The sequence below is a fragment of the Rattus norvegicus genome, chromosome 19 (assembly GCF_036323735.1).
Source record: "Rattus norvegicus strain BN/NHsdMcwi chromosome 19, GRCr8, whole genome shotgun sequence".
Taxonomy (NCBI): Eukaryota; Metazoa; Chordata; class Mammalia; order Rodentia; family Muridae; genus Rattus; species Rattus norvegicus.
In genome coordinates, this window is record NC_086037.1 from 29,128,969 (window position 1) to 29,201,057 (window position 72,089).

The 72,089-nt window shown below is 43.7% G+C and overlaps 2 protein-coding genes and 1 long non-coding RNA gene across 4 annotated transcripts; 2 read left to right on the top strand and 1 right to left on the bottom strand.

Moving 5' to 3' along the window:
* The first annotated feature begins 12,039 nt into the window (after window positions 1-12,039).
* On the top strand, window positions 12,040-17,542 carry LOC134483563 (disks large homolog 5-like). The gene is made up of 5 exons (XM_063278802.1): window positions 12,040-13,047; window positions 14,082-14,241; window positions 15,422-16,366; window positions 17,088-17,193; window positions 17,311-17,542. Exons 1-3 carry the CDS (start codon window positions 12,921-12,923, stop codon window positions 15,567-15,569), a joined length of 435 nt encoding a protein of 144 aa, XP_063134872.1. The 5' UTR covers window positions 12,040-12,920; the 3' UTR covers window positions 15,570-16,366; window positions 17,088-17,193; window positions 17,311-17,542.
* A 4,075-nt stretch (window positions 17,543-21,617) lies between these two features.
* LOC134483601 (DNA-directed RNA polymerase II subunit GRINL1A-like) lies at window positions 21,618-22,985 on the bottom strand. Of its 2 annotated transcripts, XM_063278835.1 has the most exons (2): window positions 22,876-22,985; window positions 21,618-22,413 (listed from the first exon to the last, which is right to left on the bottom strand). In XM_063278835.1, the coding sequence occupies exons 1-2, from the start codon at window positions 22,983-22,985 to the stop codon at window positions 21,891-21,893; spliced, it is 633 nt and encodes a 210-aa protein (XP_063134905.1). In that variant the 3' UTR covers window positions 21,618-21,890. The 2 variants fall into 2 exon arrangements, with proteins under 2 accessions (XP_063134905.1, XP_063134904.1); XM_063278834.1 differs by having other exon boundaries at window positions 21,618-22,985.
* A 39,952-nt stretch (window positions 22,986-62,937) lies between these two features.
* On the top strand, window positions 62,938-64,555 carry LOC134483495 (uncharacterized). The gene is made up of 3 exons (XR_010060330.1): window positions 62,938-63,534; window positions 64,254-64,359; window positions 64,478-64,555. It is a non-coding gene; the product is annotated as an uncharacterized LOC134483495 (long non-coding RNA).
* Window positions 64,556-72,089: the final 7,534 nt, after the last annotated feature.

Here is a 72,089-nt window from a genome sequence, read left to right on the forward strand (position 1 = left end):
TAGATCAGCTGTGAAAACAGGCTTCTCCATGTCAGTGTGCTAGCTCCTCCTCCCAGCTCAGAGCTGCAACACCAGAGGATCCTCTGGCCCCAATGCTGTGTGAGTCCCATGGAGAAGTCAGAGCAAAGTGCCCCTTCTGAGAAGTGACTTAGAACAGAAGGTTCAGAAGTGACAGTCAACCCCCAAGTGCTTCTTCCAGGAGAAAGCAACCAGCTCTCCCTTTTAAACAGTGTAGGCTCCCACATGACCCAGGTCTGTGATTGGGGAAGATTTTCTGGAGCTTAATTGTCCAGAGTGGGGCTACATCCTTGATCCATGCTCATTTCCACAACAAAAAGTCCTCCTCCACAACCCAGGCCTTGAGTTGAACCCAGGTCTTTCCAGGACCAACAGACCTGAGAGAACAGAGGGCAGTCCAGGGGAGAGAAGAGACCAGAATGATTTTAAACTGGAGAAAACTCCCATACTAGCCATTTAACAACTTTTGTCCAGACCGGGGACTGCAGAATCTTAAGATAACACTTTTCTGATAACAGCTGATAAGTGAAGCTGAAGTCTAACCTGGGTGGGATCATCCCAGGCAGGGAGGGGATCTGACTCTGTAGGTCTGGTGAGCTTCTGTGTTCTCGTGAAAATAATTGTTGGTCAGATGTAAATCTGAAGTGAGAGTTGGTTTTTGTCAACTCAAACAGATGACATTTCAAGTCTCACACACTATGTGAGACACATATTTACACTCCAGGATTTGAACTTACTACTGTAGAAGTGGCTGTGCCAACAGAGGGAAAGCATTCTTGCCCTTAGCATTCTGTCTGTATCAGACACTACAGGGACTGGCTGCCTGGACCGACACATCCAAGGAGATAGACATTGTAATGGAGGAAAACTGAGGTAAGAAATATCCTGGGGAGAGTGATTTGTGGTGGTGCCTTTAGCCAGGAATATCTGTTGTCATTAAGGCAAGCAGCCTTGAGCCTGCTAAAACTTGTCACTACCACAGGGCATCTCTGCTCTTATAACTGATCCAGGTCCTTCTGAGACGAAGGCCTCTCTTAAAAAAGAAAAAGAAAAAGTTTATTGAGTAATGTTGCTCAACCTGTGTGTTGTGACCCCTTCTAGGAGAGTGTATGTCAGATACATTGCATATCAGATACTTAGCATGCTATGACATAAAAAAAGTGGCAATATTAGTTATGAAGTAGCAATGAAATAATTTTGCGATGTGGGTCACCACAGCATGAAGATCTGTATTAAAGGGTTACATCATTAGGAGGGATTTGAACCACTGCCATAGAAGCTGACAGATGGGAACAGACTCCTCAGATGAGTAGAGACCCATGCAAGTGATACTGTGTCCCACCCTAGAACCCAGAGATAGAATCTATCCCAGGAGTCTGTGGGTCACCTTGTCTTAAATTCTCCCAGGGTCAAGAATAGCATTGATCATCTCAGCAGAGTCAGCTTGCACAGCCACATCAGGCCCATGGCTTCCCTGTACAGAGAAGGATGTGGGTCTGAGTGACAGACAGTGAGACTGAGGGGACCCTGATAACCATTTGCTTTGAGCTGTGGTTTCTTCACCTGTAAAATGGGGGTGTTTCTGCTGAATTGGGTTGTTGTGGAGATTAGCAGAACATACAACCTGCTCAGTGTCTGCCTGGCATGGACCCTGCTGGTTAAATGGAAGCTGTCGATGGTGATGCATTTAAAAGTAGAATCTCTAGCCCGATAGTGTTAGATGTCAGGCGCCATACAGGTGTAAGCATTTTGTGATTCTAAGACAGCCTCACATTAAAACAGAAGACTCTTTTTTAATTTTTAAAAAAAGAATCCAGTATAAATTACCAATATGAAATGATCATAGTGAGAATTGAGCTAATTCCTGTGAAGTCATTTAGTTTTTCATTCTCGGCTTCTATTTTCAAGGCATCTAGAGTAGCTCAGTACGCGATCCTAAGGCCTTCTATTATGGTGCTGCCCATTCATTCCTCTCTCCGTGAGGACTTCTCAGGTGACTTAAGAAAACCTGATTTCCTTTCAGATTGTCCCCAGCTGCTGTGATCTCTCTGTCCATGGCCTTGCCAAAAGCTGCAGAGCCAATGTGTTGTTTTACAACACAAAATTCCAGACATTAATTTTTACCAATGAAGTTTCATGAGCCAGATACAGAAGTCAACTCCCAACTGTCCTTCCTAATTCACTGACCTCCCAGAAGAGCATTCTTCTTCCCTCTGCACACTTTCTAAAAATCCTTCAACTCAAAGACTTTCCATTGGTTTAGTCATCTTCATTTCCTTTCAAGTTGTGCCTTGATCTGCTCTGAACCTAAATGCAGTTTTATCTTTGCAATAAAGGTGTGTGGTAGGTTAGCCTTACCAAAGTAAAGTCCATGTTTACATCAAACAAACAACCCTTGTGTTAAATGTCTGTGCCATGGCGATGCTATACCACACAATAGTTTATCAGTAAATAATACATTCTTGGAGATCACAGTGTGATCAAATATTTTGTAACATAATTAGTAATTTTCGGTCTATTATATAAATTAAGTTCTTTGATGAGGATTCTGTTGATATTTGTCATATCTGAGTGCATCATCATAGGAAACCCAAGGAACATCAAACCTGGGCTTTTGAAACGGTTGCACATGGCCAACTGGGAACCAAAACCACCCAGGAGACTACTGATACTTAACACACATAAAATTTTAACCTACCTATTTTCATATAGTTTATGTCAATAAGTCACCATTCCTGACCATGTCTCATTATCCAATGTTCTACTAAATGGAAGAATTGGCATCAAGGAGGTCACCAACAAAGCACAAAACACCCATCTCAGATAAACATGTATGGTTTATTGAATCCAAAACATCCATGAATTTCAGGACACCATTAAAAGTCCAAATCTAAGGATAATAAATATAGAACTGAATTAAGATTTCCAGTTCATAGGTCCAGTAAACATCTTCAACAAATCATAGCAGAAAACTTCCATAAGGTAAGGAAGAAAATGCCATAACTGTACAAGAGGCCTACAGAAGGCTAAATGAATTGTACCAGAAAAAACTCTGCCATTCACATAATAATTAAAACACTAAATACGCAGATCAAAGAAAGAACTTTAAAAGGGGTAAGGTATAAATAAACAGTAATAAATAATTCAGACCTATCTGAATTACACCAGACTTCTCAACAGAGACTCCAAAAGCCAGAAAAATTTGGGCAGATGGAATGCAGACCCAGGCTCCTATACCCAGCATAATTCTCAATCACCATAAATGGAGAAACCAAGATATTTCACAACAAAACCAAATTTAAACAATATTTTTCTTTAAGAGAGCACAACAGAGGAAAATACGAGGAAAACCCCAAGAAAATGAGCTAAACTATACACAAGAAAAACCAAGAAATTAATCAACTCAATAATTTCAAAAAAGGGAAGCAAACAAACATGATTTCACCTATAACCAGAAAAAGAGGAGAAAGCAGAAACCATTTGTCTTTAATATCTAACCAGATCCTCTGTCACCAGTCCCGCAGCTCCTAGGGACCAAACTGCCAGCCAAAGTATATGCAAGGATGGCTCTATGGTTCTAGGTAACTGTGTAGAAGAGGACTGACTTAAGTGGCATCATGCGGTGGGAGGCCATTGACTACCCTGAGGCCTGTTGCCCACCGAAGGGAGGTCCTAGAGGTGTGAGGTGGGAATGGATATGTGTGGGTGGGGGAGCACTGTCACATAGGCAAAGCTGAGCAGAAATGGGATGTAAGATATGATGAGGGGAGTGTGGAAAGTGGGACAACGTTTGAAATATACATAAATAAAATAACAAATGATTAAAAAATAGCCGAAAATAAAATAAAGTAAAGGGTAAAAGAAAAATTAAAACAAAACAAAGCAAAAGAAATCGATGTGGTGGATTGGCCTAATTCTGCTTGTATTTTAATGCTAATTTGTAGAACTCAAGACCGGTTAACCCCAAAAAACTGACCCTGCTCCCAGTTAACTGTGATTATAAAGAAGCCAACAGCCAACAGCTGCACCCCAGAGAGATGGGGGAGGTGAGCTTTGAGGGCTTTGCTAGAGAGGATCATGAGGAAGGAAGAAGGAGGAAGAAGCTGCCAGAGAATAAAGGAAGAACATGTGTGATGGAGAGGAGAGAGGAAGAGGACAGCAGCCATGGTTAAGGGAGAGGAGAGCCTGGTCCTGAGGGCTGTACAAGTGGAACAAAGAGAAGCCAAGATGCTACACAGTCAGTAAGAGCAGCTCTCAGGCGAGCAGAGATCAGCAGAGACCCCAGCCCAACAAGCTACGCAAGCATAACTCCATCCAAACTCCCTCTCAATATCCCTTGTCCTCCATGGGTCTGGCCTCAGCCTGTGTCGTGCTTCAGCACATGTGTCTGTCTCAGCTGACATCACTCTGCCCATCAGCCCGAGGCCAAGGAAACAGCGAGAAACCACAGCAGCCCACCAGAAGGGTTTTTGCTGTGGTTCTATGAAGTCCCAACAAATGCAGCTCAACTACAGAATGCAAGGCAGACCAATGCATGTGTGTCCTTAGTGCAGAACCCTTCATCACGTGTCTTTTCACATGTGTGCTTTAGCAGAACATCCTTTTACCTGCGTCTGCCTCAGTGAAACATTCCTTCACACATCTGCCTTAGCCTATCACCTGTGTCCACTTCAGGGAACCACTCCTTAAGGTGCAAATTTCTCAAGATTAGCAAACGGCATACAGAACATTCAGAACAAAACAAGGTGTGTGGTCAGCATGTCCTTGAGCCATCTCCCTTCTCCTCCTCAGTGACGGCAGGCGTGTTACAGCAACAATATGAAATGGCTGGCAGACATGGAACAAAATGGCAAAGCTATTCTGGGGGATGTCAGACCGTACCAGCCAGCAGCTCAACTGAATTTTAAAGTTTTGATGTTACAAGTGAATATACTTGACCTTCAAACGCTGAGAGAGCCCATTATAATATGAACTATATAAACTAGGCCAAGACCGCCTCTAGGGCAAAGGCCCTCAGCCTGTGGGTCGTGACCCACACAGGGTCTCCTATCGGATAGTTTACACTACAATAAAGATTCATTACAGTAGCAAATTTACAGTTGTGAAGTAGCGACAAAATAATTTTGTAGTTGGGATCCGCACAGCATGAGGAACTGTTCTAAAGGGTTGAGGCCATAGGAAGGTTGAGAAACACTGCTCTAGGAAATTATGTTTTCTTTCTCTTTCATATTTTTCAGACAGAATCTCAAACTGTAGCTGAGATTGGCTTGGCTTGGAACACGTGTGTAGTTCATGCTGGCATCAGACTTATGGCAATTCTCCTGCTTCAGCCTCCTACTCAGGAGCCTACCAGGGTGAGATCACAACCACGGGTAATGTGATTGGTGTTCTTGGTTGTCAACTTGAGTGTACCTGGAATTAACTAATGCCAAATGGCTTGAAGCCCTGTGAGGGGGAGATCTCTCTCTCTCTCTCTCTCTCTCTCCCTCCCTCTCTCTCTCTCTCTCTCTCTCTCTCTCTCTCTCTCTCTCTCCTTCCTTCTTTCTGTTTTCCTCTCTTCAACCCCCTCCTCTTGGTCCTCCTCCTCTTCTTTGGTTTTTTTGAGACAGGGTTTCCCTGTGTAGCTCTGGCTGTCCTGAATTCATTTTGTAGACCAGGCTGGCCTTGAACTCAGAGATCCACCTGCCTCTACCTCCTGGATGCTGAGGCTAAAGGCATAAGCACCATTGGATTTTTTTTCTTCATTAAATTTTCTGAAGCAAGAAGACCTACTTGTAATCCAAATCTTGGAGATCAGAAGATAAATCTTTATTTTTTTTCTTTTTTAAAGCATTTTTATTGGATATTTTTTATTTACATTTCAAATGTTAACCCCTTTCCCAGTTTCCCATTCAAATACCCCTTATCCCATCCCCCTCCCACTTCTTGCACAAGGATGTTCCCCACACCAACTACACACTCCTTCCCACCTCCCCATCCTGACATTCCCCTACACTGGGGCGTTCAGCCTTGGCAGGACCAAGAGATTCTCTTCCCATTGGTGCCCAACAAGGCCATCTTCTGCTACATATGCAGCTGGAGTCTTGGGTCTATCCATATGTACTCTTTGGGTAGTGGTTTAGTCTACCGAAAGCTCTGGTTGGTTGGCATTGTTGTTCTTTTTTTTTTTTTTTTTTTATTAACTTGAGTATTTCTTATATACATTTCGAGTGTTATTCCCTTTCCAGGTTTCCGGGCAAACATCCCCCTCCCCCCTCCCCTTCCTTATGGGTGTTCCCCTCCCAACCCTCCCCCCATTGCCGCCCTCCCCCCCATAGACTAGTTCACTGGGGGTTCAGTCTAAGCAGGACCCAGGGCTTCCCCTTCCACTGGTGCTCTTACTAGGATATTCATTGCTACTTATGGGGTCAGAGTCCAGGGTCAGTCCATGTATAGTCTTTAGGTAGTGGCTTAGTCCCTGGAAGCTCTGGTTGCTTGGCATTGTTGTACTTTTGGGGTCTCGAGCCCCTTCAAGCTCTTCCAGTTCTTTCTCTGATTCCTTCAATAGGGGACCTATTCTCAGTTCAGTGGTTTGCTGCTGGCATTCGCCTCTGTATTTGCTGTATTCTGGCTGTGTCTCTCAGGAGCGATCTACATCCGGCTCCTGTCGGTCTGCACTTCTTTGCTTCATCCATCTTGTCTAATTGGGTGGCTGTATATGTATGGGCCACATGTGGGGCAGGCTCTGAATGGGTGTTCCTTAAGTCTCTGTTTTAATCTTTGCCTCTCCCTTCCCTGCCAAGGGTATTCTTTTTCCTCATTTAAAGAAGGAGTGAAGCATTCACATTTTGATCATCTGTCTTGAGTTTCATTTGTTCTAGGGATCTAGGGTAATTCAAGCATTTGGGCTAATAGCCACTTATCAATGAGTGCATACCATGTATGTCTTTCTGTGATTGGGTTAGCTCACTCAGGATGATATTTTCCAGTTCCAACCATTTGCCTACGAATTTCATAAACTCGTTGTTTTTGATAGCTGAGTAATATTCCATTGTGTAGATGTACCACATTTTCTGTATCCATTCCTCTGTTGAAGGGCATCTGGGTTCTTTCCAGCTTCTGGCTATTATAAATAAGGGTGCTATGAACATAGTGGAGCATGTGTCTTTGTTATATGTTGGGGCATCTTTTGGGTATATGCCCAAGAGAGGTATAGCTGGATCCTCAGGCAGTTCAATGTCCAATTTTCTGAGGAACCTCCAGACTGATTTCCAGAATGGTTGTACCAGTCTGCAATCCCACCAACAATGGAGGAGTGTTCCTCTTTCTCCACATCCTCGCCAGCATCTGCTGTCACCTGAGTTTTTGATCTTAGCCAATCGCACTGGTGTGAGGTGAAATCTCAGGGTTGTTTTGATTTGCATTTCCCTTATGACTAAAGATGTTGAACATTTCTTTAGGTGTTTCTCAGCCATTCGGCATTCCTCAGCTGTGAATTCTTTGTTTAGCTCTGAACCCCATTTTTTAATAGGGTTATTTGTTTCCCTGCGGTCTAACTTCTTGAGTTCTTTGTATATTTTGGATATAAGGCCTCTATCTGTTGTAGGATTGGTAAAGATCTTTTCCCAATCTGTTGGTTGCCGTTTTGTCCTAACCACAGTGTCCTTTGCCTTACAGAAGCTTTGCAGTTTTATGAGATCCCATTTGTCCATTCTTGATCTTAGAGCATAAGCCATTGGTGTTTTGTTCAGGAAATTTTTTCCAGTGCCCATGTGTTCCAGATGTTTCCCTAGTTTTTCTTCTATTAGTTTGAGTGTGTCTGGTTTGATGTGGAGGTCCTTGATCCACTTGGACTTAAGCTTTGTACAGGGTGATAAACATGGATCGATCTGCATTCTTCTACATGTTGCCCTCCAGTTGAACCAGCACCATTTGCTGAAAATGCTATCTTTTTTCCATTGGATGGTGTTGGCTCCTTTGTCAAAAATCAAGTGACCATAGGTGTGTGGGTTCATTCAGAAGATAAATCTTTAATTCAGATCTTTTGAGATGGAAAGGCCCATCTCTAATCTGGACCACACCTTCTTTTTTCTTTTTATTTTTTTCATCTTTATTAACTTGAGTATTTCTTATTTACATTTTGATTGTTATTCCCCTTCCCGATTTCCAGGCCAACATCCCTCAACCCTCTCCCTCCCCTTCAATTTGGGTGTTCCCCTCCCCATCCTTCCCCCATTAGCGCCCTCCCCCCAACAATCATGTTCACTGGGGGTCCAGTCTTGGCAGGACCAAGGGTTTCCCCTTCCACTGGTGCTCTTACTAGGCTATTCATTGCTACGTATGCAGTTGGAGTCCAGCGTCAGTCCATGTATTGTCTTTGGGTAGTGGCTTAGTCCCTGGAAGCTCTGGTTGGTTGGAATTGTTGTTCATATGCGGTCTTAACCCCCTTCAAGCTCTTCCAGTCCTTTCTCTGATTACTTCAACGGAGGCCCCGTTCTCAGTTCAGTGGTTTAATGATGGCATTCGGCTACGTATTTGCCGTATTCTGGCTGTGTCTCTCAGGAGAGATCTACATCCAGTTCCTGTCAGCTTGCACTTCTTTGCTTCATCCATCTTATCTAATATCTGTATAGGTGTGGGCCACATGTGGGGCAGGCTCTGAATCGGTGTTCCTTCTGCCTCTGTTCTAAACTTTGCCTCCCTATTCCCTGCCAAGGGTATTCTTGTTCCCCTTTTAAAGAAGGAGTGAAGCATCTGCATTTTGGTCATTCTTCTTGATTTTCAGGTGTTCTGTGCATCTAGGGCAATTCGTGCATTTGGGCTAATATCCACTTATCAATGAGTGCATACCATGTGTGTTTTTCTGTGATTGGGTTATCTCACTCAGGATGATATTTTCCAGTTCCATCCATTTGCCTATGAATTTCATAAAGTCATTGGTTTTGATAGCTGAGTAATATTCCATTGTGTAGATGTACCACATTTTCTGTATCCATTCCTCTGTGGAAGGGCATCTGGGTTCTTTCCAGCTTCTGGCTATTATAAATAAGGCTGCTATGAACATAGTGGAGCATGTGTCTTTGTTATATGTTGGGGCATCTTTTGGGTATATGCCCAAGAGAGGTATAGCTGGATCCTCAGGTAGTTCAATGTCCAATTTTCTGAGGAACCTCCAGACTGATTTCCAGAATGGTTGTACCAGTCTGCAATCCCACCAACAATGGAGGAGTGTTCCTCTTTCTCTACATCCTCGCCAGCATTTGCTGTCACCTGAGTTTTTGATCTTAGCCATTCTCACTGGTGTGAGGTGAAATCTCAGGGTTGTTTTGATTTGCATTTCTCTTATGACTAAAGATGTTGAGCATTTCTTTCGGTGTTTCTCAGCCATTCGGCATTCCTCAGCTGTGAATTCTTTGTTTAGCTCTGATCCCCATTTTATAAATAGTGTTATTTGTCTCCCTGAGGTCTAACTTCTTGATTTCTTTGTATATTTTGGATATAAGCCCTCTATCTGTTGTAGGATTGGCAAAGATCTTTACCCAATCTGTAGGTTGTTGTTTGGACCACACCTTCTGCCGGCTCATATCAAGGACATGGAAGAAGGAAGTTTGCTTTATTAATTCGCCTACTTCTTCAGGAGTACTGCATATACTGAAGACCAGCTGAAATATCCAGCCTTATGGACAAAACTGTTGGGGTCCAGATGTTTCCCCATAAACCACACAAACTCTGACCTCACTTAGACAGGGATGGTTTATTGAATGCCCACCCTAAGACTGATCATCAGAGACGTAGCTGAGAATTTGTCAGGCTAAGACTCTGGACATTTTTCTATGTCAGTTTATAAAGAGTAAAATGTGAGCTCATAGGCAGGTGCTGGAAGGGCTGTCTGGTTGTCAGCCCGGACTCAAGCCATTTTAGACAACAAAGGTTCATACTGACTTTTTATCTGTTTAAAATTTATTTATTTACATATAAGTACACTGTAGCTGTCTACAGACACACCAGAAGAGGGCATCAGGTCTCATTACAGATGGCTGTGAGCCACCACGTGGTTGCTGGGATTTGAACTCAGGACCTCTGGAAGAGCAGTCAGTGCTCTTAACCATGGATCCATCTCTGCAGCCCTCATATTGACCTTTAATTTTATTGGTCCTACATGAAGCTTATACTTATGAAATTTAAGATTAAGAAACCTCACAACATAAAGAACTTGCTCCCAGTGGTTCGGGAATGGGTGGGTGGGGGAGCACCCTCGAGGAGGCTGGGGAAGGGGGTGGAATGCAGGGTTATTGTAAGGGAAACTGGAAAGGGGTTAACATTTCAAATCCAAATAAACAAAATAACCAATTAAAAAAAACATACACAAGTTATGTGATCATTCCTGACCCTGCTCTGAGTTAAATTATTTTCAGACAACCATGACAGGCAGACATATTACAGCAAGAATATGAACTATCTGGCAGGCATGGAACAAAATGGCTACAGCTATGCTAGGGGGATTGGCTTCAACAGGGGCAACTACTGCATTTTGGACCTTCCATTCCTTGTTGAATTAGCTGTACCACAGCCTATACACCATTCTAATAAATTTTCTTTCTCTATATACAGTCATTGTAGGAGGGATGATTGGTTATGCATTGTTAAATGCAATGCTGATCACGAAACCCCATCACTTCCACAGCAATATGCAAGTGAAGTAAGTTACTGAACAATTGAACAGAAATTAAAATTTACTGCATTTATTGCGTGTGTCAGCAGGCATAGGGAACACCTGGCTGCTTACATCTCTTGGTCTCTATAGAGTAGTGGGAGAACTGAGACCCACTGAGGAGGTCTCTTAAGCGAAGACCAAACTCCTTGCAGTGACACTGGATTCCAGGCTTATTGTCCTGTTTAGGCCTCACTGTGGTCTATGTACACTCTATACATTCTCCCCATGCAGGTTCACATGGACTGAACTCAGAAAGCTGGGGTTGGCAGAAAGATGCATGGTTAAATAGCCCACCAGGTTCACATTGTATCAGCTTGATTTAATCTAAAGACAAAGAAGTGGAGTTTCTCTGATGGCTTTCTTCTAAACCCTTGAAAGGATCACTGGGGTGTGGCCTCAGTACTTCATACTTCTTGCTGTGTCAGCGAAACTCAAGGAAGCTTGAGATTGCCATAGGCACAGTATTATGCTAGATATACTGAGTAGATGATACTAAGATGTTCAGATGGTCATACCCATTTGCATGAGTTCTTAATGTGCACCTAAGGAAAGAGAGATCAAGGTCTTCAGAATAGGAAGATCATTTCCAGTTCTTTTCTACAATTCCAGTCTGAAAGACTGGTAGGGAGAGAATGGTAGATAATCAAGAATTCATAGATGATGCTTTGAAGGAAGTGTGGGTTGCTGTGCTGGTTTAGACAGGGTCTCAAGTATCCCATGTTGCCCTCTTCCTAGCTGGCCAGGTTCACTTTGAGCTCAGATAAACCTGCTTCTACTTTCCAGTAGACAGTCTTACAAGAGTGGCCTCCAGGGACTGTGAGGACAGCATTAACCTTTGACAGTTGAGGTGTGTAACCCACAACTATAGTTTTAGCCACTTTGTTCCATGTCTACCAGCTATTTCAGATTGTTGCTGTCTATGCCTGACAATCACGGACACAGAAAAATAACCAGATAGAGAGCAAGGACATGGTGATCACATCCTTTCCTGTTCTGTATGTTCTGGATGAGGCTTGTTAAAATTCCAATATTGCAGAAAGCTTTATATAGGACCCATCACCTTAAGCATCACTGTGCACTGTTCTATCTAAAATGGCCTAATCAGAACTGACCACCAGATCACACTTCCTTCAATCCTCATATGAGAAGCTTGAGCTTTTTGTTTTGACTTTTTTCTTTCTTTCTTATTTTTTGCTGTATAAGTTGAGAGGAAGATATTTGGGGCCATGGATCTGCCCCCAAAATCTGGGGTATGGATCTGATCAATCAGTGTTAGTGTGTGCACTCAATACAGTATCCATTTTTTACTGTGACAGATGCTTTTGTGTTTGTGGGGAAGCCCATGACCCAGAGCACAAGTGCTGGGTCCTTGCTCTATCCACGTAGTGATGTGTATAGCCTCGTCCTACACCTTTATCTGCACCCCCTATATCTCTTGACTATTTTATTTTTCTGATAGAAGCTCAGCTTCTGATAGAAGGCCTGTCAGCAGTGCTCCTTTGGCGACATTGGCGCAGAGATGAGAACCCCACAAGCAGCATGAGGTTCCCTTCATTGGTGGGTCCAATATTGCACTTTTGTCTGCCAACTGGTCTCCACACTGTTCCTAGCACCATAAAGACTTCAACTCTTTCAACTAAGGAATTTTCTGGCAATTGTCGATTGCTAAGCACATGACTTCATGAGTGTTCCCCTAACACACACCCATGTTGTAACCTACCATACAGACTATTTCTTGATGTGATATAAAGGACCTGTACAGAATGAGACAAGAGAACTTTTGACTACATATTCAATCTGGTGTGAAATCTCAGGAAGGTTTAATGGCTAACATTGGTGAATGAGGACAATTTGAGTTAGGATGAGACATTTTGGGGCAAGATATGGAAGGAAACATTCATTTAGATGCATAGGAATTACTAAGGTTTTTATAATCAAGCCTTGAAGAAAGTTTGGCTTTGGAAGCAGGAGATGCTCAGTGGCTCTGCCCCAGGAAAGTCTCCTGGAAAGGGCACCTCTGCTTATGCTCAGTACAGGGACATTATTAGCAGGGAGGCAAAGTCTGCTCCCCAGGACATCAGCTGTCCCTTCTTGGACATTCTATTGTCTCCTAGAGAGTTCTGGCATCCTCTGTGATGTCACCAGTGTTGTAGTGACAACCACTGCCCTAGTTTCTCTCAGTCTGAGTCTGGCGGTTACAAGCTAAGACATGTTTTCCCGTCTTCGCAAGCATTTTCGGAGGGGAAATGTCAATTCTGGAGAGACTAAAGTGAAGGAGTCTAGCCTTTCGCCTCAAAGTAATGATGGACAAAGACAGCACTTCTGGGGAATGATGAGTAAGTTCTGGGCAGTGTATTTTGAGCTTCCTGCCAAGGGGGCTGCAGGCTTACATTGACCTTTCTAGCAATGGGCCACAACAACTGGAGCATCTGAAAAGGAATTGAATTTCCATGAATATCACAATTCCTGAAAGTCAGGATTTCAGAACTTTAGTTTCCCCATCTCCACTGGGAGGATATGGTAAGGCCAATGCTATTATTCTGTGAACTTCTGGTCTTTAATTTTACAGTGCATTTGTTATGTTACATTGATATAATAACACCAACAGGAGTCATGGAGGGTCCACCTTTTCTGAGTTTAGACAGGGCAGCAATGTACTTCACTATCATTGCTTCTTTAAATACAGTGGATATCTGACAGTAGGAACAGGGGGAGAATTGTGCTCCAGGCAATAACCTTATGTTCTTAGACCTCCTCTGATTTCTTCTAACTGGCAGGGTCATCGTTAGCTTTGTATATTAGAGGTTGTGTGTTACAAACATGTTTCTAAAATACCAAAAGTATTTGGAACATGTGGACCAAGATTCAGCCTGTAACCTATTGGAACTTCTTGGGCATTTGGTATTTCAAATAGGGGAACTGATAAGTCTGTTGACAATGTCCTCCATGGAAATGTGTTTTTAATCCAAAGTTGTTGGCCTAGAGTATCAGGGTAGGACATCTGAGTGTCTCCAATCACTCAAGTCTTGTGGATGGTGAATTTATCATCTGAGTTCTGAACCCACAGGGGTGAGGGTCCTGAAACCAAGCTGTACCCCGTTCAGCTGATGATAATCCTGGAGAAGCCATCTCCGTGGTACATGTAGGCACTTGATGTCCGGAATAGGGAACACCTGGCTGCTTACATCTCTTGGTCTCTATAGAGTAGTGGGAGAACTGAGATCCACTGAGGAGGCCTCTTAAGCATAGACCAATCGCCTAGCAGTGACACTGGGTTCCAGGTTTGTTCTCCTGTTTAGGCCTCACTGTGGTGTATGTACACTCTATGCATTCTCCCCATGCAGGTTCCCTTGTGTTCTTCTACCTACAGACGCTGGGAGAGAAACATCTTCCCCTGAAACTGCCTTAAGCGAGAAGCAGGCCAAGAAGGAAAAGGAGAGGCTGATTAAAGAGCTGCAGCTCATTACCGAGGAGAGAAATGACCTGAGAGATCGCCTGAGGTTTCTGACAGAGAGATCCATGAAGAACAGGTATGAATCGCTCCAAATGCTCTGGTTTCATTCCTGGGACTGCAAGGTCACCTTCATCTTATCCTATTAAGGTTTTGGGTTCTAGAAAGCTGTGCCTCCCTAACCACCCTGTGCTAAACCTCACCTCCCATATAGAGGAGATTCAGAACCTTGACCCTTCCTGAGTAGCGAGATGGAAAATGGACTCATCTGCTTCAATTTATTGAAAAGCAGAACTTGTGGTCTGAATGAAGAATTCGGGGATAAAGTCAGGGAGAGTGAGTTCCCAGTGTGCATTTGCAAAGCCCTTGACAGCTGGTGGCTTTGCAAGATTGTAATTGCAGTGAGTTTATGGTGAGTCTCTGTACTTGCTAGGCAGGGGACTGAGTGCTGGAAGATACAGGCAGCAGCCTGAGGGGCCTGGTCCCAAACTGTTCATCTCAATGCTTGACTAGAAGGTCTCAGGCTCAGGCATGTTTGTTATTGTCTGTGTGTCTTGCCCTCTGAGACAGCAATGGTGGATGCATTTCTCCTGGTTTTCACAGTACTCTCTGTTTCCATATTTCTCTTTCTCTTTCTCTGACTCTGTTTTTACATTTCTCTTTTTTGTGGGTATTTCTCAGTCTGTGAGTCTGTATGTGCATACATCCAAATGCATATGGACAACTTTTATATGTTTATATTTCCCTCCACATTGGAATCTAGGGGTCTATGTCTTGGCCTGAGTATTTACCTGTAACACATTCATGGTGATGTGAATGCTTTGTTAAGGGAGCCCCACTGTCAACAGCACAGTTCTTTGCCTATGTGGCCACGATTGTCTGTTTATTTGTATTCCTTGTGCAGATTATAATTTTGTGTTGATATAAGGTCCGTTATCAAAACAGGAGAAAAGTAATCACAGGTTTCTGGCTGTGTTGGGGGTGGGGGAGCATGGAGAGGTGTGGCCTAGGCTCTTGATAGCTTAACTGGCTTGACTGCAGATTTCCTCTTGATTGAACAAAGGGAGCCAGGGAGCCCTCCATCTGGATGCTGAGATTCTGGTGTCCTGGACGCAGAAAAACACGTTTCTGAAGCTGAAGAAGATCCAATATGTAGAATTCAGAAGGTGTCCTTCCAGGACTGGGGTAGTACAGGACCCACCCTGAGTTCATATATTCCTAAATGCCGATGTTCATTGTATTCTATCATTTGGGGCCAGGCCACACTTCAGGCCAAATCCATATTATGGAGACCTGGAGAGAATGGAGGAGGCGGTCATGTCAATTCTGCACAACTTAGAGATGGAGAACACTGAAATCCATGAGAACAGCCATAAGCTGAAGAAGGAGATTACCTTCTCTAGGTAAGTCCTGGTCAGAAAGTCTATCACTTGTGGAATGGCCATTTCTGACTTTCTTTGTTCTGGATTGGACGGTCTTCAGCTCTGGTTCTATCTCTTGTGCTGTTTACACATCAGTGTGCCAGGGTCATTAGGACTCAGTTTTCAGTTCCATAAAAGACTGTTACTCATCCCAGGATTGTCTAGGCATCTTCAGAAGGCTCTAGATAGAACAGCACTGATTGAAGTCAGCAGAAGGTTATTAGGCTGACCTGGACCTATGGTGTCATACCAGGTTTCACAAAACTCAGTGTGTGGACCACATGGTTAGCATGAGCTTCTCTTAGTTCTACTGACCTCCTTTGAGGGTGTTGGCCCACTACTAATTGATGTTGCCCCCATGCATTGGGCTTTCATGGATAGTTGTAGATCCGTGTTCTTTTTGAGAGATGCGGACACTAATTGGTGCTCGGGCCAAACAAACAATTTATTCTTCCCGGAATTTACTCTTTGTGGTTTGTGCAGCAGGCTTATGTGTATCGAAATGAATTCTATTAAGTCTTCATGGGTATCTTGGTCCTGGTGGAGTTAGTGGCACTCGGGAGTGGGAATGGGAGAAAGGGGCAGCATGATCTTACTATGCAGACTGTATTTCCAGAAACCTGCTCAGCCAGCTCCTGATGGAGAACACATGTAGGAAGAAGTTGGTCCCACTGAAGCAGGAGAGCAAGGAGGTACATCTTGATTGTGCACTCAACCAGAAATATTTGGTTGACTTCAACAAGAAAGATAAAGACCAGCAACGTCCAGACCCAGCGTCATCTGGTAGGGATGAGCAGCTGTGTTAGCTTTAAAATATCTGATAAAGTTTGCCAATTTGATACATCTTTGCTCTCTCCTACCACCTTTCTAATTTACACTCACAACCAGCCAACCACCTCATGTAATGGAATTGTTCATTGCTCTGCCTATGCACAAGTATTCTGGGAAGCCAACCACTTTTCAGAAACTGAATTATTTTGCAAGTATATTTGTCTGCTCTTTTTGAAGCTGCAGTATAGAAATGGTGACAGATTAATAACATACCTCATTATTGCATATCCATATGATAGATTGGATGCTCTGTAGAGTTTTGAACAAGTTCTTGGTCCTTTGACAAATGACACTCTGTGGTCATGTGACTTCTTGTGTAGGAAGCACCTTTCTGGGATAAGAACCAAGTGCAAATGTCAAATTAGTACATGTCATTGGCTTTAACCTTGGTGACGTATGGACATCTCCTTTCTTCCTGCAACCCAATGAGGTTCCTTCCATTTCCCTGTTCTTGGTTTGCACTGGTATAAGTCTGGGTCCCATATTGGCAGCCCACATTACTTTGAGGCTCTCTGGAGATTTTGCCCTGCCCACAGAGTTAGAAACAATGATATCAGTTAAAAGGTCCATGTTGACTGTCCAATAGAACTGAGGTGGTAGAAGACAGCCTTCTGACAGCTGGCTAGCATTTCCCCACCAAATCAGTGTCTGAAAAACTGCCTTCCTCTCCCAGGTCTCAGAAAGTGCAAGAGAGCTGGAATTGGACACACCCCAGTAAGAGAGCTTCCTGAAGAATAAGTTGCTTTCTCAGGAGTCCCTGATGACAAACATCCTGAATGGTAACAAATTTTTTGGATGAGTATTCTTCCTCAGAGTTAATTTGTCATTGCTTAGAGACCCTAAATTTATATAACACTAAGCCAGCCTGACTGATTGAGGTCTTACTTTCTTCTCAGAATACAGCACCTGAGAGACAACTTGTGGGACCTCCTTTCATTATGTGTGCACGAGGAGAAACAGCAATACATCTGTGCTTCTAAATGTTCGTTAAGAGTGTGCTATTTAGAAATATTTTTGTTATGATTTTAATTGAAATTTTCTTTTTGTTGTTTCATATTTATATGTTCTTGTTACTGTTTTTATCTTTTGAAAAATTTTTAATATTTTAATTTATTTGTTTTAATCCTGTTTTGTTGTAAAAATGAATTCCTTATGAATAAAAATTGAATTTTATCTCTTGACTCTTAAGACCATCATTCTTATTCAAGGGTTCTGTCCCCTCCTGTGGACTTAGAACTGACAGGTGGAGATGGATCTCTGCATGTTCCATGGATCCTGGGCTAATAAGTGAATTCAAAGTCACCAAGGGTACCCAGTGTGACAGTGTCTTTTGTGTGGATAATGTGGCTGTTTCTCGGACACACACTTTATGAAGTAATCACTGACATGCTTTACCCAATTGTTAGGGTCCATGTGGTTCTTCTGAGAGAGCAGCAGATGCTCTACCCTGTGAGTCATCACCACAGCTCCTGCAGGTGCTTTTGTCCTTCCACATCATGTACTGTATTAGGTGGACAGGATCACCTGCAATCAAATAGAGAGATCTCAGGAGATGTGTATTCACAGGAAATTTACTGAGCTGTGCATGCTCAATGAGTTAGCTTGCCAGGCATCCCTACAGGGCTCTGGTATTCCCACTGCTCATTGTGGGTCAGGATCATCCTCCAGCATCTGTGTTTTGTGGGGTGACCCACTGTCAATGTCTAGTGAATTGGGGGCCTTGGGTTCGGTCGCATACCCCCAGGACACAGGGGGTGCACAGCAAAGGCAGGAACAACTGCACACAGTTGCAAGCTTTATTAATCCCTATATAGCTGGGAATATGAATAACAACAATTTTCATTTTGTCAAGATACCATAAGATCATTATTCCCAGGATACCAGGAACAACTGAGGGAAGACTAAACAAAGAAATACGAATAAACAAAGGCTTCTTCTCAAAATATTCATATAACAAATTACCTATCTTATTATAATCAAAATATACTCACCATTACCAAGAGAGCGTTAGAACCATTTCCACAGAAACAGGACACAGCAGAATATAGCTTAAGGCCAAGTGAGAAAAACATTTTCTTCTCCAGGGTGGAATTCCAGCCCCTACTTGTATCTGTCACCAGGCCTTTCTTGACCCTGCCTGGGAGCTGCATCTCTATGTCTTAACAATTCCTTCTTTTTTCTTTTGTTTTAAAAGAAACACTTTCCATAACATAGCAAAAGTCTTTGTAGGGGTTTAATCATGTAAAAATAAAGCAACATAATACATAATGTACATAAGATTATGGCAAAACTAGCTCCTCCCAAGCTATGGAATATCCTTTGAAGCCAAGCCTTGGGATCTAATCCTGTCAATTGATCAGCCAATAATTTAGCTATTTCCATAGGGGTAGTATCTTCTAGCTGTTTACCAAAAGACATTCGAGCATCGTATTTCAAGGCATTAATTACTTTTGTAGCACTTTCATTACCTTCCAAATAGGCTTGAATTAACTTCCAATCATGTTCCGTATCATTATCCATATATTTATTAACACAAAAGTAGTAAGATTTCAATCATATCTTAAATCCTCATATTTTTCAATAAATAACATCTTTCGACTCAACCATTCTACTGTTTGTTTTGAAACATCTACTTGATGTTGAAGTCTAGTATCAGTTTTAGTTTGCTCTATCCATAACTCATGTGAATCTTTATGCCCGTCTTCAACAAAATGCTCTGTGTCAATAGATGTTTTTAATGCTATGCTGGAAATGGCTGCCAAAGTAGCAACAGAAATAAGGCTTAACATAGTAGCTACAAACTCCAATAATTCTTTTACTGTTCCTCAGCAGATTATTAAAAAATTCAATAATCATATAATTAAGAGGATCTTGAGACCAATGATGTCTCAAATTAACAGGCATTCATACATATATTTTTTGCTGAATATCATAATAGAATATTGATTTATATTAAATGGAATAGATGAATTAATACATGAATACTAATGACAGTTAGTACAAGCAAATCCATTGGCAAAATTAAATCTACCTATTAAATGAAATATGGCATAGGAATACAAGTAGTAACCTTGTCTTTCTTAAATGTTGTAAAATTATACTGAGAGGCAGATTGAGTGTCCCAGAAAAGCTTCCATTAGCAAGCACATCTTCTTTTAATGCAGTGACAGTCTTCCACAAATGAGCTTGAAACGCAGTAGGATCTTCCACAGAGGCCAGTCGATTATCAGCAAGGCCTCAATCTCCACATTCCGTCAGCAAGCATCCATTAAGGCGTTCATTCTCCTCTCAGTTCATCCTGGTAACATTTGACAAATCACAAGTGGTAACATTCCATTCTGAACATGTATTAATAATTGGCCATAAGGACTCCAATTTATTCATTTATCTTCAATAATTTTTCCAAACATGCCAGGGCAGTATTTCCAATTGCATGGGAGATATTTTAAGCCTACATAAGTAAACCAAGCACAAATAGGATATACTGAAATGCTAACAAATGTAATGTTATTCCAATTTTGGTTATAGACCAAGCTGTCAATCCTGGAGCCTGTAACAATTATTCCTGGTAATCGCCAATTTTAATAACCCATTTGTAGGCCTGGTCTCTTTCCTAAACACAAAGGCATCTTTAATCCAGCATAAGGAAAATTATACAAAGCTCCATCACGTCTATTCAAAAGGTCAAATTATTCCAAAGAGATGATAAAATGCTTGGGGTGGTGTATAAAACCACATCTGTTTCCCCGCCAAGTAGCAGGTTCAAATAAAGGTGGACAAGGAATATAAGCCTGATAACTCGCATTGGCCGCAACAGAAGAAACCGTGAGTAAAGCACACACTGCTAACAATACGTGCTCAGCAGTAAAGGACTTTCCTGTAGGAGACAGCATAGTTTTCCTTTCAGGGCTTAATCGCTTCACCTAGGTAATGGGGTTGTCACTGCATCGATCCTTCTCCGTTGTCGTTTGTCCACACTAAGAGAAGCCAGGGCCTCAGTAATGGAGGACACCTCTTCATCTCCGGAGAACATCCATCAGGAGAAAATGTAGCTGGTTTAACTGGATTCCTCTGAGGGTAGGGAGCAGTTCTTATCATTCTGTGCTTGAATCCGTCTCCCGGGTAACCAGAATTGTCCCCCATCCTGTAATGAGACAAAACCCTCTCCCCTGCATACAGTAATGTCCCTTCCTGTCATTCAGCATCTCGGGCAATTTTTATCCATATTGTCTGTTCCATGCCTTCAGGGAGAAGTCCAATAAAGTGTCTATCTGCTCTTCATATAACTTCACCCTGTGGTAAATTAAGAAGAGTAATAAAAAATAATGCTTATGCCAATATTACTCTGGGACTGGTATGCCAACTCCATTCAGGCTGTGTAAGGTCATCTCTTTTCCTCCTTTTTAATTTTATAATTTGTCATTTCAGCGTATGGTGAACTCTTTCAACAAAAGCTTGTCCTTGTGGATGGTATTCTATACCAGTAATATGTACAATATGATATCATTGACAAAATGGTTTTTTTTTTTTTGCTCTGATTGGTATTTTATTTCTCCTTTACAAGTTCCACATAATAGACAAAGGCTTTTTGATAACATTGTTATCTTTGCTGGAAATGATCATATAATCATTTTAAACAGCACAAATGTGCACATACAGGACTGAGGTTTCTGCAGCCTGTAAACACCTCTGTGGGTTTAACAAGGAAAAAAAGCAATATACTGACAATTCAACTGTAACTCTTAGAAAAACACCGGTTTCCTTACCAAGCACGAGTGTCCTGTACAGGGACCTATCATCCCAGATGGCAATGAGTTCAAGCCTAGGACAGCCAGGAGCAGCTCCCCACACCAGCTCAGAAGACCCTCCCCACCCAGCACTTCTTCCAAGTGCTCCTTAACCTCATCACAGGTGACAGCAGTCGCCCCAAGAGAGGACAGAGCAGCAGACACAGTGGTGGTGGTTCCTGAGTGTTGTGTGCGGCATTTCACATCCAGCATCTCAGGAACGTGTCCATGCAAGCATGCGTACCATTCTTTAGACTGCTCCCCTCATTTCTCGAGTGAGGGGACCAGGCCTTCCTAATTCACTTTAGGTGCTTGGAATAACAAAGTATTTCACCAGAAGGGGTGTAAGCAGTGCTATCGATAAGAATACGAAGAAGGAAAAAGCAGATATCTTAAAGAAAATGTGTGTTCTACTCACACTAAAATATCAGACCAATGCACAATATACTGCAAAACTGTAACACAATACGGCCAAACACAATGTTCAAATATTGAACTGTTCAAGCATGTGAAGATCATCTTCTGAAAGACAAACTGGGTTCTTATTTTGTAGCTACCTTTGTGTAACTTAAACTGATGTCCCTCAACAAGGTCTGACACTGTCTTGGTACTTGTTAGGAAGTTGGATGAGACAATATAAGCTCAACAGTCAACTCCCAGGATCTCCCAGTGCTCATTTTCAGTCATTTTCAGCATTCGTCCGAGGACTGGGCATCATCTTCATCCCTCACTTCTCGGTATCTCCCTGAAGACTCCCCTTCTGGATTGTAGCTCTGCATTGTAATATTCAGTCTCTCAGCTAGTTTCTGTGCTGCGAGCTTTGCCCGCATCTCCTCATAATTCTGCTTGTGCTCTTTCTGCAGAGCCAGCGACTCTTCTATGGAGAGCAGCTGTGCAGGCAGGGGGTGGAGCAGAAGAAGGCGAGCTGCTGTGACATCATCAAGATGCTGCCCAGCCCTGCGTCGCTGCTCTTCTGAGGAAGCAGGAGACTGAGCCCTCTGACAATGATTTGGTGAGTCACTCTGTTGTGTGGGTAACACATTGGTCTTAAACTTATGAGGAGGGGGCACTGGGTTTCTAGCTCGCATTTCTAGCACTGTCATGTAATGAGGCTTCTTAGGAGTCTCACTCTGCAGTTCTGGAAAGTTCTCAGTGCTGGTGTTTTCTTCTGAGGGTTCAGTCTGGTCTGCAGTTGTGATCTTTTGCAATTTAGTGATAAACAGACTGTCGACGCTGCTGGAAACCTCTTCCGCTTGACTTGAATGCTGGGGGAGATGTTCATTAACTTCAGATGGGGGAGCCTGGGCTGTGATGCTGACAGACGGGCTGGTACTCACTGTGCAGCCAGTCTCCAAAGTCTCTTCATTGCCTTTGTGAGTGAGCTGTGTAGGTCCCTGAGTTTCTGAGGTTGTTTTAGATGATTCAATGTCTACTGACGAACATTCAGGAACTAATGATGAAGTATCAAGCATCAGGTCAGAATTCTGGGCCTTGTCTATGTCGGTATCAACTCTTGTGTTTGCTTTATGCCTTAGCTTACAGTCAACACTAACAGGATGAAGTAGTTCAGTTCTCCCTCTGACCTCTTCACTTTCTGAAATGGCAGCTTTCAGTTTGGCAGTGGTGTCTGAGATCTTTTTACCTTTGTCGGGCAATTTGCAAATGAATTTTTCTTTGCGCAAAAGTCTCTCCTGGCGCCTCAACCTCTCCCGCAGCTCTGCCAAACTCTGCTGCCCCATGTCCTCAGGAACTGGGGGCTCGAAGCCGCAGGGCAGGGAGCACATTGTGCATGGGCTGAGGCTGGCCCCGCAGGCAGGGTTCCCCAGCAGGGCCCATGGTGGTCGCAGGCTCCTTGGCTGCAGCAACTCTGGAGCACGTGCAGGAGTCGCCATTTTCCCGGAAGAGCCGACAAAATTGTTTAAATTGATAAGAAATATATGTTGGTCCATAATCAGTTTTAATTTTAGAAGGTGGTCCCATAACAGCAGAAGTTTCCAATAGATGCTGTATAACATGAGCAGTGTGTACTCCTGGCAATGGTGTAGCCCATACAAATATTGAAACATTATCTATGCTTACATGTATATATGAAAGGCGACCAAACTCAGAAATATGGGTTCCATCCATCTGCCACGATGTATTAGGTTGCATTCTTCTGGGATTAATTTCAGATGGAATACATTTTATAAGTGAAGGCTTACAAATACCACAATTAGCAATAATTTGTTTGGCTTCAGAATAGGGAACCTTATATTTAATATGCAAATATCCTGTATTGGCATGATTATGACTGTTTTCTTCTGGGGTAGCAAATGCCACTAATTGATCTACCATATGATTGCCATGTGTTAAAGATGCTGGCAATCTTGAATGTGATCTAATATGTGTAATAAATATTCTAGAGTTTTAGAATAACAATAGTCCTTTAATATGTGAGAATAACATTTAATATAGGCTTAGATGTAGAAACAACAGCAGTTACAATATTCTGTACTACTCCTACAACATAAGCTGACTCGGCTATAATATTTTTACATCATGAGTAAAATCCAGCAATACATTAATTACTGCTAATACTTCATTTTGTTGTACTGACCCAAAAGAAGATTCTTGTCCCCAAATTTATCTTTGGTCCAATAAGCCATCTGTCTTAGTTCTTTGGTCTTAGAGCCATCTGTAAACACAGTAACGGCAGATGGTAAGGGATCAACAGAAATTAGTGTATTTATCACAATTTTTTTTTGTTTTCTTAAGCAATCCCAGAATTTACTATGGGGAAAATGAAATTCAGTATTTCTAGTGTAAGAAATCATGGCTAATTGAGAAACTTCAGACGTCTGCATTAAATATTCCACTTTATTTTTGCTTAATGAGAAAACAAAAGCAGCACAATCATATCCCCACAGTGTAACAGGTGTTTGTATGCCTTGCTGAATAATTAAAGAAATTTGTTCCTCATATGTTGTTAATGTTTTGTTAAAGTTAAATTTAATATATATCCATTCTAAAGGCAAGTCATCTTGAGCTAAAGTGCGTATAGGATATTCAAGAGTATTTCAATGTATAATTTAATAACTCTATCTGGATCAATACGTGCCAAAAATGCACCTTACCATTTTCAGAAAAGATATCCTCTTCCATGCCTTCATATAAGCATTAATATCCCCAGTTTCCTTTCTAGGTAATAATGCTCTCCTGTACTCTTCATTAGCATTTTCAAAAGCAAGCATTTTCAGCAGTTGTACTCTAGCTTCCTCTCCTACCACTGTTCTTTCCATTGTTAATTTTAGTATACATAAAGACTTAATATATGGTTCATAGAAAGTTACTGCCTTTTTCAACCAACCACTATCATCCTTTATAATAATTTGGTTGGGCCACACCTTGAACCGATGATAGACATTGTCCCAGGATAAACATTCTTTATCAGCAGGTCTCAGGGTAGAACTGGATATGTGACCCTGTGCTATAGCACTGTCCAGAGTGGTAAATGCAGCTTCTGAAGAGGAATGCAGGCCTGGCCTCTAGACCTCCACCTTCCAGGCCTGTCTAGAGAGCCTGATGCCCTGGCAAAAGAGACTCCTTCTCTCCAGAGGAGCACTGCAGTCAAATGACATCTCAGTGATGAAAACTATCAGTCCCCAAAGGCATGCCACTGAGCAGAGATAGCCTCAGTCATGCACCTCTGCCCATCCCCAGTTCCTCGTGTCAATAACTCAACCCTTTCATGAACTATATGGCAATACTTGAGGCAGGATGATCAGTAGTTTACTGGCCAATCTGGGCTCTATGAGACGCTCTCCCTGAAATCAGAGCCAGCAGGAAATTCAGTATGAAAGCTCTTTGTAGCCAAGCTCAATAACCCGGTTCAGAGCCTGGGACCCCACACGGTAGGATAAAGTGACTCCCATGGCTTTTCCTCCACCTTCAACACTCATGCTTTGGAATGCACACCCCTACAAGGAGATCAATACACATGGAATAAAAATTAAACATAAAAATTAATGAAGACAATGCATACAATGTATTAAAGGATCCCGGGAACACTCACTTAGCACTTTCCTTTCCTTTGTCTTGGGAACAGCACCTGCACCAGAGACTGGAGACTTCCTGCAAGAGAGAGAGGACAGATGCACTGTTCATTCAGCTGGAGAGCTGTGCAAAGACCAGAGCCACCCGCCTTTTCCTGACAGAGGGAGCTAGGCCCAAGTGTGGGCTGCTCCTACTAGAGGCACCAAAAGAAGAGGACCACCTTCCTCAAACCTTCCTGAAAGTCAGAGCACAGGCTATGGACGTCCCTCAATCCTCAGATGACACAATTTCAGCGATGGCTCAGAGCCTCTTAGAACAGAGAGGGACCAGAGCTTCCTCCCAAAGCAAGATCCCTGTCTTATCTGACAGGTATGAGGGCTTAGGGATGGGACAGAGGATGTGACAAGGTTACATGTACCACAGGGGCTAGGTTAATAAAGAAATCAAAGAGGAAAGAAACCTGGAAGATTCCTCATCTGTTCTTTTTTGCTCTATTCGTAGGGATGAGGTAGCATTGTCGGGTAGAGGACTAGGACACAGCACAGCCTTCTCTGCACATGGTGAGCTTTCTAGGCTGCCTGTTCACTGTGACCAGCAACTTTTCAACTGTGCCACTCTACTACCAAGGCTGACACAACTGGTGGACCATGTAGCAATAGGACTGTACTGACTTAGGGACATCTGGAATCACACAATGATCATGTGTCATAGAAGAGTTTCTTTTTTTAGAAAAGGATTAAAACAAAAACTATTTATTTTGTCCATAGGAGTGAGTACACTGTCCCTGTTTTCAGACACAACAGTAGAGGGTAGTAGATGAGATTAGAAATGGTTATAAGACACAGTGTGGTTCCTGGGAATTGAACTCAGATCCCCTGGAAGAGCAGTCAGTGGTCTTAACCACTGAGCCTTCCCTCCAGCCCCAGTATATTGTATTTTCAATATTGTTTGTTTTTATTTCTTTTCTCACCTATGTCTGTATGGCGTTTCTGTGAGTACAGGTGCTCATGTGCTTGTGTAAAGGTCAGGGACAACCTGAGCACAGGTCCTCACTTTCTACCTCTCATCCATGGCTGTTTATGCTAGGCTAGCCCTTCCCCCTAATCCTAGAGACTGTCCACTTTAGGCTCCTATCTCCCTGTGGGAAGGGCTGGATGACAGACACTACTGCATCCAGGTTTATGTGGCTTCTAGGGACCTAAACTGTTGTTGGGCTTGTTCCGCATGAAAATAAACACCATTTCACAGCCCTGGCTGGGCCAGGCAGTGCACGGGTCTTTGCTGCTCTTGCAGAAGACTTGAGTTCAGTCTCCAGCACCAGGGTCAGGTGGCTCACAACCACCTGAGACTCCAGGTCCAGGGACTTCCAAGCTCTTCTGGTTAAACCTACATGGCAAAAGCAGGGCTGGGAGCTGGAGGCTTCTGGTGTTGGCTTCTCCCTGCAGTAGGGGGCAAATCATGGGCATGTGAAACATGGATCCCTGTAATTCTACAAAGTGCAGAAGCTCCTGATGTCCCTCATGGTGCCCCTGACCCTGCCCACCACTCATTCAGGCTTCAGTAACATAACCTTGTCCTGACCTGTGTGCACTCTGCATCCTCACTCTCTACCCCCTGCTTTTCCGGGTTGGAAGTCTCAGGTGTAGGAGGTGCCTACCATAGGCCTCTTCTCTCAGCATTTCAGCATTTTACATTTTATGTAGTTTGTGGTGTTCCTGTGCCATGATATGCACATGGAGAGCAGAGGACACAATGTGGACTCAGTCCTCTACTTTCACCAGATGATCAAACTGAGGCCATGAGGCTGGGTGGCAGAGCCTTTACCTGCTGATCTGTACCCACTTGACCTTCACCAAGCATCCTTTGCTGTACACAGATATATCAGCCTGTGACCCTCATCCTCCAGACTCTTATAAAGCAAACCCCATAGGTGTGGAGCTCTCATGTTAGCCAGGCCTAAAGGGGAAGGCAGCAAGCCCTTCAGGAACTCTAGAAAAATGTCTATACTGGGACTAAACTCGTGCTGCCATGTAGGGCTACATTTTTCCTTTAAAACAGAAGGATGTGTGGTGGTGGTGGCACAGGCCTTTGATCCTAACACTTGGGAGGCAGAGGCAGACAGATCTCTGTGAATTCTAGGCCAGCTCCCTCTACAGAGCTAGTTCCAGGTCAGCTACACAAAAGAAACCCTGTTTCCAAGAGTAAAACAAAGAAAGATAAAGAAAGGAAGAAGGAAAGAAAGAAAGATTTTATATTTTGTATACAATGAGATGCCTGCCTATCTATGCCTGAACCATCATGGTAACTATAACTCTTGTCACATCTTCATTAATTCAAATACTGAAGGCCAAATGGTTAAATCTTAATGACAATACAATGAGGGGGGTGCTGAAGAGATGGTTGGTTTAGTGGCTAAGAGCAGAAGACCAGGGTTCAGTTCCCAGTGCCCACATGGTGGCTCCTATTAGCCTGTAATTGCAGTTCAATGGAATCGTTCTGGACTTCATGGGCACCAGACATACCACATGGTGCACAAGCATTTATTAGGTGAAACACTCAGGCCCATAAAAATAAGTAAATAAAATATATGGTTAACAGACACTGTGATTCAGGAAGTTCTTAGTGGCTTTGGTTATCATTTCTCTCTCCTGGAGACCTGTCCTCATCATGGCTCAGCCTCCCTGGCTTCTAGGACATTCCCTAGCCCTGTGGAGCATGAAGTACTCAACACCATAAGCCAAGCATTGCAAAGCCATCTGCACCTTCATTGCTACACCTTCTCCATGGCTGTGTCTAAAGGGAGAGACTTGGAATCCCACAGATGCAAGGTCAAACCTGTTGGGCTATGTGAGCCCAGCCACCCAATAGTCAGATCTACTCCTGTCCTTGGCTATGGCATGAGGCTCTTAAGACAAATTAATCTGAAGGATCTCAACAGCTATGCTGTTAGACCTCTCATTGCTCTGCCCGACCTACAAGCTCCTTTACTGGCTCAAATTCACACCCGAACTCCTCTCCTGCCTCAGCCACCATCAGCTCTTCTACTCCTCTCCACCTGTGCTCTGAATAATCCACACTAAGGTGGACGTTAACCTCTTGTGGACCTCCAGACGTATGCTTGTGATTACTCTTCATTGGCTGTTTTATATGGGTAGGCGGGTTCTTCTAGTCTCATGCAGAACACTGCTCACACATTTTGGATTTTACAACACCCTCTTGATTGAGAATCCTGACTAATGACTGACTGAGCCTTCCATGCCTGAAGTCACCCTCTGTCTCCCAGTCCAAGATGAGAATCCCCATCCTAACCCCAGGGTGTCCAGTTTCATCCCAGAAGCTAGACTCTGCACTTCCCATTACCTTTTGGTTCCCTGCCTCTAATTCTGTTAAATAGTTCCTCTCTTCTTTAAAACAAATTCATTTTGTTGTTTGTTTTTTGAGACAGGGTTTCTCTGTTTGGCCCTGGCTATTCTGACAGGCTCTCTGTAGATCAGACTTGTCAGGAAGCCAGATATCTGCCTGCCTCGGCCTCTTAAGCACTGGGATTACTGGATTGTGCCAGCATGTTTAATTAAAAATTAATTAGTGGCAGTGCATGTTGGCACATGCCTTTAATTCCATCCGTTGGGAGGTAGAGGCATTGTGAGTTCCAGGACAGCCAGGGCTATAAATTAACACCTTGTCTCAAAGAAAACAAGGCAAAAATGAAACAAAAATGTTGCAATATGGTCTTAGGTATGTAACTGAGTCTGTTCTTGAACTCTGAATCCTCCCACTTTCACTCAGGTGCTAATCAGCAGGCTTCTGTCTTGACTTTCACTGCGCACTCAGGGCTGCCAGGACTGTTACCTCTCCCAGTGTAACTCCTGACTCTCTCATCAGCATCATCACAAAACTCCTGCTAAGAATTAAGGAAACCTGAATTCTAAGGAACTCCAGTATTTCCAAAGCTCACTCTAATACAGATGTATCCTATGCTGAAGTAAAATGGTGACAGCTGGAGGTCTTAATTGCAGGACTTGGGACAGAGGGGTTGGAGGATCTTGAATTCAGGGTTGCTTTTACCTTACAGTGTTGGTTAAAGCAGGTTTGTGCTGCTACAAGATACCCTGTCTAAAACTACACCAAACACACCTAAAATGAGACAGAGGGGTTTGAGTGGGCACAGATGGGAAAGCTCGGCACTTTATGGCTAAGCCACCTGCTGCCAGCACCAAAGTCCATGCACAACCCCGATTCTGAGCTGCGTCTGGGACCCTGCTCAGGAGAATGCAGCAAAGTAGCTCAGATCCAGGGCTTTTGGTCTAAGAGGAATTCAGGTAGTCACACTTTGGATGCCAGTTCTCCAGCTCAACTGCCTGTCAGCACAGGATCTGGTCTTAGTCATGGCTTGACACCCCTAAATTCCTCCCAGCTGTGCTCTGAACTCACCCTGTGCCCCGTTCTGATGAATCTGCCATTCTCCACGGGAGTAGCCTCAAGAAGTCCCTCTCATTTGAAGCGCCACTCAGAGTGCACTAAACACTGCTGGGGAGGGGCGTGGCCAGCAGAGCACCCACCCCTTTTAGCTGTAGAACATTTAGCTCTAGAGTGAGCACTGCTGTGCATTGTGGAACTTAAGCAGTATCCCAGTCTTGGCCTGGGAAGAGCCATTGACACCCACACTTTCTGGGGCGACATTGTCTCCTGAGGATAGAGTCAGGCCAGGAGCAGCAACTGATGTTCCCGAGAGACAAACTTTCTTCACCTCCTGCCCATGCTGGCCCTAGGATCTGGGCTTTTTTGGTGACATGAGTACTGAGCCTCCCAGGTAGATGGGTTTTCAGGGGTCAGGTGGTGATTGTCACCAAAGATATCCATAAGGATAAGTCATACTGTACTAATTCCCATATTAGATCCCTTCTCACAGGTCACAGAGGCCATAGTGGGTCCTAAATGTGGAGTCAGGTTCCTGTGCACTTTTGAGGAGACTGGTCAGACGTTTAGGCTTCGTGATTTTTTGTTGGCATTATTTTGGGGGGCTTTTATTTTTACTGTTGGGGCCAAACCTGGGGCTGCCATGTGGAGGGAAAAGGCTTTGCCATAGCTGTAGATCATCCCTAATTATAAACTCCTGAATTCTCCCAATCCTGGAACTATCTAGGTCCCTCACATGATGCAACCTTTGGGGCATTCCTCACATAGAATCATGGGGTGGACTGCATCCCAAGGAGAGACAGTGGGAAATGTTCCCCAGTGTCTCCCTGTGGCTGTGACGATGGGAGTGCTGACCAGTGGATGGCAGGCCCCATGTGAAAGCCTTTTGGTTTCTACTTGAGTGGAATCTTCACCATGCCTTTTTTTTTTTTTCTTGAAACACAGGTTGCCCTGGAACTTACAGTCTTCCATCACCCTGACTCAGTTTCCCATGACTGGGATCATAGGCTTAAATTACTATGCCCATTTTTCTTTTTTGTATTTATAAATCTGCTAAAAAGCCAAAAGGATCCAGAATGTAAAATGGTGCGGTCCAAGGCATTTCCAACAGGGGTTTCTTGACCTAGGAGTATCCAGACCAGTGTTTATTGTGTGGCTACTTCATTCCCATAACAGCTTATATTTGACAAAGACTTGCAAGTTGTGATATCACTGGGCAGCAGGCGATATCCCACACAGCAGGACTGACTCAGGTTGTAATTAAGGCTGGAGAAACTTACTAGGACCCTGGTAATCCTACCACCCTGGGGCCTTTAGATAGACTTAATCTGATCTTCCCCCCTGTGCTATGAATCAATTGCTCTTGAAGGTAGATTTGAATTTACAGTCACTGTGAGGCAGGAGAATTAGGACCCTATGGTCACTCTGGGCTCCATAGGAAGAGCCTGTTTCAATAGTAAAAGAGGTCACCTGTGAGTTCTTACTGTCTTCCCTGAGGCCTTACTGCTGGAGTTAGACTAGCTGTCTCATCAAGTTGAAGTAGAGGGCAGAATGCTGGTGTCTTCTATAGTGAGGACTAGTGACAGATGGTCTATGGAAATTCTAGAAAGGTCTACAAGTATTTATGTCCTGTGCATGGGAACTGCTGGCTTCCCTGTGTCCTTTCCCTTTATTTTGCAGTCCATGGGGCACCTGGAAATGTCCCCAAACCAGGCTGTACACAGGGCCTGTCCCGTGACTCTCACTTGCACTCAGAGCCTGCCTGATAGTCATAGGTCTGACAGAGTCCTGACACCTGCAGAGACCACTATAAGGGACCCTGCAATCCCCACACTGCCCATCAGTGTCTATAATGTCCCTATACGACACTGAGATGGTCTAAGCTCCTTCCCATCTTTATGCTGCATCAGAATCTGACCATTGCTACATTTGCTCCTCTCTCACCCACACTAGAAGCCCTGTACCCACACTAGTCCCAGCTGGCCTGTTGCCTACTGACATCTCATGGACTCTGCCCCAATATTCCCTCTTTGCCTGGGTCCCTGCAACTGTGTCCAGTTCTGGCTGCTTCCCTGCCTCCCCACTTCCATTTTCCAAATGGCCACATTGACACATGGGTTTCTGGGTCTCCCACTCCTCGGATGCTGGGAACAGGTTCATTCTTTGCTGTTTGAATGGTTGTCCTAACACTGGAGGACCTTGCTTCAAGTAGTGGCAGTCAAACCTGGTGCTGATCGTGTCAGATCTGTCCAGGCTGTCTGTGTGACTGTGGCAATGCGCCTCTGTTTTGGCTGAGTGTTATTTACCTCCCTCATGGCCATGTGATAATCAGACCATGAGCATGTTCATTGTTTGGAAAGAAGGGTGTGGAGGACATATGCTCCTCACCCTAGCATTAGTGGAAAAAAGACATAGGTAGATGATGCATTCTAGACCATCCTGGGCTATAGAAACTCTGCCTCGAAGAATGCAGGGGGAGCAGGGCTGGGGTTCAGTTGGTTGCCTAGCAGCCTACCACATTGAGCAGGCACTGCTCAACCACCTGTACATACACATCTCCTGAGATCTCTCTCCTAAATGGGAGGTGATCGTGTCCACCTAGTACAGCACATGCCCTGGAAGGACAAAAGCTACCTACAAGAGCTGTGGTGATGACTCCCAGGTTAGAGCATCTGCTGCTCTCTCAGAAGAACCACATGGTCCCTAACAATCATCTACAATGGGGAATGCTATTCCCTCTTTTGGATCATGAGGGAAATGCACTCAGGAGTGGCCCAGACATACATTTGAAAAAAAAAAAGATCCATTGAGTTAAATGATAAAAATAAATATAATCAGCAACAATAAAAAACACAGCATATGAATGATCAAGTGAAACAGCACCTATAAAAACCTATTTCCCAAAATGACGTTGATGGTCATTATCTTTGTGGTTTAATAATAATGCTGTATTGTAAGAAAAACTGAGGCACATGGTTCTCGATTAGGATTATTCTATATTCCTTTGTGAAAGTTGTCATTTTTTTCTGCAGCTCTACAGGCATGAGTGTGTGTTACTCAATATCTGGTGCACACAGTCAATAAGGAATGTGTGTTGTAGACTGATATAGACTAGGATGAGCAGAACACATGACAGCATGGATACAGTATGGCAGTGATTACATCATAAAGTGTGTGTCCATAAAATAAGTCACATTATCCACACAAAAGACACTATCACCCTGTGTACCCCTTGGTGGCTTTCAATTCACTGGATCATGCAGAGATCCATATCCAGCTGTCAGTTCTAAGTCTACAGGAGGGGAAAGGACCCTTGAATAAGATGGTCTTAAGAGTCAAGAGTTACAAATCAATTTTTATTCATAAGGAATACAATTTACAAAAAACAGGCATAAAATGAACAACTAAAATGGTATAAAAAATGAAAAACAGTAACAAGAATATATAACTATGAAATAACAAAAAGAAAACTTCAATGAAAATCATAACCAAAAACATTTCTTAACAGCATTTTCTAAATGAACATTTAGAAACACAGTTGTAGTGCTGTTTCTCCTCTAGGACGTGAGATGTCAAGGCAGTCCCCTCAGTTGTCTCTCAAATGGTGTTGTCGGTATGAGAAGGGAGAAATACCTCAATGAGACAGGCTGGCATACGGATACATAAATTTAGGGTCTCTATACATTGAGGAAATTATTGGAGAAGAAGAATATTCCCCCAAAAAGTTTTGACTGTGAGGATTGTCGTCACAGGGAACTCCTGAGAGAGAAACTCATTCCTCAGGGGGCTGTCTTCCTGGGATCCGTCCTATGCCATGTCTCCTGCAGTTTCTGAGACCTGGGAGGAGAAGGCAGCTATTAAGACACTGATTTGGTGGGGACACGCATACCAGCTGTCAAGTTGCTGCCTTCTGTCCCCACAGCTTCATTGGACAGACAGCACTGATCTTTTCACTGAAATCATTGCTGATATCTCTGCAGGCTGGGAACATCACCAGCAACCCTCACAGTACTGTGGGAGAACAAGCTGCTCCTCAGACTCTACCAGTGCAAACCAAGAATGGGGAAATGGGGAGAGACCTAATTGGGGTGCAGGAAGAAAGGAGAAGGCCACATGATACTGAGATCAAAGCCAATGACCAGGACTCATTCGCCATTTGCACTTGGTTCTTATCCCTACAAGGTGCTTCCAAACATCACATGACCCCTGTATGACCTTTGTCACACGACCAAGAACTCGTTCAAAACTCTTCATAGCATCCAATCTGTGATAGGGAGATGCAGTCATGTGATATGTTATTCCTCTGTCACCATTTCTGGACTGCAGTTTCAAAAAGGGCAGAGAAGTATAATTGCCCATAATTCAGTTTCTGAAGAGTGGTTAACATCCCAGAATACTTGTGCATAGACAGAGCAATGAATAACTCTATCACATGAGGTGGGTGACTGACTGGGTGTGGGGAGATTAGAAAGGTGATAGGGGAAGCAAAGATGTATCCAATAGGCAAATGGTATCAGACATTGTTAATCTGACTCAGCTGCTTGTTCCTACCACATTTTGCTGGGTCTGGAGGTTGCTGGCCTTCTCCTGTTCGTCTTCATCATTCGGGTTCAACTCAAACAAGTATCGCTGTAACTCCTTGCTCTCCTGCTTCAATGTGACCAACTTCTTCTTCATACATGCCTGGTCCATCAGGAGCCGGCTGTGCAGGTTGCTGGAAACACACTCTGCATAGTAAGATCCTGAAGCCTCTTCCTCCCATTCCAACTGCCAAATCCCACAAAGTCCACCAGGACCCAGATACCCATAAAGACTTCATAGAATACATCTCCATACATGTAAGGCTGCTGCACAAACAGCAAACGGCCAATCCAGGGAAGAATAAATTGTTTCTGTGACCCAAGCACCAATAAGAGTCCATGTCTGTCCAAAAGAACAAGGGATCTACAACTACCCATGAGAGCCCAATGCATCGGGGCAACATCAATTAGTAGGCAGTAAACAACCACAAGAGGACAGTTAGAACCAAGGGAGGTCATGCTAACCATGTGGTCCACACATTGAGCTTTGTTAAACCTGGTATGACCCCAGAGCCACAGGTTGGCCTAATAACACACTGATGCCTGAATCAGTGTAGTTCTATCCAGAGCCTTCTAAAGATGCATAGACACTGTGGTGATAACTGACAGTCTCTTATGGAACTGAAACTGAGTCCAAAAGACCCACAGCACAGTGATATTTAAACAGCAGAAGAGATGGGCCCAGAGCTGCAGACCCTCCGGTCCAGAACAAAGAGAGGCAGCAATGGCCATTCCACAAGTGAGGGGCCCTCCTGACCAGTACTTACCGATAGAAGTTAATCTCCTTCTTGAGCTCCTGAAATTTCTCACGATGTTCAATGTTCTTTGTGTCTGAGTTGTGCAGTAATGACATGACCTCTTTCTCCTTTATCTTCAAGTTTTCATAAAATGGATTTGGCCTGAAGTAGGGGCTGGCCCCAGGAAGATAGAACCCAATGAACATCGAGGTCTAGGATTATATGAACTCAGGCTGTGTCCTGTACTACCCCAGCCCTGGAAGGACACTTTCTGAATTCTACATATTTGGATCTTCTTCAGATTCAGAAACTTGGAATTGTGTGCCCAGGACAACAGAGGCTAAGCACCCAGATAAAGGGTTCCCTGGCTCACTTTTTTCAATCAGGAGGGCTGGATCTGCATTCAAACCTGTTATGCTGTCAAGAGCCTAGGCCACAGAGCTTACCCAACCACACACACACACACACACACACACACACACAAACACACACACACACACACACACACACACACACACACACACACAAACACCCAGAAACCTCTGATTTCATTTTTCCTGTTTTGACAAGTGGAATGCTACAAGCCGAATAACTAATATTCTAGAGGCAGACAGTACACATAATTCTGGAGATGAGACCAGATATTGCCACAAACTTATAATCTCCCCAAGGCATACAAATGTATAGACAAATGTGACCATACAGGCAAAGAACTGTATTGTTGAAAGTGGGGCTTCCAAAATAAAGCACTTACACCTCCATGAAACTATTATACAGGTATATCCTGAGGTCAAAAACAGACCCCTAAATTCCAAGTGTGCAGGGACATAGAAACATATAAAAGTTGTGCATATGCATGCAGACCTGTGCACACACAGACACACAAACTGGGACACACCCACAAGAAAAGAAAAGTAAACAGACTCAGAGAATGAGAAAGAGAGACAAATATGGAAAGAGCACAATGAGAATCAGTAGAAATGTATGCACCATTACTGTCTCAGTGTTTAAGGCACACAGACAAGAAGGAACAGGCCTGAGCCTCAGGCCTTCTAGTTAAGCATGGAGATCAACAATGTGGGACCTGTTACCTAAGGGTGCTGCCATGAGATGATAGCGTTCAGTCACCTTCCTAGCAAGTACAAACACTCTCCACAAACTCACAGCACCTAGAACCTTGCAAAGCTGCCACCTGTCAAGGGATTTCCAATTGTACACTGGGAACTCATGCTCCAGTGACTTTATCCCTGAATTCTTCACTCAGATCACAAGTTCAGATTTTCAACAGGCAGAATCAGAGAGTCCATTTCCAAACTCACTCCTCAGTAAGGGTCAGGTTCTGAATCTCCTCTCTATGGGAGATGAGGTTTAGAACAAGGTCGTTTGTTTGGAGCAATGCATACCTCTTGCTCATGGATCCACCTGTCACATAAAGGAGGCGTTCTGTCAGCTCATTTCTCTCCTTGTTAGTTAGCTCCAGTTCTCTTTTCAGCCTCTCCTCTTCCTCGTTGGCCTGCACCTTGTTTAGGATATTTTCAGGGGATGACGTCTGTCTGCAGGCCTCTGTAGGTAGAAGAACAAAAGTGAACCCGCATGGGGCAAATGCAGAGAGCATACACAGACCACAGTGAGGTCCAAACAGGAGAACATGCTTGGAAGCCAGTGTCACTGCAAGGAGTTTGGTCTGCGTAAGAGGCGTCCTAAGTGGATCACAGTTCCCCCACTACTATATAGAGACCAAGAGATATAAGCAGCCAGGTGTTCCCTATGCCCGCCCACACAGGCTTACAAGTACCAGAGAGATGCCTTCTCCAGGATTATTATCAGGTACGCAGGCTACAACCTGGTTTCAGGACCCTCACCCCTCTGGTTTCAGAAGTCAGATCATCAATTCAGCATCCACAATGACTTGATTGATCAGGGATACTCAGATATCCTACACTGTTACTCTCGTCCAATAACTTTGCATTAAAAAGTCATGTAGGGGGAGGACATGGTCAACAGACTTATTAATTCCCCCTACTGAAATGACAAATGCCCCAGAAGTGCCAGTAGGTTACAGGCTCTCTCTCTACCTGCCCCATATAGTTTGGCTACTGTAGAAAAATATCTGCCACACAGAACCTCTTGTATGTAGGTAAGATTGGCCCCGTCAGCCAGAGGTAGTCAGAGGAGTTCTAAGAATATAAGGTCATGGCCAGGAGCACAATTCTCTCCCTCTGACTACTGTCAGATAGTCACTGAATTTAAAGAAGCAATGAAAGTGAAGTACATTGATGCCCTGTTTAATTCAGAAAAGTTATACCCTCCATGCCTCCTGATGGTGTTATTATATCAATTTAACATACCAAATGCACTGTAAAAGTAAAGACTAGAAGTTCACCCAATAATAGCATAGGCATTGCCATATCCTCCATGTGGTTATGGAGAAACTAATGATGTGAAAACCTTGACTTTCAGGAATTGTGATAATCATGGAATTCAATATCTGTGGAGATGTTCCAGTGGTTGTGGCCCATTACTAAAAAGGTCAGCGGAAGACCCCCACACACACCCCTGACAGGAAGCTCAACATACACTGCCCAGAACTTACTCCACATTCCCCATGTCCTGTGTCCATCATTACCTTTAGGTTTCGTTTGCTTCACTCTAGACTCTTCTCTATCAATATCAACTCTCCCAAAGCACCTACAGAGACGGGCAAACATGTCTGTGGATATATCCTTTGGACACTAAGAGAAAAAGTAGGGAATTGGTTGTCACAACGATACTGGTGACATCACAGGGATTCCAAGGTCTCTCTCTCTAGGAGACAATAGAATGTCCATGAAGGGACGGCTGATGTCATGGATAACAGACTTTGCCTCCCTGCTAATGTTCTCCCTGTACTGAGCAAAAGCTGATGGACCCTTTTCAGGGGACTTCCCTGTGGCATAGCCACTGAGCACCACATGCTTCCAAAGCCAAATTTGGCTCTAGGCTTGATTGGAAAAACCTAAGTCATTGCTATGTATCTAAGTGAGTGCTTCCTCCCCAATCCCTGCACAGAAATGTTTCATCCTACCTCAAATTCTCCTCAGTCAGCAATATTACCCATTAAAGATTACTGAGAAATCACACCAGTTCCTATAAGTAGCCAAAGAGGTGGCCTGTGTCATCATGTGCAGGTGCATGAAATCACACCCAAAAATAGCCTGTCGGGTAGGTTGCGATGTGGGTGTGTGTTATAGGTACAACCTGAAGCTTTGTGCTTAACATTTGACAGTTGCCACCAGATTCCTTAGGAGAAAGAATTGCATTCATTATGGTCCTGGCAACAATAGGGTTATCTGTTAGGAGAGGAAACTGAAATATTGGATCCACCAGTGAATGCACCCTCAGGCTGAGTGTGGGGCTCTCCTCTTTGCACTTAAGTTACCAAAGCAGGATTGCTTACAGGCCTCTCTAAGCTATAACGTGTTATTTCATCTGAAAAATAAAATAGTCAGCAGATGTTGGGGTGATGCAGCCAAAGGAGTAGGACAAGCCTAGAGACATAACTCAGTGGACAGAGTAAGAAACAAGCATCTTCACTCCTGTTTCATGGATCACCCCACAAAACACAAAAGCATCTATCGTATTAAAAAAAAAACAGTTATTTTATTGAATGCATACACTAATACTGTTTACAGTATTAGTGGCAAAGCTCAGATTTTGGGGGCAGATCCATGACTTGAACTATCTTCCTGACAACATATAAAGCAATAAATAAATAAATAAATAAATAAGAAAAAAACCACAAAAATAAAAAACACAAAAAGCACAAGCCTCTGATGTGAAGTTACAGAAGAGTGATCCAGTGGTCACTTCTGACCAGGCCATTTTAGCTATGACAGTGCATAGTGACCCTTAATTTGATGGGTCCTATATAAAGCTTTGTGAAATATTGTCATTTTATCCAACCTCATCCAGAACATACATAACGACACAGGATATGATTGCCATATCCTTGCTGTGTATCAAGTTATTTTTCTGTGTCCTTGATTGTCAGGCATATTACAGCAACAATCTGAGATGGCTGGTAGACTTGGAAGAAAGTGGATATGAAAGATCCCCGTTTGATATCAGTACAGCCATTTCTTAAGAATGAGAATCTTTTAAGCTGGCCCTCGCTTAGCCCCTAGACGTTAGACAATAGACCAGAAAGTACAGAAAGCACATTCCCACCCACTCTCTATGAAGCTGCCCGACCATAAGAACGGAGGGTATAGAACATATTTACTGCAGGGCAATTACAAGACAGGAAACATCTCTGGGAAGCTGACTGACCAGTATAGAAGTGAGATGTCCTTGGTACTGAATGCAGCTGTGCTATAGGCCGACATAGCTATACCTTGTCCTGGGAACTCTAGAAGAGAAACACCTGCCAAGACAGATATCCTTGGTCCTTGTCCTGGGAACCCCAGGATAAGAAAATATATATCAAGTCAGATGTCCTTCCTACTGAAATAGCTACATTGATGTGGTTACAGCCTTATCCCAGGACGAGAAACATCTGCCTAGTTATCCTTGGCACCGAAATAGCTGAGCTAATGAAACTGTGTGATCGTAAATGACTGTTTAAGCTGTACATTTCTGTTGTTCAAGGCTCCTCACATCCCTCCTGCGTGAGGACCGTGTCGAGCCCCAGTGCATGGTATCCCAAAGTAAACCTCTTGTTTTTACATCAAGACTGAGTCCTGTGTGTTCATGGGGTGGTGATTGTCCTAAGGACTGGTGTGAGAGTCTCCTCTGTCTGAGGGTCTTTCAGATAAAGCTATAGTTGGGGGTTACACACCTCAATTCTCATTGGCTAATGCTGTCCTCACAGTCCTTGGAGGCCCCTTTGTAAGACTACCTGTTGGAAAGTAGAAGCAGCTTTATTTGAGCTCAAAGTGAACCTGACGAGCAACGTAGAGAACAAGATGGGGTAATTGAGAACCTGTCTAAAACCAGCACAGAAACCCACCCTTCATTCAAAGCATCATCTACCAATTCTTGAATTTTTACCATTCTTTGCCAACCAGTCTTTCATTCAGGAAAGGTAGAAAAAAACTGGAAATGATCTTTGTATTCTAAGGACCTTGATCTGTCTTTCCTTAGGTTCACGTTAAGAACAAATGAAATGGGTATCACCATCTGAACAACTTAGTATCACCTACTCAGCATTTCTAGCCTAATACTGTGCCTATGGCAATCTCAAGCTTCCCTGAGTGTTGCTGTCCCAGCAAGAAGTATGAAGAACTGAGGTCAAACCCCAGTGAACCTTTCAAGGGGTTAGAAGAAAGCCGTCAGAGATACTGCATTTCTTTGTCCTTAGATTAAATCAAGATGATATGACATGAATCTATTGGGCTATTCAACCATCCATCTTCCTCACAACCCCACCTATCTGAGTTCATTGCTTGGCAGAATTCATGCCCCACCATCCTAGATATTTCTCGATTCATTGCTGCCAAGGGCCTTGTTTCCTGAGTTTTGTTTTTTATAGAATTGGGTGTAGTCAATCATAGTTGCCCTCTGTAAGAAATGACAAATATCTATAATAACTGACCACACTGTACTTGTGTATACAGGTACAGTAGTGGAAATTTCAGCATAACTGAGTAGTGGAAAACCAGCACTGTGTCCTGGCCTTTCTCTGCCCATATCACAGCTCACAGGCGGCTGGGGCAAACCTTGAGTTCCTCTGTAGAAACAGAGTGAGGTTGAATGGACACTGAGCAGGCAGAGCAACACAGCTGAGGCAACTCAATTCCAGCAACAAACGCATTATTTGTTTCCCATCTTAACAGCTCCTTTTGAGGACTTGTCCCCACACCTAGCTTAAACACAGCAATTTTCATACATGCTAGCCTGCTATTTCATATTGTTGCTGTAATACGCCTCCACATCATAGATTTCAAAAAAATATATACCTAACACTGAAAAGGGTGATGCTTGTCAATATCTAGTGCGTTGGGGGCCCAGGTACGGTCACAAATAACCAGGACACAGGGGATGCAGAGCAAAGGCAGATGCAACTGCATGCAGCTGCAAGTTTATTAACCCTTATATAGGCATGAATATGCATTACCTCACTTTCCCTTTTGGCAAGATATAATAAGAGCGTTATTCCCATGATACCAGGAACGACTGAGGCAAGACTAGGCAAAGAAGTAAGACTAAGCAAAGGCTTCTTCTTAAAATATCTGTATAGCAAACCACCCTTCTTCCTAGTATCACAATACACTTGTCATAAGCCAGAGAGCATGAGAGCCGCATCCACAAACATAGGACACAGTACAACATAGTGTGAGGTAAAGTGAGAAAACATTTTCTTCTCAAGGGCAGCATTCCAGCCCCTGCTTGCATCTCTCAGCCGTCTTTCCTTGATCCTGTCTGGGAAGTGTATCTCAGTGACTCCACAATTTCTTTCTTTGTTCTTTTGTCTTAAAAGTAACACTTTCTATAACATACCTAAATGTCCTCAAAGGGGTTTAATCGTGCAAAAAGAAAGCAATATAATATATAATGTATGTAACCTTTAATGAGTGTATCTATTTTCTTAGGGGTATTATTCAAATACCTTCCCAGATCTGGATTTAACTTTGGTAATTGTTATCTGTCTACAAAATCAACAATATCGAATAAATATTCCAGTTTTCTGGCGTAAAGTCCTCGGGAGTAAGAACTAATGATTTTGGAATTTGCTCGGTGTCTATTGTTATGTCCCTCATTTCATTTCTGATTTTTAATTTATGTATTGTCTCTCTTCTGCATTGTTAGTTAGAGGAAGGGGTTGTCTCTCTTGTGGATCTTCTCAAAAAAAAAAAAGAGGAAGAAAACACAGCTCTTGCTTTCCTTGACTTTGTATTTTTCTCTTTGTTTCTAAAGGCTCGATTTCAACCCTGAGTTTATTGCCCTTGATCAGATCCTACAGACTCTCTATGGGATGAAGCTTTGCCTCACTTGGTAACAGCAGCATGGAATAAATGAAGCTTCTGCTGATCTCTGTTGTGGTGTTGCACATCACAATCTCACAGAAAACCATGCATAGCCTGGTTTTAGGCTCTATTAAAGCAGCCCACTATTTCAGTGTTCCCTGCAAGATTCCATGGAACAGTAGTAACATAATTCTGCATGCACATTGACAGGTTTCTCCACGGTCTTCTGGGTCATTTGATAAAAGTTTATAGTGAATTCATGGATGAACACACACACACACACACACACACACACACTTTACTGACATGGTGCATATTCTTTGCACACCAAAAATAAAGTGAGCATTACTGAAAATGCACCAATAGTGCAATCGACGGAGGGAGCTGTGGGGAACCTGGGGCTTAGAGTTACTTAAAAGACCCGATGCAGATTCTCCTTCTATTGGAGGAGAAACTTGGTAGACAATGTGGTTCTTTATTTTCTTTCTCTAGAGCACACAGGACTAGGGTGGCAGCTAGGGCTTTGAGCATGTTTGGCAAGTACTGTAGCACTGAATTAAATCCTAGGGCTGGAACCCTATTAATCATGTACAACAATTACAGGGCAGGCTGGATGACGACACTCAGCTGACAATGTGGACATCTCAAGACAGTCACTGGACAATGGCTGACACACTTGTCTGAAGACTGGAAATGTTTCTCGATCTTGGAGAGGAAAGAAGGACCCTCCAACTACACTGTCCTCTAAGAAAGTTTATTCAGGTGAGGGATGACAGGGACTGTTTTGTCTCACGTCACACATGTCAGTAGAAAATATCCTAGGTATTGGATGCCGCTGTTAGCATTAACAGAACAAAGCACATAGTGTTGGGAAGGATAATAAATTATGAGTAGGATTAGAAAACCCCAAGCCTCTTCCAGGTTCTAGGAGAGCAAAAAAAAAAATACCATGAAATACAGCATTAATGGGATAGTTTGGTTAAATCTAGTTACTAGTTTCTATTGTGATACATATTGTCAGTGCCTGCGCCAACAGTGTGTGAATATCGGGTGTAGGTTTGTGGGGTTGAAAGAAAACACGTACACGGGTCACCCCTTTTTAGCGAGTGCCACCAAGGCTTTACTGAGATCTCTTATGTACCAGAGGCAAAAGCCGTGGAAAATCAACAAGGCAGGTGAAAATCCCCAAACAGGAAAATAGGACAAGTCTGTGTGGTGAAAGTTCCAGCCCAATCAGGGGCATAAATAGCTTCTTAAAAACAAGAAGCAGGAAAGCTCAGTGGGGAGGAAGGGTGCCATGGAAAATCCCACCCCAAATCAGGGGCTAAGAGCAGCTGTCAAAGGTGTAAACAATTTCTTGCTATAGCAGGCTGAAAGGCTCAGCGAGGGGGGAGGGAAACACCAAGGTAGGGCCCAACAGGAGCCTTCTCTGGTGGCTCTAATGTTTCACTTTCCTCTGCCAACTGGCCTCCACACTGTTTCTAGCACCATAATGATTTCAAGTCTTCCTCCTAAGGAATTTTGTGGCAACCGTTGAATGCTAAGCACAAGGCTTCATGAGTGTTCCCCTAACACACACCCATGTTGCAACCTTCCATGCAGGCTATTTCTTGATGTGATTTCAAGCACCTGTACATAATAAGACAGGAGAACATTTTGAGTGCATATTCAAACTGGTATTATTTCTCAGGAATTTTTAATGGCTAATATTGGTGAAGGAGGATAATTTGAGTTAGGATGAGACATTTTTGGGCAGGATTTGGAAGGAAGCATTCATTTAGATGCATAGGAATTACTAAGGTTTTTATAATCAACCCTTGAGGAAAATTTGGCTTTGGAAGCAGGAGATGCTCAGTGGCTCTGCCCCGGGAAAGTCTCCTGGAAAGGACACCTCTGCTTATGCTCAGTACAGGGAGAACATTAGCAGGGAGGCAAAGTCTGCTCCCCATGACATCAGCTGTCCCTTCTTGGACAATCTATTGTCTCCTGGAGAGTTCTTGGCGTCCTCTGCTATGTCACCAATGTTGTAGTGACAACCAGTGCCCTAGTTTGTCTCAGTCCGAGTCTGGCAGATACATCCTAAGACATGTTTTCCAGTCTTAGAAGTGTTTTGGGAGGGGGGATGTCCATTGTGGAGAGACTAGGGTGAAGGAGTCTGACTTTTCGTCTCACAGAAATGATGGACAAAGAAAGTGGTTCTGGGGAATGTGGAGTAAGTTCTGGGCAGTGTCTTTTGAGCTTTCTGTGGAGGCGGGGGGAGGGATGGTGGGGGTCCTGCAAGCTTAAGCTGACCTTTCTAGCAATTGGCCACAACAACTGGAGCATCTGCAAAGGAATTGAATTTCCATGAATATCACAATTCCTGAAAGTCATGGATTTCAGAACATTAATTTTCCCATCCCCAAAGAAAGGATATGGTAAGGCCAATGCTACTATTCTGTGAACTTCTGGCCTTTACTTTTAAAGTTGATTGGTGGCTTGTTTTTTGTTTGTTTATTTATTTATTTAGTTGGTAATATTATTTATTGCCAAAGTCAAACATCTGGGTTACATCCTGGGACCCACATGACAGAAGGAGAGAAATGGCTCCTGAAAGTTGTTTGGTCATGTGCTGCACACACACACACACACACACACACACACACACACACTCAAAAAAACACACTCACACACACAGAGACACTCACACTCATACACACACAAACTTTTAAGCAAAAGTAATTTTTCTTAGAGTCTGATATAATTGGTTCTAATACAAAGACAGCCTGAGTGTAGTTACTATATAATTAAATAGTACTCATGCTCTCAGGCAAAGAGTTTAAAGTTTATAGGTACCTAATAAACTCGCATTGGGACATATAAAGAACATTTAAATGTTCAGCAGACAAAGAACAACTAATTTAATTTGTTAAAAGTGAAAGCTTATACAATTCTCAAGGTTTTTATGCTGGTTTTATTATACATGTAACTATGAAAAGAAAACATACATACTTGATCAATGAAATGAGGAAGATTGATTTAATGAACAGAAAAATGGATGGTACTTCAAAATTTCCATGATTACATATTAACTATTTAATTCCCTCCACAATAGCAAGAAACGGACATTATTATTTATGCGACATTACAGATACATAAACCGAGAAAATATTGTTTGGCCTGATTTTCTGAGCTTCCTTAAAGATATAGTTAATTGACAGAGCTGTGCTTTAAAATTAGGGTCCATATTCTTCTGTTTTAAATGTGTGACACTTTTCTCTTTTTTTCTCCATCTTTATTAAATGGATATTTCTTATTTACATTTCAATTGTTATTACCTTTCTGGGTTTCCAGGCAAACATCCCCCTAGCCCCTCCCTCTCCCCTTCTCTATTGGTGTCCCCTCCCCATCCTCCTCCCATTACCGTCCTCCCCCCCCAACAATCCCTTTCACTGGGGGTTCACTTTTGGCAGGACCAAGGGCTTCCCTTTTATTTCTAGTGGGTGCTGCTCTCCCTGCTCCATGGGAAGTGGATGGGGGGAAGGCCCGGGCCTGAGGTGAGTTGGAACTGGGGTAGAAAGGCATAGGGCCTCCTAGGTGAGAATGCCAAACCACCACTGCTGCTGCAGCCACCATGGAGAAGCCCTTGTTCCTGCTGCAGGGAGGAGAGTCTGGTGCCCACAAGATGGCTGAAGGGGAGCTGGGAGTGGACAGCTTCATCACCCGCCTGCTGGAGGTATGAGGATATCGTCCGGGAAAAATTGTGCAGATGACTGGAGCAGAAGTCCGAGGGCTGTGTATCACGTCTCGTGAAATCTTTCTTAGCCAGCCAACAGCTGTGAACACAGGTTTCTTTTGGAGAGCAGGCCTGTGCAGGCCCAGAACCTAGGTGGGACAGTTCAAGCTACCCTTTTTCCATGGCCAATCTCAGATCATATTCAGAAAGTATTTCTTGGGCTAAAGAGATGGCTTAGTGGTTAAGAGCACTGACAGCTCTTCCAGAGGTCCTGACTTCAAATCCCAGCAACCACATGGTGGCTCACAACCATCTGTAATGAGATATGATGCCCTCTTCTGGTGTGTCTGAAGACAGTCACGGTGTACTTGTATATAATAAATAAATAAATAAATAAATAAATAAATAAATAAATAAATAAATCTTTAAAAAAAAAGAGTATTTCTTCCAGGTGATGGATTTCCAATTTATGGAATTGAACTAACTTACTGATGGTGGAAGTGACACAGAGAGTTAAAGTACAGAAGGAATAATCCAGAATGTCCACCAAAATTTGCTGTCACACCAGGACTTTCAAAAGCTCAGCTGCTAGAGAAGCAAGGTAGTCTTTGGTTATTCTCAAGCTTAGGTCTTCTAGTCATTATAAGCTGACCATGACACAAAAAGAGTCATCTATATCAAAATAGAGAATAGTAACTAGATTCACACCACACTATCACATCACTACTGTATTTGAGGTTCTCAGTTACTATCTAAGAACCTGGAAGAGGCCTGGGTCTTGCTACACATACTCATAATTTATGTCCCCATTGTCAGCTGAGAGTCTTCATGCAGCCTGGGGTCAAGGAGGTAGGTCATCCCACAAAGCACAAAACACCCATCTCAGATAAACATGTATGGTTTATTGAATCCAAAACATCCATGAATTTCAGGACACAATTAAATGTTGAAACCTAAGGATAATAGATAGAGAAGAGAATTAAGATTTCTAGTTCATAGATCCAGTAAACACCTTCAACAAATCATAGCAGCAAACTTCCATAAGGTAAAGAAAGAAAAGGCCATAAAGGTACAACAAGCCTACAGAACATCAAACTAATTGTACCAGAAAAATTCCTCCATTCACATAATTATTAAAACGCTAAATGCACAGATCAAGAAAGAACATTAAAAGGGGTAAGGTATAAATATCTAGTAACAAATAAATTCAGACGTATCTGAATTACACCAGACTTCTCAACAGAGATTCTAAAAGTCAGAAAATCTTGGGCAGATGTAATGCAGGCACAGGCTCCTATATCCAGCATAATCCTCAATCACCATAAAAGGAGGAACCAGGATATTTTATGACAAAACCAAACTTAAACAATTCTTTTCTGTAAGAAAGCACAACAGAGGCTAATAGGAGGAAAACTCCAAGACAATGAACTAAACTATACCCAAGAAAAACCAAGAAATTAATCTTCTCTCAATAATTTAAAAAAAGAGAAGCACACAAACATAATTTCACCTATAACCAGAAAAAGAAGAGAATGCAGCAATCATTGGCTTTAATATCTGAACAGATCTTCTTTCCCTAATCCCCAAGCTCCCAGGGGCCAAACTGCCAGCCAAAGTGTATGCAAGGATGCTCTATGGTTCAAGGTGAGGCCTGTAGCCCCACCAAATGCAGATCCTAGAGGTGTGAGGTGGGGATGGATATGTGTGGGTGGGGGAGCACTGTCACATAGGCAAAGCTGAGCAGAAATGGGATGTAAATTTGATGAGGGGAGTCTGGAAAGCCGAACAACAGTTGAAATGTAAATAAATAAAATAACCAATTAATAAAAAATAGCCAAAAATAAAATAACAAGTAAGAAGGTAAATGAAAATTAAACCAAACCAAACAAACAAACAAACAAAAATCCCTGTGGTGGATTGGCCTAATGCTGCTTGTATTTTAATGCTAATTTGTAGAACTCAAGACTGGTTAACCCCAAATAACTGACCTTGCTCCCAGTTAACTGTGATTATAAAGAAGCCAACAGCCAACAGCTGCACAGCAGAGAGATGGGGGAGGTGAGCTTTGAGGGCTTTGCTAGAGAGGATCATGAGGAGGGAAGAAGGAGGAAGAAGCTGCCAGAGAATAAAGGAAGAACTTGTGTGATGGAGAGGAGAGAGGAAGAGGAAAGCAGCCATGGTTAAGGGAGAGGAGGGCCTGGTCCTGAGGGCTGTCCAAGGGAACAAAGAGCAGCCAAGGTGCTACACAGCCTGTAAGAGTTAGCGTTATTGTTTGGAAAGTAGATCTGGTACCATGGAGGACAGGCAGCTGCCCAGCTACTGTGCTGACTAATGCACACTAAAAATAAATTTAACAAAATACGTATAACCAGTAAGACAGCTCTGTAGAGGATCCTAAAAGAAATACTTTAGTTTGAAGGGAAGGACAAAATACCAGAGAACACAGGGGATAAATTAATAAAACTAGGAAAGTTAATCAAAGAAGACTGTGAAAACCACAAAAATTAACAAAATGACAAAATTTAATGCATAGGTTTAAATAATAATTACATATCACTAAACTCAATATCTAGGGTGGTGGGGCATGAATTCTGCTATGGTCTGAACTCAGAAAGGTGGGGTTGTGAGAAACAGGTCTGGTTAAACAGTCCACCCACATTGTGTCAATGTAAGTTAATCTAAGGAAAAAGAAGTGGAGCATCTCTCACAGCTTTCTTCTAACCCCTTGAAAGGATCACTGGGGTGTCCTCAGTACTTCATACTTCTTGCTAGGTCAGCAAAACTCAAGGAAGCTTGAGATTGTCATAGCACAGTATTAGGCTAGATATACTGAGTAGATGATACTAAGTTGTTCAGATGGTGATATCCATTTGCATGTGTTCTTAATGTGGACCTAAGGAAAGAGAGATCAAGGTCCTTAGAATAGAAGGAACATTCCCAGTCCTTTTCTACCTTTCCAGACTGAAAGGCTGGTAGGGAGAAAGTGGTAAATAATAAAGAATTAATAGATGATGCTTTGAATGAAGGGTTGGTTTTTGTGCTGGTTTTAGACAGGGTCTCAAGTATCCCATGTTGCCCTCTCCCTGGCTGGCCCGGTTCACTTTGAACTCAGATAAACCTGCTTCCACTTTCCAATAGATAGTCTTACAAGAGGGGCCTCCGAGGTCTCTGAGGACAGCATTAGCCATTGACAGTTGAGGTGTGCAACCCACAACTATAGTTTTAGCCACTTTGTTCCATGTCTACCAGCTATTTCAGATTGTTGCTGTTCTATGCCTGACAATCAAGGACACAGAAAAATAACCTGATAGAGAGCAAGGACATCCTTGACTCTTCTGTATGTTCTGGATGAGGTTTGTTAAAATTCCAATATTGCAAAAAGCTTTATATAGGGCCCATCACATTAAGGGTCACTATGCACTGTTCTATCTAAAATGGCCTTATCAGAAATGACCACCAGACAACACTTCTTGCGAAGTTCCTATGAGAAGCTTAAGTTTTTTGTGTTTTTTCTTCTTCTTTCCTTCCTTCCTTCCTTCCTTTCTTTTTTTCTTTCTTTCTTTCTTTCTTTCTTTCTTTCTTTCTTTCTTTCTTTCTTTCTTTCTTTCGCTTTATAGGTTTAGAGGAATGTATTTTGGGCCACGGATCTGCCCCTAGTATCTTAGCTATGGATGTGATCAATCAGTGTTAGTGTATGCATTCAATAAAATGTCCATTTTTGACTAAGGTAGATGCTTCTGTGTTTTGTGGGGTGACCCATTGTCAATGTGTAGTGAGTTGGGGGCCCTGGGTATGGTCGCATACCCCCAGGACACAGGGGGTGCACAGCAAAGGCAGAAGCAACTGCACACAGTTGCAAGCTTTATTAATCCTTATATAGCTAGGAATATGCATTACTACAATTTTCATTTTGTCAAGATACCATAAGATCATTATTCCCAGGATACCAGGAACAATGAGGGAAGATTAAACAAAGAAAGATGAATAAACAAAAGCTTCTTCTAAAAATATTCATATAACAAATAACCTCTCTTATTATAATCAAAATATACTCACCATTACCAAGAGAGCGTAAGAACCACTTCCACAGAAACGGGACACAGCAGAACATAATTTAAGGCCAAGTGAGAAAAACATTTTCTTCTCCAGGGCGGCATTCCAGCCCCTACTTGAATCTGTCACCAGGCCTTTCTTGACCCTGCCTGGCAGCTGCATCTCTATGTCTTAACAATTCCTTCTTTTTTCTTTTGTTTTAAAGTAACACTTTACATAACATAGCTAAAGGTCCTTGTAGGGGTTTAGTCATGTAAAAATAAAGCAACATAATACATAATGTACATAAGATTATGGCAAAACTAGCTCCTCCAATGCTATGGAAAATCCTTTGAAGTCAAGCCTTGGGATCTAATCCTGTCAATTGATCAGCCAATAATTTCGCTATTTCCCTAGGGGTAGTATCTTCTAGCTGTTTACCAAAAGACATTTGAACATCATATTTCAAGGCATTAATTACTTTTGAAGCACTTTCATTACCCTCTAAATAGGCTTGAATTAACTTCCAATCATGTTCTGTGTCATTATCCATATATTTACTAACAGAAAAGTAGTAGGATTTCATCATGATAAGCAATATAAGCCCGATAACTGGCATTGGGTGCAGCAGAAGAAACCATGAGTAAAACACACATTGCTAAGAATAAGTGCTCAGCAGTAAAGGACTTTCCTGAAGGGGACAAATTATTCCTTTCAGTGCTTAATCGCTTCACCTGACCCCACATAGGTAATAGGGTTGTCACTGCACAGATCCTTATCCATGGTTGTTTGTGGACACTAAGAGAAGCCAGGGCCTCAGTAATGGAGGACACCTCCTCATCTCCTGAGAACATCCATCAGGAGAGAATGTAGCTGGTTTAACTGGATTCCTTTGAGGGTAGGGAGCAGTTCTTATTATTCTGTGCTTGGATCCATCTCCCGGGTAATCAGAATAGTCTCCCATCCAGTAATGAGACAAAACCCTCTCCCCTATATACAATGATGTCCCTTCCTGCCATTCAGCATCCCGGGCAATTTTTATCCATACTGTCTGTTCCATGCCTTCTGGGGGAAGTTCAACAAAGTGTCTATCTGCTCTTGATATAACTTCACCTTGTGGTAAATTAAGAAAATTAATAACGTATAATGCTTGTGCCATATAGCTCTGGGACTGGTCTGCAAACTCCTTCAGGTTGCATAAGGCCATCTCTTTTCCCCCTTTTTAATTTTATAATTTGTCTTTTCAGGGTATGGTGAATTCTTTCAACAAAAGCTTGTCCTTGTGTATTGTGTTCTGTACCAGTAATATGTACAATATGATATCGTTGACAAAATTGTTTATATTGATAAGAAATATATGTTGGTCCATTATCAATTTTAATTTTAGAAGGCAGTCCCATAACAGCAAAAGTTTCCAATAGATGCTGTATAACATGAGCAGTGCGTACTCCTGGCAATGGTGTAGCCCACACAAATTTTGAAAAATTGTCTATGCTTACATCTATATGTGAAAGGCGACCAAACTCAGAAATATGGGTTATATCGATCTGACACGATGTATTAAGTTGCATCCTTCTGGGATTAATTTGAGATGGAACACATTTTATACGTGAAGACTGACACATAGGACAATTAGCAATAATTTGTTTGGCTTGAGAATAGGGAAGCTTATATTTAATATGTAAATATACTGTATTGGCATGATTATGACTGTGTTCTTCTGGGGTAGCAAATGCCACTAATTGATCTACCATATGATTGCCATGTGTTAAAGATTCTGGAAATTTTGAATGTGATCTAGTATGTGTAATGCATATTCTAGAGTTTCATAATAACAATAGTCCTTTAATATGTGAGAATAACATTTAATATAGGCTTAGATGTAGAAACAACAGCAGTCGCAATATTCTGTACTACTCCTACAACTCCTATAGCTGACTCAGCTATAATATTTTTCATCATGAGTAAAATCCTGGAATACATTAATTACCGCTAATAATTCATTTTGTTGTACTGACCCAAAAGAAGATTCTTGTCCCCAAAATTAATCTTTGGTCCAATAAGCCATCTTGGTCTTAGAGCCATCTGTAAACACAGTAAAGGCTGATGGTAATGGATCAACAGAAATTAGTGTATTTATCAAATTTTTTTTGTTGTTTTTTAAAGCAATCCCACAATTTACTATGGGGAGGATGAAATTCAATATTTCCAGTGTAAGAAATCATGGCTAATTGAAAAACCTCAGACTTCTGCATTAAATATTCCACTTTATCTTTGCTTAATGGGAAAACAATAGCAGCACAATCATATCCCCACAGAGTAACAGGTCTTTGTATGCCTTGCTGAACAATTAAAGAAATTTGTTCCTCATAATTTGTTAATGTTTGGTTAAAGTTGTATTTAATATAAACCTACTCTAAAGGCAACTCATCCTGAGCGAAAGTGCCTGTAGGATATTCAAGAGTATTTAAACATATAATTTAATAACTCTATCTGGATCAATACATGCCAAATATGCATCTTTCCATTTTCAGAAAAGATACCCTTGCATGCCTTCATATAAGCATTAATATCCCCAGCCTCCTTTATAGGTAATAATGCTCTCCTGTACTCTTCATTAGCATTTTCAAAAGCAAGCATTTGCAGCAGTTGTCCTCCAGCTTCCTCTCCTACCATTGTTCTTTCCAATGTTAATTTTAATATACATAAAAACTTAATACATGGTTCATAGAAAGCTACTACCTTTTTCAACCAACCAGTATCATCCTTTATAATAAGTCGGTTGGGCCAAACCTTGAATCGATGCTGGCCTAATTATAGGAAAAGAAAAAGCAGGTGAATTCGTCATTATCATCGTGTGAATCTAATGGTCAACATGCCATCCTCGGGAAACGACTTAGAAAAACCTGCTTCAGGCAGTGGTGCAGAGGGCAAAACTTTTACTTTCGTTTTGTCTTAATGAAGCTCTAGCTTCTTGTTCTGTATTCGTTATTACCCTGTCTGCATTCATGGCCTTGAACACAGTAAAAATTACAGCCCAAAGAGACCAGAAATTGGAATCTTTTTGCCCTGCCTAACAGCCTTTTTCACCTTAACTTTCACTTTGACCCAGATATCAGAATCCCTGGAACCCTCGTCAGGGAACCATGGAGTTTACTCTTGCTGTCTCTAAACACTTTTCTAAACCAGACTGATAGACATGAATTCCCTGCACTCTTAAAGATGCTTAAGCATAGCGAGATGAAGAGAAGATTTATCTTGTCCCATTTCCTTGTAATAAAATGTACTTACCTTATCTGACTGTCCAGACTTACCTTCAGGGACCCTGTTCCAGTGCCATAGGTCGACGTCTAGGGTGTTGGGAGCCCTGCGTCCGGTCGCATTCCTTTCTGTGTTTCCGGATGCTCAGTGGCCATGCCACTCCAGCATGCTTTGAAATGAACCAGTCCGCAACCACCACCACCACCACCACCACCACCACCACCACCACCACCACCACCACCACTACCACCAGCACCACCACCACCACCAGCACCACCACCAATTTGGTTTTGTAAATAAAGTTTTATTGACATCGCCATCCTCAGCATTTACATCCTGTTCAGTGCTGCTTCTGGCTGCAGCTGCAGGGCTTAGGAGCCACAGAGCCCTTTAGACTCCCAGAGCTGAGAGCATTGACCTTTTGCCTTGTTTGTGAAAGAGGTGACTGACCCCTGTGCTCGAGGTGGCCTTTCCGTGCCCCTTAACCCATAGCATAGGTCTCTGTGCCATCCTCTCCCTTTGCTGTGGTGTGCACTTCCTGGTACATTTCCGTTAGCTCTTGACATTTCCAGAGCATTGGGTCTTGCAAATTGAATTTGCATGGCACCAGGAATAGACCTGATAGCAGGGTGTGGGACACTCCCAATGGGGACCCTGCCCAGGATCCCCTTACTTTTCCAGTCAACTACCTGAACAGTGAGCCTTTGTGGGACAAGGTACTTCACGACATGACTTGACCTCTCTGCAGTGCACCCAATCCCTGTTTGGCTCAGATGTCCCCCAGAGAGGTTGTGTGAGTGTCCCCAGTAGAGGCAGCACTCTGTGTGGTGGCATTGACATGGCATCCAGGAAAGTCAAAACCAGAGAGACATGTCGGGCAGTTGGAAGCAGATGTCTGTGTCCATGGGGAGAAGGATGGACTAGACACTCCTGCAGGGGGTGAGCTGAGAAGCACTTCCTTGGCTTTTTCACAACCATACATCCTGCATGCCATGCTGTGTACCCATGCTGAGCTGAAGCCCCAGGCTTTGAGTCTCCCACAGCTGCTGTGTCCTGGGGCCAGAGTAGGATTAAGCAGACTTCAGTAGGAGAAAGGTGAAAACCCTGGTTGCGGGGTGGGGATGGCACAGTCATAACACTCCTGCACATGAGGCCCCTGACTTAGAGCCGTATAGCAGCTGTGACAAGCCAGCTCTGGTGACACTCATCTGCAATCTCAGCCCATGGGGGGTAGAGGCAGTAGGATCAGTTGTTTAATTATCCTTGGCTACACGGCAAGTTCGAGGCCAGCCTGGGCAACTTTGTCTATGAAAATAAGACAAAATGAGGTCTTGACTCTGAGCATCACAGTCTGTACCTGGCACAGTTGCCCCACCCAGGTAAGAAACCCCTCTGTCCAGAGGCCATAACTGCAGGAGACCCCTGGCCAAGTGTCTATACAGAGCCCTGTTTGACTGGACTGTGCTGAGGACCAACCACGCTCTCCTCAACAGGAAGGACAAGGGAGAGGCTGTTTCTGTGAGGTCCCGGGCCCTGAGACGGCCATTATAAACCCTGTCCTTGGGAAAAGCCATGGAGACTGGGAACCCACGGGATCTCTGCAAACACCAGGGCTGGCAGAGGACTCTGATCCTCTACAGCAGCTGCTCTCAATCTGTGGGTTCTACATCAGCACTCCTGCACACCAGACATTTACATTACAGTTCCTCACAGTAACAAAGTTACACTCATGAAGTAGCTCTCCAATAAGTTTATGTTGGGATCACAACATGAGGAACTGAAATAAAGTGTCACAGTGTTAGGAAGGGTAAGAACCACCATTCTATAGGAACCCAGGCATCTGCACTCGGTGTCTGGAAGTGTGGTAGGCTAGACTTCACCCTCAGCTATGCCAGCATGTGGGCACCAAGCCTAGGTTCCACCCCAATGCTTACTGGATATGTGCAGGCCTGGTTCCATCAAGAAGTAATAAAGGAACCCTTGGCAAAAAAACACTGGGTACCAAACTGGTCAGGAAAACACACCCCCTCTGCTGCAACTCCTCTCAGGAGGGCTAGTCCTTCCAGGAGACCCCGACTATAACCATACCTTGTCTCCCAGTGCTTGCCCATTGGTGTCTTGGCCATATTCAGATTTGAGGACTTTGAACAGAATAGCTTCCAGCTGATTTGCATCAATGAATCCAACAAGTAGTTGCAGTTCTACTTCATCCAGAGCACCTTCAAGCTGGAGCAGGTGAGAGTGGACACCTATTCCCCAGCCCAGCCCAGCCATCACCCTGAATGTCAGCTGTGTCCCTCAGTATCAGCAGGATGGGGCCTGGGCACCGTAGGTTCCCCAGGACCTAAAGCTATGTCCTTGAACTCAGTGCCATGCTCAGCCCTTCCAGCCTCTTTCAACCCTTCTGGATGCTCAACTGCTCCTGCAGCAAGGCAGCAGTGTGCATATTCTGTCACGTCATTTGTGTGTGTCTACAGTAGGTCAGAGCCTGTCCCCTCTGTTCATTTCTTTTGCTGTATTTGCCTTTCTGAGGAGGCAGCACCCACAGGTATGGGAGGCAGCCACATGCATATTCTGCAGCCATGTCTGATTCCTCTGAGCCTCAGTCCCACTTACACACCTACCCTCCAACCTCCCCACTCCATGTCACCCCTGGGGCTCTGTAAACCTTCCTGCTTTCTGTCTTTATATAACTGGTGACACTCCCGCCCTCAGTGGTGTCATACAGAGTTAGTTTGTCTTTGCACTGCCTGGAGGTCTGACTTAGGAGAACAGCTACCATTCTCATTCCTGTTCAAGGGTCAGAATCTGAATCCTATGTAAGGCTGAATAATATTCCAGCACATGGCTGTGCCATGTTGAATTTACACAGTCACCTATGGATCTTATATTTTGGCTTGTAAACACACACATATAAGACTCAAGTGACACCCAAGTGGAGAATTGCAGGAGTCCTCCATGGCTTTCTGAACCGTCTGAGAGACCATCCTGTCCACAGTGTATAGGGCACCATCTACTCATAGCTCACACAGCATGAGAAGATTAGGGAGGGTTAACCTGGCTTCTCTGTCTCCTACTTTCTGCCACACTAGCCCTAGCATCTTTCTGTATTGCAGTGAATGTTTAGAACCCAGGAGGATTCCAGCTTCCTTGCTCAAATATAGCAAGTTCCTTCTTGCCTGCTTTGAGACTGAGTCTCATGCAGCCCAGGCTGTCTCTGATCTCACCATTAGTTAAGATGGCCATAAACTCCTGGTTCTCATGCCTCAGACGTCTCTGAGTGCTGGGTGACAGGTATGCACCACTCTTAAGTCCTGCCACTGGGACAAGAATGAGCAGAGCCTGCTCTGAAGCACACACTTTGCTGGTGTCAGTGATGACTGACTTATGATCCTTTCTTCCTTGCCCATGGCCCTTCTCCTTGGTGCATGCCATCCTTCCTCCCTGTGACTCATGGGGGACACCAAGCCTGAGGATGTCAGGAAGAAGTTTACTTACTTCACTGGGTTGGAGGCTGTTAGGTTCCTGCGTCAGTAGGTGAGATTCAAGCTAGAAGGTTTGTGGCATGAGAAACTGGAACAGAACTGGCATGGCAGGAACAATCGTCGCCTGGCTCTGAGAAGACCAGGTGGGCAGAAACTCATCGTTGGGCAGGTAGTGAGCTCAAGACCAGGCTGGGCATTGCTCAGCGCATGTGAACAGGTGTGCTTACATGGACATGTGTTTCCCCCACATGGTCACCACTTATCCAGGCATTATGAATACTCCAAGGAGCTTTTTATGTTTTAACATTGTGTGTGTTTGTGTGTCCATACATACATATACACACATACATTCGTACATATACACGAATACACGTACCTGAAAACACATGCATATACATGACTATATACATTCATGCTCACACACACATATATACACACCTACATGCATACACACATACACACACACATACACACATACACACAAATACAATACATATACACACATACAAATACACCTATACACACATATAGACAGACATATACACACATATACATATACACGTATACACATACATGCATACACACATTCATATCCACACGTACATACAGACATATACATATATACTCACATACATGTAAGCACATGAGTGGAAGCCAGAGGACAGCTTGGCCCTTGGTTCTCTCCTTTTTACCACGTGGGTCCTGGGGATTGAGTCAAGCTCATCAGACTTGACAGCAAGCCCCTTTAACTGTAGAGCCCTCTTGTTGGCTGCCAGTCACCTCTTTCCACAAATTCTATCCATGGAGGAATGTTTACAGTTGTTATTCTCATGATTCCTTCAGCAATAGCGCAGACATCATTTACACTGCATTAGGAGTTATAATTCATGTAGATGTCAGGAGAGCTGGAGGCGTGGATCAAGAAGAGAGCCCACTTTCAATGTCATTATGTGGTATTGCCTTAGGCCCTTTTATACACTCCCCTGGCTTTGTCTGAGTATATGTTTGATCTCTCTATGACTGTGCAAAGAAGTAAGAGCTAGGGCTGGGCCACAAAATAGGAAAGTACTTGTTCATCCAAAAACAAAAACAAAAAACAAACAAACAAACAAAAATAGCTCTAGGGTTAAATATTGGTGCTAGTACTGAAGTACACAGTCAGAAGGTATTTTTCTAAGTAAATAACACAATATTGGGGATGACAATATGATCAAATATCCTACAACATAAGTTTGCAATGTTACCTACATTTTATAAATCAAGTCTGACCACCGTTTTGGTTGTTTCCAATCCTGTCTGAGTGCATCATCACGGGAATCCCAAGGAAAATCAGAACTGGGTTCTTGAAGCTGTTGCACAGGGTCAGTATAGACCTAAATACCACAGAGGAAACCTTGATTCTTATCACAAGGTACCATTCACCATCCCTCTTGTCACATAACTTATGGCAAGATGTCACCCCTCCTGACCCTAGCTGCTTCTCCTAAATGCTGCTGAAGGGAAGATTTGGTGTCAAGGGGTCTGGATTCAAACCACAGGACACTGAATTCATTTAAATGGGTGTAGTTTATTAATGCACACACCAATACAGTTCAACCAGAGCAACAGCTCACAACTGTGTACTGGACAATGCTAGGCCCCGCTCATTGCAAAATCCACATGGGCTCATGCACAAGTGCTGGAAATGCTTCGGTCTATGGGCCCTGACTCAGGCCATTTTACACATAATTGTTCCTATTTCCCTTGAATCTATTGGATCCTATGTGAAGAATACACTTGGGGAACTTGTTAAGATTAACAAACCTCATAACATACAGAACATAACAGGGTATGTGACCAGCACCACACAGTTCAACGTCAGAGTTTTTTGTTCTTTGTTAGTGTTTTTCTTGGCATCCATGATGTGGAGGCATATTACAGAACAATAGGAAAGAGCTGGCTGCTGTGTAACAAATTCGCTGCTATTAAGGTAGGTATGGGGGCAAGACCTCAGCAGTAGCCCTTAAGATGGGAAGGAGATGATGTGTATGATAACTGAAAGGAGCTGCCTCAGCTGCGTTTCTCTGCCTGCTCAGTGCCCATTCAACATCACTCTGTCCCTGAAGAGGAACTCAAGGTCTGCCCCCTGCTGCCTGTGAGCCAGGAAGAGGCACAGAAAGGCAAGGCCACAGCACTGGTTTCCAATCCCTCAGTAATGCTGGATTTCCAATAATGTACTTGTATACACAAATACACTGTGGTAAGTTGCAATAGATACTAATCATTTCTCACATAGGGCAGCAGTTGATTGACTACAACTAATTCTATTAAAAAAAAGAAACCTGGCTCTTGTAGAAATATACACAGAAATATCTAGGATGGTGGGGGATGAATTCTGCCATGGACTGAACTCGTGGAAGTGGGGTTGGGAGAAAGATGCTGGTTAAATAGCCCACCAGGTTCACATTGTGTCAACTTGATTTAATCTAAGGACAAAGAAGTGGAGTATCTCTGATGGCTTTCTTCTAGTCCCTTTAAAGCATCACTGGGGTTTGAACTCAGAACTTCACACTTCTTGATGGGGCAACTACACTCAAGGAAGCTTAAGACTGTCATAGGCACAGTATTATGCTATATATACAGAGTAGATAATACTAAGATGTTCAGAGGGTGATGTCCATTTGTATGCACTCTTAATGTGGACCTAAAAAAAGAGAGATCAAGGTCCTTAAAATAGAAAGATCAGTTCCAGTTGTTTTCTACCATTCCAAACAGAACGACTGGTAGGGAGAGAATGGTAAATAATCGAGAATTCGTGGATGATGCTTTGAATGAAGGGTGGATTTCTGTGCTGGTTTAAAACAGGGTCTCAAGTATCACATGTTGCCCTCTACCTGGCTGGCCAGGATCACTTTGAGCTCAGATAAACCTCTTTTCACTTTGCAATAAATAGGCTTATAAGAGTGGCCTCCAAGGACTGTGCAGACAGCATTAGCCTTTCACAGTTGAGGTGTGTAACCCACAACTATAGTTTTAGCCATGTTTTTCCATGTCTATCAGCTATTTCAGATTGTTGCTGTTATATGCCTGACAATCAAGGATGCAGAAAAATAACCTGTTACAAAGTAAGGACATGGAGATCACATGGTGATCACATGGTGCCTCTTCCGTACGTTCTGGAAGAGGTTTGTTAAAATTCCAATATTGCAAAAAGCTTTATATAGGGCCCATCACATTAAGGGTCACTATGCACTGTTCTATCTAAAATGGCCTAATCAGAACTGACTCCCATATAACACTTCCTGCAATCCTCATATGAGAAGCTTGAGCTTTTAGTTTTGACTTTTTCTTTTCTCGTTCTTTCTTATTTTTTGCTATATAAGTTGATACAAAGATAGTTAAGGCCATGAATTTGCCCCCAAAATTTGAACTACGGATGTGATCAATCAGTGTTAGTGGGTGCATTCTATAAAGTATTCATTTTTTACTATGATAAATGTGTTTTACTATGATAAATGTGTTACTACTTTTGTGTTTGGTGGGGTGGCCATTTCCCAGTGTACAGGTGCAGGGACCTTGCTCTATCCACTTAATGATGTTTATAGCCTCATATTAGACGTTTCTGTGCACCCTCTATATCTCTTGTGTATTTTATTTTTCTAATAGAAGCTCATGGTACATCTTACTCAGGCCTGTGAGCAGTGCTCCTTTAGCAACATTGGTGCAGAGAGCAGAACCCCACAAGCAGCATGAGGTTCCCTTCACTGGTGGCTCTAATATTGCATTTTCCTCTGCCAACTGGTCTCCACACTTTTCCTAGCACCTTAAAGACTTGAACTCTTTCTCCTAAGGAATTTTCTGGCAATTGTCGATTGCTAAGCACATGACTTCATGAGTGTTCCCCTAACACACACCCATGTTGTAACCTACCATGCAGACTACTTCTTGATGTGATATAAAGCACCTGTACATAATGAGACAGGAGAACTTTTGACTGCATATTCAAGCTGGTGTGAAATCTCAGGAAGCTTTAATGGCTAACATTGGTGAATGAGGACAATTTGAGTTAGGATGAGACATTTTGGGGCAAGATATGGAAGGAAACATTCATTTAGATGCATAGGAATTACTAAGGTTTTTAATAATCAAGCCTTGAGGAAAATTTGGCTTTGGAAGCAGGAGATGCTCAGTGGCTCTGCCCCAGGAAAGTCTCCTGGAAAGGGCACCTCTGCTTATGCTCAGTACAGGGAGAACATTAGCAGGGAGGCAAAGTCTGCTCCCCATGACATCAGCCGTCCCTTCTATGACACTCTGTTGTCTCCTAGAGAGTTCTGGCATCCTCTGTGATGTCACCAGTGTTGTAGTGACAACCAGTGCCCTAGTTTCTCTCAGTCTGAGTCTGGCGGTTACAAGCTAAGACATGTTTTCCCATCTTCGCAAGCGTTTTGGGAGGGGGAACTTCGATTGTGGAGAGACTAGAGTGAAGGAGTCTGGCCTTTCGTCTCAAAGTAATGATGGAGAAAGACAGCACTTCTGGGGAATGTGGAGTAAGTTCTGGGCAGTGTATTTTGAGCTTCCTGCCAGGGTGGCTGCAGGCTTAAGCTGACCTTTCTAGCAATGGGCCACAACAACTGGAGCATCTGAAAAGGAATTGAATTTCCATGAATATCACAATTCCTTAAAGCCAAGGATTTCAGAACTTTAGTTTCCCCATCCCCACTGGGAGGATATGGTAAGGCCAATGCTATTATACTGTGAACTTCTGGTCTTTACTTTTCAGTTCATTTGTTCTGTTACATTGATATAATAACACCATCAGTAGTCATGGAGGGTCCACCTTTTCTGAGTTTAAACAGGGCAGCAATGTATTTCACTATCATTGCTTCTTTAAATACAGTGTGTATCTGACAGTAGTAACAGGGAGAGATTGTGCTCCAGGCAATAACCTTATGTTCTTAGACCTTCTCTGATTTCTTCTAACTGGCAGGGTCATTGTTTGCTTTATATATTAGAGGTTGTATGTTACAAAAATTTTTCTACAATACCAAAACTGTTTGGAACGTGTAGACCAAGATTCAGCCTGTAACCTATTCGCACTTCTGGGGCATTTGGTATTTCACATAGGGACACTGATAAGTCTGTTGAACATATCCTCCCTGGAAATGTGTTTTAAATCCAAAGTTGTTGGCTTAGAGTATCAGGGTAGGACATCTGAGTGTCTCCAATCACTCAAGTTTTGTGGATGGTGAATTTATCATCTGAGGTCTGAAGCCACAGGGGTGAGGGTCCTGAAACCAAGCTGTACCCTGTTCAGCTGATAATAATCCTGGAGAAGCCATCTCCGTGGTACATGTAAGCACGTGATGTCCGGCATAGGGAACACCTGGCTGCTTACGTCTCTTGGTCTCTATAGAGTAGTGGGAGAACTGAGATCCACTGAGGAGGTCTCTTAAGCATAGACCAATCGCCTAGCAGTGACACTGGGTTCCTGACTTGTTCTCCTGTTTAGGCCTCACTGAGGTCTATGAACACTCTATGCATTCTCCCCATGCAGGTTCACTTGTGTTCTTCTACCTACAGACGCTGGGAGAGAAACATCATCCCCTGGCACTGACCTAAGCAAGAATCAGGCCATGAAGGAAAAGGAGAGGCTGATTAAAGAGCTGCAGCTCATTACCGAGGAGAGAAATGACCTGAGAGATCGCCTGAGGTTTCTGACAGAGAGATCCATGAAGAACAGGTATGAATCGCTCAAAATGCTCTTGTTTCATTCCTGGGTCTGCAAGGTCACCTTCATCTTATCCTATTAAGGTTTTGGGTTCTAGAAAGCTGTGCCTCCCTAACCACCCTGTGCTAAACCTCACCTCCCATATAGTGGAGATTCAGAACCTGACCCTTCCTGAGGAGTGAGATTGAAAATGGACTCATCTGCTTCCATTTATTTAAAAGCAGAACTTGTGGTCTGAATGAAGAATTCAGGGATAAAGTCAGGGAGAGTGAGTTCCCAGTGTGCATTTGCAAAGCCCTTGACAGCTGGTGGCTTTGCAAGATTGTAATTGCAGTGAGTTTCTGGTGAGTCTCTGTACTTGCTAGGCAGGGGACTGAGTGCTGGAAGATCCAGGCAGCAGCCTGGGGTAATATAGGACCCACCCTGAGTTCATATATTCCTAAATGCCGATGTTCATTGTATTCTATCATTTGGGGCCAGGCCACACTTCAGGCCAAATCCATATTATGAAGACCTGGAGAGAATGGAGGAGGTGGTCATGTCAATTCTGCACAACTTAGAGATGGAGAACACTGAGGTCCATGAGAACAACCATAAGCTGAAGAAGGAGATTACCTTCTCTAGGTAAGTCCTGGTCAGATAGGCTATCACTTGTGGAATGGCCATTTCTGACTTTCTTTGTTCTGGATTGGATGGTCTTCAGCTCTGGTTCTATCTCTTGTGCTATTTACACATCAGTGTTCCAGGGTCATTAGGACTCAGTTTTCAGTTCCATAAAAGACTGTTCCTCATCCCAGGATTGTCTAGGCATCTTCAGAAGGCTCTAGATAGAACAGAACTGATTGAAGTCAACAGAAGGTTATTAGGCTGACCTGGGCCTCTGGTGTCACACCAGGTTTTACAAAACTGAGTGGGTGGACCACATGGTTAGCATGACCTTCTCTTGGTTCTACTGACCTCTTTTGAGGGTGTTGGCCCACTACTAATTGATGTTGGCCCCATGCATTGGGCTTTCATGGATTGTTGTAGATCCATGTTCTTTCTCAGAGGTGTGGACACTAATTGGTGTCAGGCCAAGCAAACAATTTATTCTTCCCCGAATTAACGCTTTATGGTGTGTGCAGCAGCCTTATATGTATGAAGATGCATTTTATTAAGTCTTCATGGGTATCTGGGACCTGGTAGAGTTAGTGGGACTTGGTAGTAGGAATGGGAGAAAGGAGAAGCATGATCTTACTATGCAGACTGTATTTCCAGAAACCTGCTCAGCCAGCCCCTGATGGAGAACACATGTAGGAAGAAGTTGGTCCCACTGAAGCAGGAGAGCAAGGAGGTACATCTTGATTGTGCACTGAACCAGAAATATTTGGTTGACTTCAACAAGAAAGATAAAGACCATCAAGGGCCAGACCCAGCATCATCTGGTATGGACAAACAGCTGTGTTAGCTTAACAATATCTGATAAAATTTGCCAATTTGATACATCTTTGCTTCTCTTACCACCTTTCTAATTTACACTCACAACCAGCCAACCACCTCATGTAATGGAATTGTTCATTGCTCTGCCTATGCACAAGTATTCTGGGAAGTTAACCACTTTTCAGAAACTGAATTATTGTGCAAGCATATTTTGCTGCTCTTTTTGAAGCTGCAGTCTAGAAATGGTGACAGATGAATAACATACCTCATTATTGCATATCCATGTGATATATTGGATCCTATGTAGAGTTTTGAACAATTTCTTGGTTCTTTGACAAATGACACTCTGTGGTCATGTGACCTCTTGTGTAGGAAGCACCTTTGGGATAAGAACCAAGTGCAAATGTCAAATTAGTACTTCTCATTGGCTTTAACCTTGGTGACATATGGACATCTCCTTTCTTCCTGCAACCTGATGAGGTCTCTTCCCATTGCCCTGTTCTTGGTTTGCACTGGTATAAGTCTGGGTCCCATATTGGCAGCCCACATTACTGTGATGCTCTCTGGAGATTTTGCCCTGCCCACAGAATTAGCAACAATGATATCAGTTAAAAGGTCCATCTCGACTGTCCAATAGAACTGAGGTGGTAGAAGGCAGCATTCTGACAGGTGGCTTGCATTTCCCCACAAAATCAGTGTCTGAAAAACTGCCTTCCTCTCCCAGGTCTCAGAAAGTGCAAGAGAGCTGGAATTGGACACATCCCAGTAAGAGAGCTTCCTGAAGAATAAGTTGCTTTCTCAGGAGTCCCTGATGACAAACATCCTGAATGGTAACAACATTTTTTGGATGAGTATTCTTCCTCAGAGTTAATTTGTCATTTCTTAGAGACCCTAAGTTTATATACCACTAAGCCAGCCTGACTGATTGAGGTCTTACTTTCTTCTCAGAAAACAGCACTTGAGAGACAACTTGGGGGACCGCCTTTCATTATGTGTGCTAGAGGAGGAACAGCAATACGTCTGTGCTTCTAAATGTTCATTAAGAATATGCTTTTAGAAATATTTTTGTTATGATTTTAATTGAAGTTTTCTTTTTGTTGTTTCATATTTATATGTTCTTGTTACTATTTTTACTTTCAAATATTTTTAAATATTTTTATTCATTTTAATCCTGTTGTGTTGTAAAAATGTATTTGTTATGAATAAAAATTGAATTCTATCTCTTGACTCTTAAGACCATCATTCTTACTCAAGGGTTCTGTCCCCTCCTGTGGACCTAGAACTGACAGCAACAGATGGATCTCTGCATGTTCCATGGAGCCTGGGCTAATAAGTGAATTCAAAGTCACCAAGGGTACCCAGTGTGATAGTATCTTTTGTGAGGATAATGTGGCTGTGTCTCCGACACACACTTTGTGATGTAATCACTGACATGCTTTACCCAATTGTTAGGGTCCATGTGGTTCTTCTGAGAGAGAAGAAGATGCTCTAACCCGTGAGTCATCACCACAGCTCCTGCAGGTGGCTTTTGTTATTCCACATGAGGTGCTGTATTAGGTGGACAGGATCACCTCCAATTAAATAGAGAGATCTCAGGAGATGTGTGTTCACAGGGAACTTACTGAGCCGTGCGTGCTCACCGTGTTAGCTTGCCAGGCATCCCTACAGGGTCTGGTGTCCCAACTGCTCATTGTGGGTCAGGATCATCCTCCAGCATCACTTAGTTTCCATATTAGAGCAGAACTTTCACCTATTATCAGTGATGACTACATGTATTGTGCAGATCTGATAAAATACAGAATAGAAACTAGCTTCTTGTAGGCAAGATTGGCATAATCAGTTTTTTGACTGTTAGCAAGAAAATTATTTTAATCTAAGCATTTTAGGAAGGAACCTCCAGAGCATCCATAGTGAATGTAGCCTGCAGCTGTGAACACAGGTTTCTTTTGGAGAGCAGGCCTGTGCAAGCCCAGAACCTAGGTGGGACAGTTCAAGCTACCCTTTTTCCATGGCCAATCTGGGATCGTATTGAGAATGTATTTTTTCCAGGTGACTGATTTCCAATTAGTGGAATTGATCTAACTTGCTGAGAGTGGAGGTGACTCAGAGAGTTAAAGTACAGAGGAACCAATCCAGTATGTCCACAAAAGCTTGCTGTCACGCCAGGGCTTTTAAAAGCTCAGCAGCTAGAGAAGCAATGTAGTATTTGGTTACTCTCATGCTTAGGTCTAGTCATTCATTCTAAGCTGACCATGACACAAAAAGAGTCATCTGTGTCACAATAGAAACTAGTTGTCACTAGATTCACCGCACACTATCACATCACTACCGTATTTGAGGTTCTCCATTACTATCTAAGAACCTGGAAGAGGTCTTGCTACACAAACTCATGATTTATGTCTACATGACACTGTGTGCTTTGTCCAATACCTTGGATACTTTGTGCTGACATCTGTCACATGAGACAATAGTTCATGTCATCCTAACCTGAATAAACTGTCCTTAGAGTACAGTATAGTGGGAGGGGCCTTCTTTTCCTGTGAGATAGCAAAACATTTCCAGTCTTCAGTCAAGTCTGACAGCCATTGTCCAGTACCTGTCTTGAGATGTCCACATTTTCAGCTGAGAATCTTCATCCAGGCTGCTCTATAATTCTGTAGAAGATTAATAGGGTTCCTGTCCTAGGATTTAATTCTGCATGACTGTACTTGCTGAACATACTCAAAGCCCTGTGATCCACCCTAGCCCTCTGTGCTTTAGAGAAAGAAAATAAAGAACCACATTGCACTTGAAGTTTCTCCTCCAACAAAAGGAGAGCCTGCATAGGGCCTTTAAGTAACTCTAAACCCCTGCTTCCCCACAGCTCCCTCCATCAATTCCATGATTGGTGTGTTTTCACTACTACTCACTTTCTTCTGTGTGCAAAGAATGTGCACCATGTCAGTAAAGTGTGTGTGTGTGTGTGTGTGTGTGTGTGTGTAGTCCCTAGTGAAATGTGTCGAGGTGCATGCAGACTCATGCTACTACTGTCCCATGGTACCTTGCAGGGAACCCTGAAATGGTGGCTACTTTAATACAGTCTAACCCGGGTGTGCATGGTTTCTGTAAGGTCACCACTACAGATAGCAGGAAAAGCTTCAGTAGTCACATGGATGTGATCAATCAGTGGTAGTCATGCCCTTCCAGCATGGTAGACTGCAGGTTGTCTGTCCCCATCACTTTGCTCTCTTGTGCCCAAACAATGCCAAGGTCAGGGCCATTGAGCCGTGAGGCAGAGGCTCACCACCCTCAGTGCTGCCTAAGACCCCTAAGACTGTCTCTTTCGGGTGTGTGCGTGCTGGACACTCATGGATCCTGAGATCTCCGCAGCTGAGGTGAAACAGTACCGGAGCCATTGCAATGTGGGCACACATTTGGTTGTGGAGCTGGGCCACTCTTTGACTTTTGGTGAGTGGAGAGACAACTGTTGGCTGAGCCTTGGTGAACCGGATGGCCCCTGGCCACGTCAGCAGTCAGCAGTATCAAAGCTGAGCAACCAGTGTTTTATGTTCCATTTTGTCATCGCTGGTCAGTGTTCTGATGCCACAGCACATGGCTGGCCTCAATCTCCCCATGTGGCCACAATCCCTAATTGATATGGCCTCCACTTCCCAAGTGCCACTGGGATTTCTGTAGAACCCCTAAGGCAGCAGCAAGCAGGAGCTCCTGGCTATTCCCTCCCTGCTCTCTGGATCTGCAATTCGTTCTGTGTACATATGGCTATGTCCTCATATACCCTTGATGCCATGATACCTTAATAAACACTTGAATCATGTCCTGATGGCCAGTTTTCAACTGCTACCTGACACCATCTATAATCGCCTGGGAAATGAGGGACAGTCTGGATCAGACTGGCCTTTGAGCATGACTATGCGTGACTGTCTTCATTGCTGTGGGAGATGCCAGGCAACCTCTTTTCTGATCCTAGAGTCCCTATACCCAGCCACTTGTCCCCTCTACAGCCAGACCCTACTTCTGCTCCTAGGCACTGTCTTGGACTTCCTTCCCTCAGGTGGCTTCTCTCCTTTGGTTGCTACAGAAACCTGTTATGAGGACAGGAACAGGGAGTTAAGAGTTCAAAGCCATCTTCCCATTGATGTTCTTTCTCAGAGGTCAGTGGGACACTTAAAGAGTTTTGTGTATACATTTTATTAAGCAAGGGACAATCATGCATCAGACACAGGAAACTAACAGCACATCTACCGGACCTCCTTCAACACCTGGGCATCTCTTCTGGCCTGTGCTTCTGTGTGCTGAAACCTGGGGACCAACTTCCTGTGGTGTTTCCCAGGATGACTATGCACATTACTACACTGGCGTAAATCCTCAAAACTCACAAACAGCAACTGGACTGACCGCCACAGGAACGGTTCTCCATCAACAGATACCACAGACCAGCAAGCAGAAGCATGGGAGGGTGGGGCTGTGGTTCACACACTTCTCTTTCCTCACTAGGGCAGGTGACCCGCTGGAGAAAACAAGGAGGCAGCAGGATGGAAGAGGAAAACTACAACCCAGTCCTTGCATTAAACACCCAAGCACATTTAGACTAGAAGAGAGAAGTTTGCCAAGAATGAGGGCCACTTTGGACATCCATCATCAATAGCCCTGGCTGTCTAGGCCAGCATCAGATCCAGCCATCTCCAGGCAGGTGTCAGCCAGGCCCTCAAGGGCACTAAGAGCATTAACCATGAAAAATAGAACAAGATCTCTGCCTCTTGCCTGCCTGACAGCCAAGCATGCGTATGCCCTGGCTATGCTCACGCTGGGACCCCTGCTAGATATTAAGATATAGAGACCTGATAGTTCATTAGGACCCTGTTCGAAAGGAAGACACCAGATATTTCCCTCTGGCATCCATATGTGCATGCGTGGTTGTACAAGCTGGTAGAATCTCTCTCTCTCTCTCTCTCTCTCTCTCTCTCTCTCTCTCTCTCTCAAAGTTTTGAAGCACAGCAGAAGAATCTCTGGGACTCTAAGCCTGAGCAACCTCATCTGTGAGCCACAGCTTCTGTGTGAGAGCTCCTTTGTGTGAGAGGCATAGGGTGACTGAGGAAGGTTGCTGGTGTCCATCCCTGGCCTGCATGTGCATGCATACAGACACATGGACACATGCACATGCTGAGTTCCCCTCATCCAATCCTGAAATCTGAAAACACTGAATTTCAAATCCAGGCGTTCTCCTAACCTACACCTTCCCTCAGGAATTGGAGATGAGGCCTTGCAAGAATCCTCAACCAGTGAGACTGGCCCAGACCTTCTGAGATCTATTCTGCCCCAGGAGGAAACAGCAGGTGTTATCAGGACAACACAGAAACTCAAAACTCCAGCCTGATGCAGGGACCACCTGCTGGGTTAGGAGAAGACTCTGCATCAGGGTTCCTGAATGAAAACATCACCCCTTAACACACAGGGTCGCTGTGGCTATGCCTTCAAGGCACCTTCAGCAGCAGCTTAAATGGACTAGGGATGACTATGGGAATCTGCCTGCAGGGTGATGTGAGAATCCTTCTGCTAAGGCTTGGTCGCTAGATGTTGCCACAGAAACCCTTGAACTCTTCTTGGAGTACAGTCCAGGCAGAGGCTGAACACAAAACATTCTGATTATGAACTGAGTTTAACAGATAATCCGGAACCTGAAGGCCACAGGCCCAAAGGTCTGCACTGCAGGGGTGAGGCATCACTGCAGGGATGACCACACAGTGCAGGGGTGAGGCATCACTCAGGGGATGACCATACACTGCAGGGGTGAGATGTCACTGCAGAGGTGACCACACACTGCAGGGGTGAGGTGTCCCTGCAGGGATGACCCTGAAGCTGACTGAGCTCCTCAGGGCTCTCCCTGTCCTGTATGTGCTTCCCTTCTAGGTGAGCACTGCAGCTTTCAGGGTGCTGGAGGCCTGTGTGAGCAGTTGTAGGAACTGCTAGCCTTGTTATTCACAGCTGAAAACATCACACAGGATATTCCAGAAGTGAACACCACCAAAGTAGGGCCTTTCACAGCATTCTGGGTAGTTTGGCACAAAGCCACATGACAATTTCACCTGTGATCCATACCAAATGTCTGCTGTCAGTGCCTGTCTCTTAGGAGCCACCTGGATGATCCAGGGGATGGTCCTGAAGAAAAGGCTTGGCAAAATTGAGGTCTCCAAAGCCAGAGGAGCAGTGAGGAGGTGCAGGGGCCGTAGACCATGGAGACTGACATATGCTGATGTTAGATACCCAGACTCATCCCTGTGTCCAAGCCTGGATGTCACAGAGTCACCTGGCAAAGGTCCCAACAGTGTCCTTCAGGATTCAGCTGTCTCCCTACTTGCCCTCCACCTCACCCACTTCCTGTGGTTCTGGGAGTCAAGGACTTCATCACCTTTTTCGTTTTCTTGTCATATTGCAGGTACTGTGACTCGACCACTCTTCCTCCTGCAGGAGACACATCATTTGTCACAGAGCAGGACTGCTGCACCAGGAAGACCCATAGCATAACCAGGACGCTACAATGAAAACATGACTGGCCCTTCATGCTGAATGACCGGAAAAGCACCCAGCCTTCTCTTTGTTGCAGACTGGATTCCTCAGCCTTCCTGTTATGAACAGGGCACTAGTACCCTTCACAGGATACTTAGTGTTTATAAGACATTTATAGAATTCTTCTTGTATATAGGCCATTGAGCTAGGAGCCAGCAACAAGGCATAAAGTAGGAGGAAATACAGAAACATTCTAGGAAGGGAAAGCCAGGGGCCAGTGGGATGGCTCAGTGATTGAGGACCAGAGTTCAGATCCCAGCACATGGATGTTCACAGTCATCTGCAGAATCAGATCTAGGGGGTCCTATGACCTCCCCAGCTCCCAAGCAGCTACATGTGTGCATCTTAGACACTTCTCACTCACCGTGAAACAACCTAAGCCACAAAACATCCCACACCTTCTTGGATGGGCCCATCCCTGGGGGAGTCTTGTGTGTTCTGGGCTTCAACTCTAGGAAAGCTTGGCCTTGTTTTATACGATGTCTTATTCCTTATATCAGCAGAGAAAGAAAAAAAAAGATCCAGTCCTGGAACCCTAGAGGACACTGCCATGATGTCACTGCTGTGCTGGCATAGGCTTAGAGAGATCTCCATGATCCATCCAAGTCACCTAGAGCTCAGGGAATGATGGAAAAATTTATGTGAGTTTGCCCAGCGCTTGCAACCATGAGAAAGCTTGGAAAACACAGGGCACATGTGGTGTTTGATCCTGGGTCAATTCAACCCTCTTGAGCCTGCAGCTAAGACAAACAGATACACTGGCCTGAGTGCACAGGCCAGACCTCAGAACCTGTTTGCCAACCATGGAACACTCTGGATTCCTCCTCTTAGCTGGACCTTGTTCCTCTACACCTCATCCACCCAAGCTTCTCAAGAAATGAAGCTACCAGGTTAATACAACAACTAACTGAAGGCAACAAGAGCCTTCAGCCGCCCTGTGGCAGTAAGGTCAGTCCATAGGTCTCCTGTCCCTGCACTGTCAGTACCTGTGAGAGCCATGGCCACTTATTCCCTTCCGAGGTGAGAACAATTATACCCACAACCTTGCTTTCAACAAATCCTGCCTTGGCCATTGGTGGGACCCTCATGAGACTCAATCTGATGCAGGCCTCCTCAGACACTTTGGCTTCCTTTCTGGCTGCTGGAGCTTGGGCCCTCTGGCCTGGCCTAATGTAGGATCAGCAACATCCAACTCTGTCGGGCCTCAACCATCCCACATTGGGGGCCCTGCTTCACTACTAGGTTCATTCTTTTCCCACATCTCTCCAGTCTCTCCCTCATCCCTAATTCCCCTCACCTCTCAGGCCCAGCCCTTCAGTCTCTGATGGAGACTGTCCTGGAGGGACAGGAGCCCCTCCCCTGAGATACTCTCCCACCCCATGCTGCTGGGCTCTGACAACTCTGCCCTTGGGCTGACTCATCTCTACAGGCACAGCCTGCTGCTCCCCTGCCACTGCAACCCACTTCCTAGCTCTGCTTCACACAAACACTCTGAGATCTCTATACTGGTTTCCCATTCTATTTTGCTCCCTCTCTGTCCTCCAGAAGTTCTGCTGCTCTCTCTCACCACAGCAGGACCCACCAAGACACTGCTCCTGACCCCAGCAGCCACCAGCAGCCCAGGTCATGGGGCTACTAACAGCTTTGGCCCAGGACTCAGGGCTCCTTCCTTCTTCAGTATCGAGTCCAGGCTGAGACCATCTGGCCGGCTGCTGGGTCCTTGAAACCCTCAGTCTCACAGCCTCTGGGCACTCTGAGCCCTAGTCCTTATGGCTAACAAGTAGCTGCCCAGTCAAGCAACATGGGCCTCACTGGCTTCCTGGTGTGCCATGATGCTTTCCCTGCATGGCTGGGGATGACTGCATGCTAGGATTATGTCTGGAACTAGACCTGCAGGTAACACCTGATGGGTTGGCCAGGCTGTCCTCCTACTCCTGTTCTCAGGAGATTCTCCTGACTAAGTGTCCCAACTGCTGGGATGAGAAGTATGTGCCAC

Coding starts and splice junctions, on each gene's coding strand:
- LOC134483601 (XM_063278834.1), bottom strand. CDS start 22,985: ATGTGCTCCCTGCCCTGCGGCTTCGAGCCCCCAGTTCCTGAGGACATG.
- LOC134483563 (XM_063278802.1), top strand. CDS start 12,921: ATGTTTTCCCGTCTTCGCAAGCATTTTCGGAGGGGAAATGTCAATTCT. Junction 13,048..14,081: donor GCACTTCTGGGGAATGATGA/GTAAGTTCTGGG, acceptor TTCTACCTACAG/ACGCTGGGAGAGAAACATCT. Junction 14,242..15,421: donor GAGAGATCCATGAAGAACAG/GTATGAATCGCT, acceptor ATTTGGGGCCAG/GCCACACTTCAGGCCAAATC.